At 34.5% G+C, this 65975-nt stretch overlaps 7 protein-coding genes and 1 long non-coding RNA gene across 8 annotated transcripts; 5 read left to right on the plus strand and 3 right to left on the minus strand.

The window, feature by feature from the left end:
* Positions 1-2848: 2848 nt before the first annotated feature.
* LOC112770522 (F-box/kelch-repeat protein At3g23880-like) lies at positions 2849-4012 on the minus strand. Its single transcript, XM_025814865.1, has one exon. It carries the CDS (start codon positions 4010-4012, stop codon positions 2849-2851), a length of 1164 nt encoding a protein of 387 aa, XP_025670650.1.
* A 1686-nt stretch (positions 4013-5698) lies between these two features.
* On the minus strand, positions 5699-6202 carry LOC140181488 (uncharacterized). Its single transcript, XM_072225101.1, has one exon. The coding sequence runs from the start codon at positions 6200-6202 to the stop codon at positions 5699-5701; it is 504 nt and encodes a 167-aa protein (XP_072081202.1).
* A 2518-nt stretch (positions 6203-8720) lies between these two features.
* On the plus strand, positions 8721-15208 carry LOC112773096 (probable boron transporter 7). The gene is made up of 12 exons (XM_025818139.3): positions 8721-9015; positions 9440-9522; positions 9614-9806; positions 10383-10521; positions 12339-12498; positions 12626-12792; positions 12895-13068; positions 13277-13372; positions 13465-13581; positions 13761-14068; positions 14312-14570; positions 14675-15208. Exons 1-12 carry the CDS (start codon positions 8921-8923, stop codon positions 14816-14818), a joined length of 1935 nt encoding a protein of 644 aa, XP_025673924.1. The 5' UTR covers positions 8721-8920; the 3' UTR covers positions 14819-15208.
* A 2899-nt stretch (positions 15209-18107) lies between these two features.
* LOC140181489 (F-box/kelch-repeat protein At3g23880-like) lies at positions 18108-19265 on the plus strand. Its single transcript, XM_072225102.1, has one exon. It carries the CDS (start codon positions 18108-18110, stop codon positions 19263-19265), a length of 1158 nt encoding a protein of 385 aa, XP_072081203.1.
* Positions 19266-19636: 371 nt separating this feature from the next.
* Positions 19637-21203, plus strand: LOC140181186 (uncharacterized). The gene is made up of 2 exons (XR_011876001.1): positions 19637-20566; positions 20671-21203. It is a non-coding gene; the product is annotated as an uncharacterized lncRNA (long non-coding RNA).
* A 2998-nt stretch (positions 21204-24201) lies between these two features.
* LOC112770524 (F-box/kelch-repeat protein At3g23880-like) lies at positions 24202-25392 on the plus strand. The gene has a single exon (XM_025814868.1). It carries the CDS (start codon positions 24202-24204, stop codon positions 25390-25392), a length of 1191 nt encoding a protein of 396 aa, XP_025670653.1.
* Positions 25393-29840: 4448 nt separating this feature from the next.
* On the plus strand, positions 29841-34043 carry LOC112771047 (probable boron transporter 7). Its single transcript, XM_025815616.3, has 12 exons — positions 29841-30354; positions 30437-30519; positions 30661-30853; positions 30962-31100; positions 31195-31360; positions 31478-31644; positions 31793-31966; positions 32070-32165; positions 32288-32404; positions 32498-32805; positions 32987-33266; positions 33407-34043. Exons 1-12 carry the CDS (start codon positions 30251-30253, stop codon positions 33665-33667), a joined length of 2088 nt encoding a protein of 695 aa, XP_025671401.1. The 5' UTR covers positions 29841-30250; the 3' UTR covers positions 33668-34043.
* Positions 34044-35116: 1073 nt separating this feature from the next.
* On the minus strand, positions 35117-41277 carry LOC112770525 (potassium channel AKT1). Its single transcript, XM_025814869.3, has 12 exons — positions 40856-41277; positions 39970-40335; positions 39500-39557; positions 39106-39417; positions 38568-38813; positions 38184-38282; positions 37636-37671; positions 37349-37534; positions 36854-37048; positions 36655-36730; positions 35734-36333; positions 35117-35488 (listed from the first exon to the last, which is right to left on the minus strand). Exons 1-12 carry the CDS (start codon positions 41104-41106, stop codon positions 35220-35222), a joined length of 2694 nt encoding a protein of 897 aa, XP_025670654.2. The 5' UTR covers positions 41107-41277; the 3' UTR covers positions 35117-35219.
* Positions 41278-65975: the final 24698 nt, after the last annotated feature.

Consider the following 65975-nt stretch of genomic DNA (forward strand, 5'->3'; position numbering starts at 1 on the left):
ATAAAAAATATCATAAAAATTTTTTTGATTTATTTCAATTACTACCAAGATAAATATTTAATTTTTTTTATTATTCTTAGTACTCTCTAAAATTTATATTTTGTTAGTTTTAATTAAAAATATATTTTGCCAATTTTTATATATTATTTTTATTTTAGTGTATAAATATTAATTTTATTATAGAATTAACTAATAAGATCTATTCAATTATCTAAATTAAAATGATAAGATAATATACAAAAATTATTTAAGTTGGTGTCTATTTTAGTAATTTTTTATCTAGAAGTGATTTTGAGTAGTAGAATCCAAACAACATTTATTTTACTATAATTTATTTTGATGCAAAGATTACCAAACATAAATCACTTTAATACAAACTTACTTTTCATCAAAATCAAGTTTGCAAAATCAATTTTATTCAAACTCCAGTTTATAAACTGTAATCCAAACACACAAAGAGCTGACAACCAACAACTTAATAAAGAAGTCCATCTCACTAGAACTTGTGACTGACTTATCATAATTATTATGTGTTTATTTAATTGTTATTAAATTATTAAGAAAAAATTTAATGAAAAACAATTTTTTAAGTGTATTTAACAGAGTAAATGTTCAGATTGATTCCTAAAGATCACATGATCTTTAAATTAGTTTTCAAAATTTTTTTTTAATCAAATTCATTTTTAAAAAATTTTAAGTTAGTTTTCTCATTGATGACGTTAATAAAAACCAACTTGGTCGTTAAGTTACATAAACGAAATTAAATTAAATTAAAAATGGAAAAAAAAAACTTAAAAAAATTGGAAAATTTTCGCACTTCCAATCGAAAAACAAAATTGAAGGATGGTTGTTTACTCTCCCGGCGACCCTTTAATTTGAACTACTACATCTATAGTATCCTCTCGAGTAAGGGGAGCCTTTAATTTTCTGATTGTACTTCGTCCATACCTATGAATCTGAAGATGGTGGAGTGTTGTTTTTGACTTTTTTTCCTTTTAGCCTTGACTCTTCTCCCTCCTTTATTCTGATATGTACCACCCTTTTTTCTAAGCTTTACTTGCTTTGATTCACCACCAATCATTATAGAAAACCGTACAACTTCAATCTATGGTAAAATTTTTTATGAAGCATTCTATCAAACATCTTATATGCATCAGGCTTAACCCATTAGATCTTATCTTATGGTAAAATTTCAAGACTTCAGGCAGAGAAGAGTTTTTTGATATTCTTTGAACATGGTGTGATAAAGTACATTGAAGTTGTCGTAGTCGTCGACGATATCAAAGACATACAAGGCTTCAAATATGCTTTCAAACCTGCAGAACAAGTACTAGTGGTAGAAGTCGTTCATGATGACGAGAGAAAAGAATTGGCAGAACTCGGTGAGAAAGTTGCAAATTTCTAAGAGAGTCAACGAAATTGCCTAGCCACCGACAATGGAAAAAACAAGCATTGGAATAAATGGCGTCAAGTGCAGTACGATATCCGAGGAGGCAAAATGGAATCTTGAGCGCTGCGGTGATAAAGGTCAACAATACGGCGCTGTGGTGGCTACGGAATTTCAGAGAACACATCCATGGCTATTTAGACAAGAGTTGGTGAGTATGAAACGCTGAGAAACAGAATCAGCAAGGGGGAAGATGGCTAATGGGTGAGGGTGCGGGTGGAACTGGGTGGGTCGAGTTTAAATCTTTATTGGGCTAGCCGATAAAAAAATAACGTTTTATGTGTTGAAAGTAAAAGTATAGGCTACCAATATATTATCTGTCAACTTATTGTTAACAATAATTAATTATTATATTTTAAACACTTATATAAAGAGACATATCCAAAAAATATATTTATAAAGATATTTCTATTAAATACAGCTATAAAAAAAATATATTTTTATTAGACACATCCATAAAGACACTTCTATTAAACACAGTTATAAATAAGAGTTGTCAGAAATGCTGTTGGTAACGTAGCGGAACCGGTGTTGAAAAGTAACTTACCGTGCTATATCGGCTTTCATTAACGCCGTGGGTAAAGAAGATAATGGAAGGATTAATGTGACTAACTTAAAAATCTTTTAAGAATAAATTTGATTAAAAAAAATTTTCGAAGATTAATTTTAAAATCGCATAATCTTTTAGGGATAAATTTGACTATTTACTCGTATTTGACAAAATAAAAAAATAAAATATTTAAAAAAATAAAAAATTTAAAGGCTATAATTTATATATTTTTTTTAAAATTTTATCTAAAAAAATATATTTTTACCATCATAAAAAATAAAAAATTATTTATATTATTATACTCAATCATAATTATTAAATAAAAATATATGTAAAATATTTAAATATAAATTTTTTTTTATATTTTTTAAAAAAAATTAAAAAAATCATTAAAAAATATATTTTTTAAGCTAGAGAGCTAATAATTTTTGTGATTTGTAACCATCAAATAATCATTAATAATATTTTTAATAGTGTGAAATCAATTTTTTTTAGCTTATCAAACTACCATGGAAATACACGGCAACATGTTGTGAATTTGCAAAGAGGAACTATCAAGAGTTAAAAAAGTATACATAAATTAAATTTTTTTGTTTTTTTATTTTCCTCGATATCCTTTAACAAGGACTAATCGGATTTGAACTTCATTTAAGGGTTCGCTGGCCAATAAGTTGTTGCATGCACAAGGCGGGATTCAAACTCTAACACTGTTTAAACGGACAAATGAGTTGACTACTCGACCAATTCAAGTTCGTTAAATTTATTTTATTTAATAATTAAAACACAAGCTATGAAATCCAAAAATAAATTACAATTCAACCATAATATAATATGGAAACCAGACATTAATCTTAGGGTAAACATGAAACTAAACTTTCATGATAAACATGAAAATACTTCTCATATACGGATTTAGACAAGGGATAAATTGTTGAACGGTCACGTGAGCCTTCAATTTCAACCATAGGATGAACTACTTCTCCTTTACGAAAATTATATACAAGCAAGTTGCTCCAGTTGAATTTACCATACGCCAAAAGAATTTCATCTTCTGAGATGTACAAGGGTTCTAGCCAAATGTCTGATCGGATTATTGCATTGCCGAATGGAATCGTAAACAATATAGTCCAAGATTTTTCAACCCCATAATCTTTCATTATCCAAATAGTGCAAGCAGTGTTGATATCACAAGCAGGTTGAAAACTCATAGAAAGGAAGTTCTTGAGGACTTGCAAGGAAGGGGCGTAGTCACAGGAGCCAGTGTGAGTGTGATTGTTTCTAGGTAGGCATAATCGACCAAAGGACTCTGTTTCCAAGTCAAAGGTAAGAATGAACCACTCATTATCGTTATCAGGAACATGCGCCATCCAATTGAGAGTGCCACTAACAAATGTGCCGCTATAACAACTTGTAAAATATGGAAACATGGGATGATCAACCGTTTTCCAAGAAGGATTTGGATCGAAAGTGCAAACTTTAGCTCTATATCTAAACAGACCCGCAGCTACAGTGGATGACTTAGAACCCGTAACAAATTTATACTTGTCACGTAGGGCATCATACCCTAAGCCACAAAATACAGGTTGTAGATAATCGCCGCCGGGATACTCGAATGGAACGTTTAGGGATACGGAACGAGTACAAGGATTGAACAACGTCAGAGTTCTATAGGGAAAACCTTCACACAAGCAAAGCAACCCGTTGCAAGATCCCTGAATGGTTTTGTATTTAATCTGAAGTGGCTCGATTCTAGTTGGTTGAAGCTGATTATAAAGAAGAGATGATACAGAGCACTGCATGATGTCAAGCCCATCAGATTCCAAACTACAATACACTAATCGAGGTTGAGTTGAGCGTTGATGGTGGTGCATGACGAATTCATGGCTGGAGATGAAGGAATTCCATGAACGGCAGACGGTCCTCAGCTGCAGGAGGAGCTTCACTGGAAGCCTCAGCAAGATTTCCCTAAACAGGTCTCCCGGAAGATTGCATAAATCGTATTCATGGTTTCTCATTCTCATTGGACAATTAGGATTAGGATTTGGGTTTTTGTTTTTTCAATGTGATGGAATATCAATAAATAGGAGAAGGTAGGACGCGGCACACATACAGACAGGTTTTTATTTGATATACACTCTTTTTTTTTTTGTTGAATTTTTAAGAAAATTTTTTAAAGTGAATTTATTTAAAAAAAATTTAACAAATAAAAATAACTTTATATTTATATATCTGATATAAAAATATTTTCTATTTAGTAATTATGTTTATTTATTATGTCAAAAATATTTTTTTAGGTATAATTTTTTAAAAAATATAAATTATAGTTTTAAAATTTTTTATTTTTATTTTTTTTGAATTTTTTATTTTTAAAATTTTGTTTAAAAAAAATCTTTTTTAACAACTTCATACCACCTAAACAAATTAAACACATAGTAGATATGATGGTTCAATAACATTTGGACTATTAAATAATTCTAATAATAAAATATATTTTTTAAATTTTTTTATAATTATTAAATATTTTTTATTTAATTTTATTTATAAATTAATCTTTTCTTTATTATTTAATTTTAAAATTTATTTTTTATTTTATAAATTATTATTTTATTTTTTATTTATCTTATTTTTAGAATTTTATCTTCAATTTTTTAATTTTATTTTGATTTAAATACCTTAATCTTATCTTTTTTAATACTAAAATTGATAATTAGTGCATATAAAAATTAATTTTAAAATTAAATAAAAGATGAATAATTACTTTGTAAATACCCTAATCTTATAAATTACTTAATTATATTGGCTTTGTAGTATAATCGGACTATCCCATTACTTTGCATAAAGAATTTTGTAAAAAAAATTTAATATTAAATCAGAGAATTTTTTTTATTGTGGGTTTTTTATTTCAAAGTTTAAAAATCGTATACTCTGATTTTTGTTTCTAAGCTATCAAAAAATCAGTCTAATTTTTATAATCTAAATCAAATAGTGCCATATTTACGAGTAAAAAAATTACCAAACCAAATCTAAATACTTTTTCAATAAAAGTATTACGATCCATACCTTAATTTGTCCACTCTTGAGCTTATCAAATTTTAGTAAAAATATACTATAACATAATGTTGTGGATTTTGCAAAGAGGAACAATCACACCGTAAAAAAGCATACATAAATTAAATTATTTTATTTAATAATTAGAACGGCAACTATGAAGTTGATATAATATGAAAAACCAAAAATTAATCTTAAGATACTGATAAAACCAAATTTTTATGATAAATATAAAAAAGAAAATATTCACATGATAACATCTTTATATAAAAATGACATTATAAATTTTTAGATGATTGATCAAACATATTTAGTTAAATATATTAACTCATCTAATGTCCACAATACTATCTTCGTATAAAGACATCATCATGGCAGTATCCACCACATGAAAATACCTCCCAATCAGATAAGAAAAAAATTGACAAAGTGTCACCTAAGTTATTAATCATAGGATAAACAACTACTCTTTTACGAAAATTATATACAATCAATTTGTCTTGGTAGAATTACGGTGTGCTAAAAGAATATCATCTTTTGAGATGTAAATGTAAAAAGGCTCTACCCAAATGTCTAGCAGAATTATTCCTCGCCAAATGACACAATATAGTCCAATTGAGAGTGCCGCTCACAAATAACGTGCCGCTATGACACTATGTATAATATGGAAACACGGGATGATCAACCGTTTTCCAAGAAGGATTTGCATCGAAGGTGCAAACTTTAGCTCTACCTCTCAAACCACCGGCAGCTACAGTAGATGACTTAGAACCCGTAACAAACTTATACTTGTCACGTAGGGCATCATACCCTAAGCCACGAAATACAGGTTGTCGATACTTGCCGCCGGGGTACTCGAATGGAACGGTTAGGGATACTGAACGGTTACAAGGATTGAACAACGTTAGAATTTTATAGGGAAGACCTTCACCCATGCAAAGCAACGCGTTGCAAGATCCCTGAATGGTTTTGTATTTCATCTGAAGTGGCTCAACTGTAGTTGGTTGAAGCTCATTATTATAAAGAAGAGATGATACAGAGCAATGCATGATGTCAGTCCCCTCAGATTCCAAACTACAATATACTAATCGAGGCTGAGTTGAGCGTTGATGGTGGTGCATGACGAATTCATGGCTGGAGATGAGGGAGTTCCACATGAACGGCAGACGGTCCTCAGCTGCAGAAGGAGCCTCTCTGGAAGCCCCAGCAATATTTCCCTAATCAGGTCTCCCGGAAGATCGCATTCATCGTATTCATGGTGGCCGCTCATTCTCGTTGGACAATTAGGGTTAGGGTTTGGGTTTCATTGGTTCAATGTGATGGAATATGAATAATAGGAGAAGATAGGGAGCGGCACACATACACACAATTAGGTTTTTGTTTGATATAAAGGGTTTCTTCAGGTGAATTTTTACGAAAATTTAGTGATGGTTTTTAAAAGATTTTTTTAAAATTAAAAATAATTTTTTGTTAAAATATTTTATATAAAAATATTTTTTTATTTAATAAAAATATTTTAAAGGAGGGATATATATTCATGCATTTATTTTAACAGAATAAGACAAGACACTAAGAATAAGACATAAAGAATAAAGACACAAAATTTTGTGTTTTTGTATCCTATTTGGTAATAAATTAAAACAAATTATAAAAATCTAATTTATTCTCATTTTTTCATTCGAAAAATTTGAGACGAAAAATATAATTATAAAAAAATTAACAAAAATAATGAATGAAAAAATAAAAAATAAGTTGTGTCTCTTGTTAGTGTCTCTGTGTTATTCCTGTCAGAATGGACATAAAATACATTAATTCAGTATACATTGTCTCTATCCATATCTTCTCTGTTAAACACAATTTTATGTCTCTATTTCAGTGTCCTGTCTCGATAAACAAACAACCTTACTTCTAATTTGATTTGTAGTACAAAAAAATAATCACAAACTTTTCAAATTACAACTAGGATGTGAATTGTGAATTGTTCCCAATGGAGAGAGGTCAGCATTCATAAATTTGCACTTCCTATGTTAAGCTTTGAACTTTTTTAATTCACCAAATTCAATTTTAAAGATCCTTCTCCTTCATAGAAGATGAGAAGTTCACTTTAGTCTTCTTTGGAGAGGGTAATGTCGTTATTTATTTAGTGATAATTTTTTTCTGTTTTAAATAAGTTAAATAAAAAATAAGAAAAATAAAAAATTATTTAAATAGAGGAATAGTTTCGTTTAAAATTATTTTAAAACTCTTCATAAGAGAGAAAAGTTTTATTTGATGAAGTTGTAATCTCATCACCATTTTTTTATGGTATTTGCTACCGTGTTTACATCTCTCATAATCAAACAAAAGTTAACAAGCCAATTCCAATGCATGATATCCCTTATTTTGAGTATCAACGATTCAATAAACCCAAAATCATCTTAGTGATTAGTAACAAGATTAAACGCTTTCACACAATCCGTTTCACAAATAACATTTCGTTGATCCACTTTTCAGGTTAAGAGATATCCTTTTCAAATAGTAAACAATTTTTCTTGAAGAATACTATTATTCTCAATCATTCCCAAACACTCGCTTTGCTAACTCTCATTACAATTTCTAATAACGCAAGCAAAACTAACACTATCACCATAAACAGGATCACTAACATCACAATTAATCTTAAAAGTATCAATGGATGTGGATTCCAAAAATCACTTAGAATAAATGGGAAGAATATACGTTGTAATTCAAAAATACTCTTAAACTCATTTTCTGAAGCTAATGTCAGACAAATTACTTTTTCCAAAGGCCAAGTCTCATGAAGATTAAAGATGTTATTATTCATTACTTGCCATATTCACCAAAGTCCCGAAAAGAACCTGAATGGATACTCTTTGCTATGATACAAGAATTAGTCTTCAAATTCAGAGGATGATAAGAAATATCCAACTTATGTCATACAAGCCGAGTTTTTGGACAATTCAGAATATAATGTAAAACTAATTCCTGACTAGAAAGGCATCTTGGGCACCTATCCGATGACGACATTCCTCTTCTGAAACAAAAACTTGCAGTAGGACAATCATCCTTAAAACACTACCAAGCCAAACATTTGTGTTTTTATGGAACAAGCTGGCGCTAAAGACAAAACCAATTCTTCCGCTCCTCCCAACCAAACAACGGCTTACACAACCACAAGTAATCGTTGCGTGAATCATAGACTTTGTCAACAGACCCAGCCCAATACTACACTTTAGTGATAATTTAAAAATAAAAAATATATATTGAATTTTTCAAAATATATTAATTAACTTACATTCAATAAAATTTGTACAGAAAGTAGTATTACTTAATTAGTAATACTAAGTTTGAATAATATACTTATGTAGGTTAATTAATAGGTTATTATTATTATTTTTTAAAAACGAAAGAAGGGCATTTATTGATGAGTGCTAATAATATTTCCATTCAAATCATTTCCAAAATTAATTCTAAAAATATCATCTAAAATTTAGCTGCCTATACAAAATACCCTAATTTTAAAACGTTGTTTGCCAAATTTTATTGTTTTACAACTCTTACTAAAAAAAGAAAAGAAAAAGAAATTGTTACTACAGCTTCTAGAGCTAATTCTTAAAAAACGTTGACCAAACAGAAAATTTCCATTTTTTAAACTCGTTTATATTTAATAATTCCAAAACATAATACTCCTCTGATCATAGGGAGAAATAATAATCTCCCAAACCCAAAATAATAATAAAAAAAGCAAGAAAAGTTAGCAGAAAAGAAAGGGACCCAACTTCCATAATTTGGGGATCCTGGTGGGGACCCACGCTTCCTGTGTTCCCATTCAAGGAAACGTTGTGATTCCCCTCATTAATTCTGGAGAAAAGAAAATGGGAGCTGCATTTCAGGGTATATCTACAGATTTCAAAGGAAGAATAAAATATTACAAACATGATTGGGTTTCTGCATTCTCTTCTGGTGCTAGGTACCAATAATTTTCCTTTTTTCCCCTCTTTTCTTCAGCCTTTTTTAACAAAATGTTGTGTACATAAATTATTCTTCTTCTTATTGTCTCCTTTAGATGAATTTCGCAAACAAATCTTTCTCTTTAAAAGAATTTTTGAAGGCTTAAAATTATTCCTCTTCTTGTTTTCTTCCTTCTGGCAATTTTTGTTAAATTTCTCAAACAAAAAATACTAATGTACATAACAAATTAGTTATTATGCGTCTATGTATTTTATATAAGTTGGTTTATTTAATAGTTTTTTTTTCAAGTGTAGTATGTATAAAATTTGAATAGGTTTTTGGTTTTGAATTGACCCTAATAATGACACTCAAAACATGAACATGCACATGCACTTTATGAAGAAAGTTTTAATTGATGTTTCTATATATGGTCTGTAAAACAGAATATTGGCACCAACATTCTACATATTCTTTGCGTCCGCTCTTCCTGTCATTGCTTTTGGAGAACAACTAAGTAGAGACACAGGTATTGAACAAATATTCATCTTTTTTCAATATTTTTAAGGTTTTCTTTTTAATGAGACAATTTTTTTATTATTATATTTGCTACTAAACAGGGGGACGGTTGAGCGCAGTAGAAGCATTGACATCCACAGCGCTATGTGGAATTATTCATTCAATATTTGGAGGACAACCTTTATTGATTTTAGGAGTTGCCGAACCAACTGTTATAATGTATAGTTATCTTTACAAATTTAGCATAAGCCTTCCTGCAATTGGCAAAGAGCTCTTTTTGCCTTGGGCTGGATGGTATGTTATCACACTTATTACTACAAATTCATTTTATAATATTTTTCTTTATAATTTTTCCTCTAGTTTTTTTCATGGAAAAGTCTAGAGCCCAACAACTTTTATATTTTTTGGCCAGCACTTAACCATCAAAATAAAAGTGAGTGATCTCCCACCATTAAAAACACTATTGATGGCTAATTGATGGTTACAAAACACCAAAATTACTGCCCCTAGCATTCATCTTTTTCCATTACTTTGTCGATTTTGTGTTAATTGGTTTAGTTTTTAAAAGAAAACATATTTTTAAATGATATTTTTTTAAAAAAATATCTTAGAAAATAAAAACATTTGATATTTTATTTAAATATATTTTACTAACAATTTATTTTAAGTAAAAGAAATTTTCTTAAGTAAAGGAATTTTTTTAAGATATAAATTATAATTTCAAAAGTCAATTAACTATAAAAGAGACAATTAACTATAAAAATAGAATTTTTGTTTCCATTTTTATCTTTTTATACCACTCTTAAAAATAGGATCTTATATTTTACAAGACATGTCTTTTTAACTTATATACGTCCATTTTTGTTGTAGGGTTTGTGTATGGAGTGCACTTTTCTTGATTCTACTTGCAATTTTTAATGCTTGTTCAGTTATCACAAGGTTTACAAGAGTTGCGGGCGAATTGTTTGGCATGCTAATTACAGTTCTCTTCTTTCAGGAGGCTGTAAAGGTAATCCTCTATCCACGGTGATAATCTATTTATAGGTATTAAATTAAAAAAAAAAAAACAATAAAAACTTTATTATAAATAAAAATAAATTATAAATATATATGAAACTAAAATATTTTTATTCATTTATTTTTTATAATATAAATGAAAGATAAATTATTAAAATAATATCTAAAAATTTATTTTGATTGACAAAAATAATTTTTAAGGATACGAAAAATAAATAAATTTAAAAATGTGATAAAAATAATTAATAAATATTATATTTTTAATAATAATTTTTTTGTATTTATTAAATAATTTATTTATTTAATTTAAATTTTTATAGTAATATTTGAATAACTATTTAAAAATTGCACACAAAAAAAAGTAAAATTTGATCTTTAGAATGTTTTATTTTTCAAAGGAGCGTAGTCACATCAATTAAAAAAAAAACTCACTTGACATCTAATTTTCAAATTGTAAGGATAAAAAAAATATTAATTTTCTAATAATGCTAGAAAAAAATCACATCAAAATTTGATTTCTAAAACCTTTTTATGAATATATATTTAATATTTAATTATTTTATCGAATTTTTAAATCTTTCATGAATTTATTTATCATTAGTAACTTTTGAAATTTTTTGTCAACTATGCTAATTTTTGGATACTATTTTAATAGTTTACCTATATATAAAAAAACTAAAAAATATCAAGATTATTCTTATAATTGTTTTATTGATCACATTAATTTTATTTAGTTCATTGATATATCTAAGGAAAATAATTGGAGGTTTTAAATTATTCTCTTAATTATTTTTCTAATTTTTAAATAAAAGATTATTGAATATTTTTATGTTTTCAAAAGTAATATATATTGTTACAAATTTGAAAACCATAAAGATATTTAGAGGATGAATTAGTAGTCTTGATTATTATTTTATATTTAAATTCATATAATATAATTATAAAACATTTGTTTTCAAGATTTTTGTTTTAAAAGAAAAATGGTTATCTTCTATTTCACTTTTTATAATCACAAATAACAAATAATCAGATCTTTTTTAATTAAAAAAAACTTTGGTATATGACAATATAATTTAATTTATAGTTGAGTCCTTATTATTGTTTTTTTTTTTTTGGTGACTGTCCTTATTATTGTTTACTAATTTTTTCAGGGTAAAGTATATTTTTTGTCCCGAAGTTTAGCAAAAATTTTAAAAATACCCTTAAGTTTTATTTTATTTCAATTTTGTCCTAGAAGTTTTCTATTTGCATCAAATATACCCTTAACGGCTAAATTTTCAAAAAAATTAAGACCAATCTAACAATAATACATGAAAACTATGCTTGATTTACTTGTGTTGAGAGTTGTTCTTATGAAATTATTGTTGAATTGGTCTTAAATTTTTTAAAAATTAGCCGCTCGGGGTATATTTGATGCAAATCGAAAACTTTTAGGACAAAATTGAAACAAAATAAAATTTAGGGGTATTTTTAAAACTTTTGTCAAACTTTAGGGACAAAAAATATATTTTACCCTTTTTTCAATTAAGTACCTACAAAAATATATTTATAAACATTTCATTTCTTTTTAAGTTTTTGTAACAGCATAAATTTAATTAAAATTTTTTATAAAACACGAGAATCTAATTATAAGCTTTAAAACGTAACAACTTATTTATAAATTTGATAAAATTATAAAATCTCTTTATTAATTCTCTTAAAAAATAATTTTTTTGATAAAATAAGTTTTAGAAAAAAGAATTAACACCTTAGACCGAAAAAATTATCTCAATCAGGCCAAATAAATCATTTGTTTGATTTGAACCATAGGGAGTAGTCGAGGAATTCAGGGAGCCAAAATCTGAACATGGAGAAAAAGCTGAATTCTATTGGCAATACATTAACGGATTGTTTGCAGTCATTTTCGCTTTTGGAGTTCTTCTCACTTCCATGAAGACCAGGAAAGCAAGATCATGGCTATATGGAACAGGTAATTAAATATTAATATCCAAATATATTTACCAATATGGATTAATCGAGTTATCAGCTCACTTATTGCTAAAGTAAGTGTTGAATGTTCGAATTCCGCCTCATAAATGCTGCCATTGTGGGTGCAGGGTGGATGAGGAGCCTTCTTGCGGATTATGGGATTCCCTTGATGGTAGTGTTATGGACAGCAGTATCTTATGCTAAGCCAAGAGGTGTTCCTAAAGATGTTCCTAGAAGGTTGGATTCTCCACTTCCATGGGAACCTCAATCTCTCTATCATTGGACTATAGTAAAGGTATTAATTTCATGCAGACTTCTATATATTCATTTTCTCTATCCACAAAACCATGCATGTTTTCAACATTATTGTTCATATATATCTATGTAAAATGTTTAGGACATGGGGAAGGTGCCGATTCCTTATATATTCGCGGGGATTATTCCGGCAGTGATGATAGCGGGATTATACTTTTTCGATCATAACGTAGCTTCCCAAATGGCTCAACAACATGAGTACAATCTTCAAAAGCCATCTTCCTACCACTATGATATGCTTTTGCTTGGAATAATGGTAACTTTTTTTTAAGAGTAATTCTCTAAATCATTCGAATTTTCAGTCCAACACTTCAATCAATTCTAATAACTAAATTTGTCTCTAATCTTTTATGTATTTTGTTAAATAAATCAATTTCTGTCATTAGTTATTCAATAAAAAATATAATAGTCTTAATCAATTTTGATAAAGTAAATGAAGTAACCTTAGTTTGTTTTCTTTATAGACTCTGATCTGCGGTCTCCTGGGCGTTCCTCCGTCAAACGGAGTCCTTCCGCAGTCTCCAATGCATACAAAAAGTTTGGCAGTTCTTAAGAGACAGGCATGCATCATTTTCCTTTCTTTCCACATCATCAACATCAGGACTCCTAGTTTTTGTTACTCAAATATTTGTTCAACATCATCAATTTTCAGATGCTCCGAAAGAAAATGGTGAAAAGTGCCCGGGAATGCATTAGGATGAACAAGACCAATTCTGAAATATACGGAGAGATGCATGATGTTCTCAGACGAATGGATGCTGAGCCTACTGTAAGTATTCCTTTGTAAAAGGCAGAGATTCGAATATAGTTATTTTGTATGAAATTAATAGTTTCAAATTATTACATGATTTGTACATTTGATGAAATTGAGATCTAAGGATTTTAATTATCAATTTCATATAAAGATAATTTTACGGGAACTTCTAAAGGTTTTTGAATTTGGCACAGGCTAGAGAGTTGCAGAATTTGAGAGAAGCTGTAATGAACCCTGACAACAAGGATGGAACTTCTAAAGGTTTTGATCCTGAGAAACACATAGATGAGCACCTACCAGTCAGGGTTAAAGAGCAAAGAGTGTCCAACTTATTGCAGTCCATTCTGATCGGCCTATCCGTTTTAGCCATCTCTGTTATCAAAAGGATACCTACCTCCGTTTTATGGGGATATTTCGCTTACATGGCAATCGATAGTTTACCCGGCAATCAATTCTGGGAAAGGATACTACTTCTCTTCGTCACTAAGAGCCGCCGTACCAGGCAAGTATATAATTTGTTACGATTTGGATCGAATAGATCAGATAAGTTCATTCATGCACTTTTTCATAAATAATGCTACACATCCAAGTCTTTTTGTTAATCAAGTTCAACGAAGCTGGTCTAACATAGCAAAAATCAGTTATAACTAGCACTGGTTGGACTTAGTTTATAAATAGACTTGGATGTATCGCATTATTCCTTTTTCGTAGACTCTTTTGCTAATGGTTTTTTTTTTATGAGCAGAATTTTGGAAGGTTCTCATGCCTCATATGTGGAGACAGTACCATATAAAACGATAGTTACTTTTACAGCCTTGCAAATATTATACTTTGGAATCTGTTTTGGGTTGACATGGGTGCCAGTAGGTGGAATCTTGTTTCCACTACCATTCTTCCTTCTCATTGTTATAAGGGAACGCTTGCTTCCCAAAATGTTCAACCCGGACCATCTCAAAGAACTTGATTCCTCTGAATATGAGGAGGTTGAGGGTGCTCCGCAACTGGTAGGATCCATTGTCCTTCTTTTGCTCAATAAATTATTATCTCGTTTGTTCAGATGATGACATGCATAAAATTTGTTTATTTGTTTCTTTTCTTGCAACATAAGGAACCTGACACCGAGGACAGCGGAGAAGAAGATGAGTTCTGTGATGCAGAGCTATTGGATGAGATGACAACACACAGGGGAGAGTTGAAACATAGAAACGTGAGCTTCGATAGAGGCCAACGCACCTCCGTTGATCATGTTTGAATCTGATGAATTTTTTCCTGCATTTTCTAAGATGCAGATAACATGATAAACATACCAGCAGGTAGAATAAGAAGGTGATCTTTTGTGGAACAAGAAAGTATTTAATCTTGAAATGCATTCAAAAAGAATGCATATCATCAAAATGTTTCAAATAAACTTTCCCTTAATTAGTTAGATTTGGAAAAGGGAGGAATAAAAATCCAATGGGTCAGATGGGATGTAGGGGAAATTGAAATGTATTATGGAAAAAAAAGCCAAGATATAAGAATCACTTTGAAGTTATTCTTTTATGTATTTATCCTTTTTTGGTTTACAAAAGTTATTCTTTTATTGTTTATCAGATGTATTAACACTTTTTTCTCTTATATAATACAGAGTTTGTTTTATTTCTTTTTTTCTCTTTCCAAATACATTTCCAAGTATATTTTCTTCTCTTAGGATAATATTGTAATGAGAAATATTATTTATTAGGATAAACTATTAAAAAAGCACCCCAAAGTTTATGCTGTTAATACAAATACGGGATGCTACACATCCATGTAATCATGTAATCAAGTTGGCTCAACACAAAAAAATTCAATACCATTAAATGAAACGTGAAATACACGCGCCCAACACACACGAAATCGCTCTTGCCCAACGCTTATTCTCCCCCACACTTCTTCTTCTTCTTCTTCTTCTTCTTGTTCTTCTTCTTACGCTCGTTTACGCACGGAGCGTCTTCTTCTTCGCTTTCTTCTTCGCGTTCCTCCTTCTCCTCCTTTTTCGCATTCCTTCTTCTTCACGTGTTTTCTCCTTATCGTCATTCTTTTGTTGTTGTTGCTGCAGTATTTTTTTGCCTTTTCCTCCTTCTCTCTCTGGTGAAGAAGCAGTAGAAGCCTAGAAGGTGCGGAAGAAGAGTTTTGAATAGTGCAGAATGAACCAAATACAATACTCATGGTGAACCGAACACAGTACTCATGATGAACCGAACACAATACAATTGTATAGTACTGAGTGAACGAAACATAATCCATTATATAAAATAAAATTAAAACAGTTTTCTGCAGAATGAACCGAACACAGTACTCATGGTGAACCGAACACAATACTCATGGCGAAACAATTGTATAGTACTGAGTGAACAAAACATAATTCATTATATAAAATCAAATTCAAATAACTCTGCCTACAATTTACATATTATCAATCAATTCAATTCAATTCAGTACACCTCCGTCCATTTAATTCAATTCAAATTAGCAATTGCATTCCATTCAATTCGATTCAAAATTGAATAATCCAAACTTTGTCAATTTGATTCGTTTCAGAAGAGTAATCCAAATCGCTCTCCTCTTTACCAAAAAATTATGAATCCCTAAACACTGAACCCTAAACCCTAAACCCTAAACACTAAAACCAGAATCCTGAACACTGAACCCTGAACCCATAAACCATAAATCCTTAAAACCCTAAAACCTAAACCTTAAACCCTACACCCTAAAACCTAAACCCTAAACTCTAAACCCTGAACTCTGAACTCTGAACCCTGAATGCTAAACCCTAAACCCTAAACCCTAAACCCTGAACCCGAACCTTGAACACTAAACTCTGAACCCTGAATGCTAAACCCTAAACCCTAAATCCTAAACCCTCAACCATGAACACGGTGAACCGAAATTAATACACGGGGCGAACCGAAAGTTTGAAACACATTGAACCCCTGTACACTGAACCCTAAACCCAAAAATCCTAAACCCTAAACCCTAAAACCCTATTGTTATTCTTTTGTTGTTGTTGCTGCTGTATTTTTTTGTCTTTTCCTCATTCTCTCTCTGGTGAAGAAGCAGTAAAAGGCGAGGAAGAAGAGTTTTGAATAGTGCAGAATGAACCGAACACAGTACTCATGGTGAACCGAAATCTTAATTATGGTGAACCAAAATCTTAATGTCTTGAAAATCATTCCCACCTTTGGAACAAATTTTTCATCCACAACACAGTTGATCTGCATGGTGAACCGAAATCTTAATTATGGTGAACCAAAATCTTAATTACGTGAAACAATTATATAGTGCTTAGGAAACAAAACAGAATATATTCGTCCATTTTTTTTAGACTCCTTTCTGCTTACTGAACCGAAAATATGAACATGGTGAATCAACTCTTTAGTACTCACCGAACCGAAAAGTTACACACAATTACTCACATTTAGTCACAGTTACTCACACTCACAGTTACTCACAATTACATATTATCAATTCAATTGAATTCAATTCAGATGTAGATCACCTCAGTCCATTCAATTCACTTCAAATAAAATTAGCTATTTCATTCTATTAAATTCGATTCAGAATTCAATAATCCAAACCTCATCAAATTGATGCGTTTCAGAAGAATCATCCAAATCGTAGTCATTCAACTGATTTGAAGAAGAAAATGAAGAAGAAGATGAACGACGAAGGTAATTGCGTTGAATCAATCCAGATCCATAATGCAGAGAAGAAAAATGCGAAAGAGGAGAACAACGAATTCAATTAGGTTAAAGAATAAGAAGGAGAACAGGAAGAAAAAGGTTTACGTTGAGAAATATTGATAAAGCAAAATAAGGATTCGTTATATAGGTTATAAGTGGCGCGTGTAAAACAAACGGGGGTGTGGGCATGGAATGAAAGTTACATGGATACCATCCATGTCATTTTTACATGGATGTAGAGCTTTTCTCGTACAAATAATCCTTAAAGATACGAATGACAATAAGACCTTGAATAATTTGAAAATGCGACAAAAATAATTAATAAATATTATATTTTTATAAGTGGCAAAAATTTTTTTACATTTAATAAATAACTTGTACATTTGATCCGAATTTATGTGAAGACATTTGAATAATTAATTAATTATTTAAAAGGTATAAAAAAAATAAGAACAAATTTTGATCTCTATAATATTTTTTTTTTAAAAAAAAAATTATCATTTACAATAATTTTTTTGAAAATATCACTTAACATAAGTTATCAAATTTTAAAAATATATATTTTTTTTATCTTTTTAGTAATCTTCACAAAAAATCACATGATAACCTGAATTTTAATTTTTTTTAAAATATATTTAATATCTAATCATTTAAGATCGTATTTTTAAGATTTTTAAAAATTTATTTTTTAAAAAACCTATCCAAACAAATCTTATATATCAAACAAAAATCCTAAGTGTGTGTATTTGTGCCACGCTCTATCTTCTCCTACTTATTGATATTCCATCACATTGAACAAACAAAAACCCAAACCCTAACCTTAATTGTCCAACGGGAATGAGCCAGGATGAATGCGATCTTCCGGAAGGCCTGATTTGGGAAATCTTGCTGTGGCTTCCAGGGAGGCTCCTCCTGCAGCTGAGGACCGTCTGCCGTTCATGGAACTCCCTCATCTCCAGCCATGAATTCGTCATGCACCACCATCAACGCTCAACTCAGCCTCGATTAGTGTATTGTAGTTTGGAATCTGAGGGGATTGACTTCATGCAGTGCTCTGTATCATCTCTTCTTTATAATAAGCAACCAACTAGAATCGAGCCACTTCAGATGAAATACAAAATCTTTCAGGGATCTTGCAACGGGTTGCTTTGCTTGTGTGAAGGTCTTCCCTATAAAAATCTAACGTTGTTCAATCCTTGTACCCGTTGGGTATCCCTAATCGTTCCATTCGAGTACCCCCACGGCGATGATCCACACCCTGTATTTTGTGGCTTTGGGTATGATGCCCTACGTAACAAGTATAAGTTTGTTACGTGTTCTAGGACATCCATTACTGCCGGTGGATTGGGAGGTAGAGCTAAAGTTTGCAGCTTGGATGCAAATCCTTCTTGGAAAACGGTTGATCATCCCATGTTTCCATATTTTACATGTTGTCATAGTGGCACATTTGTGAGCGGCAGTCTCAATTGGATAGCGCATGATCATCCTAGTAAGAATAAGGAGGATGATGATCCATTTAAACTATTGGAGTGGTTCATTCTTACCTTTGAGATGGAAACGGAGTCTTTTGGTCGATTATGCCTACCTAGAAACAATCACACTTATCCAGGCTTCTATGGCGAGGTCCCTTCTTTGCATGTCCTCAAGAACCTTCTTTCTATATGTTTTCATCCTGCCTATGAGAACACGGCTGCTTTTACTATTTGGATAATGAAGGAGTATGGAGTTGAAAAATCTTGGACTATACTGTTAACAATCCGATTCAGGGATGGAATAATCCCGCCAAATATTTGGCTAGAACCCTTGTACATCTCGGAAGATGATATTCTTTTGGCATTAGGAAAATTTTATCGAGGCAAATTGTTTGCGTATAATTTTCGTATAGGAAAAGTAGATATCTCAAGTAATAGTTTGTCCATTTATCCCTTGTCTAAGCTTTCGAATGGAAGGTTTTTTCATGGTTACCATGAAAGTTTGATTTCATGTTTACCTTAAGATTAATTTCTGGAATTCCATATTATATATTTATTCTTGGACTCCATAGCGTCCCTTCTAATTATTAAATAAAATAATTTAATTTATGTATGCTTTCTTAACCCTATGATTGTTGTTCCTTTTTGCAAATTCACAATATTCATGTTATGTTAAAAGTGAACAAATTATTAGTAGGTTCAAATCTTTCGAACTATTCTAATATGCACAAAAAATAATTTACAAATATATCTCATTAGGGTTTAATAATAATAATTATTTTTTTATATTTACCGCAAATATTTTTAAAATTTATCTAATTAAACCCTGATTCCTCATCGTACTTTTCAATTTATCTATAAAGCTATCACTACCTACTCCACTTTTCTCTGGTCTCTGCTATCATCGTCACCGTCCAATCCGGCACTCTCTGTCAGTCTCAGCCCATCTTTTGACGTCGCTATTAGGCTCTTTCTCCCCGTCGTTCATTTTCAGTATCTCTCTTCTATCTTCTCTCCTTTTTCTTCGAGTTGTCGTCAACGCCGTGGTGCTCGATCTCCCCTTTCACACTCTACTTCCAAAGTTTCAATGGAGCCTCAGCTATAGATGAGCACCTACCAGTCAGGGTTAAAGAGCAAAGAATTTCCAACTTATTGCAGTCCATTCTGATCGGCCTATCCGTTTTAGCCATCTCTGTTATCAAAAGGATACCTACCTCCGTTTTATGGGGATATTTCGCTTACATGGCAATCGATAACCCGGCAATCAATTCTGGGAAAAGATACTACTTCTCTTCGTCACTAAGAGCCGCCGTACCAGTATATAATTTGTTACTATTTAGATCGAATCAGATCAGATAAGTTCATTCATACACTTTTTCATAAATAATGCTACACATCCAAGTCTTTTTGTTAATCAAGTTCAACGTAGTTAGTCTAACATAACAAAAATCAGTTATAACTAGCACTGGTCAACACTAGTTGGACTTAGTTCATAAATAGATTTGGATTTGTAATATTACTCTTTTTCGTAGACTCTTTTGCTAATGATTTTTTTTTATGAGCAGAATTTTGGAAGGTTCTCATGCCTCATATGTGGAGACGGTACCATATAAAACGATAGTTACTTTTACAGCCTTGCAAATATTATACTTTGGAATCTGTTTTGGGTTGACATGGGTGCCAGTAGGTGGAATCTTGTTTCCACTACCATTCTTCCTTCTCATTGTTATAAGGGAACGCTTGCTTCCCAAAATGTTCAACCCGGACCATCTCAAAGAACTTGATTCCTCTGAATATGAGAAGGTTGAGGGTGCTCCGCAACCGGTAGGATCCATTGTCCTTCTTTTGCTCAATAAATTATTATCTCGTTTGTTCAGATGATGACATGCATAAAATTTGTTTGTTTGTTTCTTTTCTTGCAACATAAGGAACCTGACACCGAAGACAGCGGAGAAGAAGATGAGTTCTGTGATGCAGAGCTATTGGATGAGATGACAACACACAGGGGAGAGTTGAAACATAGAAACGTGAGCTTCGATAGAGGCCAACGCACCTCCGTTGATCATGTTTGAATCTGATGAATTTTTTCCTGCATTTTCTAAGATGCAGATAACATGATAAACATACCAGCAGGTAGAATAAGAAGGTGATCTTTTGTGGAACAAGAAAGTATTTAATCTTGAAATGCATTCAAAAAGAATGCATATAATCAAAATGTTTCAAATAAACTTTCCCTTAATTAGTTAGATTTGGAAAAGGGAGGAATAAAAATCCAATGGGTCAGATGGGATGTAGGGAAACTGAAATGTATTATGTAAGAAAAAGAGAAGATATAAGAATCACTTTGAAGTTATTCTTTTATGTATTTATCCTTTTTTGGTTTACAAAAGTTATTCTTTTATTGTTTATCAGATGTATTAACACTTTTTTCTCTTATATAATACAGAGTTTGTTTTATTTCTTTTTTTCCCTTTCGAAATACATTTCCAAGTATATTTTTTTCTCTTGGGACAATATTGTAATGAGAAATATTATTTATTAGGATAAACTATTAAAAAGGCACTCGAAAATTTATATTGTTAATACAAACATGGTACACGGGGATGCTACACATCCATGTAACCATGTAACCAAGTTGGCCCAACACAAAAAAAATTCAATACCATTAAATGAAACGTGAAATACACGCGTCCAACACACACGAAATCGCTCTTGTCCAATTCTTCTTCTCCCCCACGCTTCTTCTTCTCCTCCCGCGCTTCTTCTTCTCATGCTCGTTTACGCACGGAGTGTCTTCTTCTTCTTCGCCTTCTTCTTCGCGTTCTTCCTTCTCCACTTTTTTCACGTTCCTTCTTTTTCACTTGTTTTTTTCCTTATCATCATTCTTTTTTTGTTGTTGCTGCTGTATTTTTTTTTGTCTTTTTCTCCTTCTCTCTCTAGTGAAAAAGCAGTAGAACTGTAGAAGCCTAGAAGGTGAGGAAGAAGAATTTTGAATAGTGCAGAATGAACCGAACACAATACTCATGGTGAACCGAACACAATACAATTGTATAGTACTGAGTGAACGAAACATAATTCATTATATAAAATCAAATTCAAACAGCTTTCTGTAGAATGAACCGAACACAGTACTCATGGTGAACCGAACACAGTACTCATGGTGAAACAATTGTATATATAGTACTGAGTGAACAAAACATAATTCATTATATAAAATCAAATTCAAATAACTCTGCCTACAATTTACATATTATCAATTCAATTCAATACAACTCCGTCCATTTAATTCAATTCAAATTAGCAATTGCATTCCATTCAATTCGATTCAAAATTGAATAATCCAAACTTTGTCAATTTGATTCGTTTCAGAAGAGTAATCCAAATCGTTCTCCTGTTTACCAAAAAATTATGAACCCCTAAACACTGAACCCTAAACCCAAAACTCTAAACACTAAAACCATAACCCTGAACACTGAACCTGAACCCATAAACCCTAAATCCCTAAAACTCTAAAACCTAAACCCTAAACCCTACACCCTAAAACCTAAATCCTAAACTCTAAACCCTGAACCTGAACCCTGAACTCTGAACTCTTAACCCTGAACGCTAAACTCTAAACCCTAAACCCTAAACCCTAAACCCGAACCCTGAACACTGAACTCTGAACCCTGAATGCTAAACCCTGAACCCTACCGTAAACTCTAAACCCCTAAACTCCTGAACCCTAAACCCTAAACCCTAGACCCCCTAAACCCTAAACCCTCAACTATGAACATGGTGAACCGAAATTAATACACGGGACGAACCGAAAGTTTGAAACACACTGAACTCCTGTACACTGAACCCTGAACCTATAAACCCTAAAACCCTAAACCCTGAAACCCTATCGTCATTCTTTTGTTGTTGTTGCTGCTGTATTTTTTTGTCTTTTCCTCCTCTCTCTGGTGAAGAAGCAGTAGAAGGGGAGGAAGAAGAGTTTTGAATAGTACAGAATGAACCAAACACAGTACTCATTGTGAACCGAACACAGTACTCATGGTGAATCGAAATCTTAATTATGGTGAACCGAAATCTTAATGTCTTGAAAATCATTCCCACATTTGGAACAAATTTTTCATCCACAACACAGTTGGTTTGCATGGTGAACCGAAATCTTAATTATGGTAAACCGAAATCTTAATTACGGTGAAATAATTATATAGTGCTTAGGGAACAAAACAGAATATATTCGTCCAATTTTGTTAGACTCCTTTCTTCTTACCGAACCGAAAACATGACATGGTGAATCAACTCTTTAGTACTCACCGAACCGAAAAGTTACACACAATTACTCACAGTTAGTCACAGTTACTCACAGTTACATATTATCAATTCAATTGAATTCAATTCAGATGTAGATCACCTCAGTCCATTCAATTCACTTCAGATAAAATTAGCTATTTCATTCCATTAAATTCGATTCAGAATTCAATAATCCAAACCTCATGAAATTGATGCGTTTCAGAAGAATAATCCAAATCGCAGTCATTCAATTGATTTGAAGTTGATTCATTCATTGTTTCAAATCGAAAGTGCAGATCAAAGAAGAAAACGAAGAAGAAGATGAATGACGAAGGTAATTGCGTTGAATCAATTCAGATCCATAATGCAGAGAAGAAAAACGCGAAAGAGGAGAACAACGAATTTAATTAGGTTAAAGAATAAGAAGGAGAACAGGAAGAAGAAGGTTTACGTTGAGAAACGTTGATAAAGCAAAATAAAAATTCGTTATATAAGTTATAAGTGGCGCGTGTAAAACAAACGGCGGTGTGGGGCGTGGAGTAAAAGTTACATGGATACCATCCATATAAGTTTTACATGGATGTAGAGCTTTTCTCGTACAAATAATCCTTAAAGATACGAATGACAATAAGACCTTGAATAATTTGAAAATGCGACAAAAATAATTAATAAATATTATATTTTTATAAGTGGCAAAATTTTTTTTACATTTAATAAATAACTTACACATTTGATCCGAATTTATATTTGAATAATTATTTAAAAGGTATAAAAAAAATAAGAACAAATTTTGATCTCTATAATATTTTTTATTTTAAAAAAAATTTATCATTTACAATAATTTTTTTGAAAATATCACTTAACATAAGTTATCAAATTTTAAAAATATATATTTTTTTATCTTTTTAGTAATGTTAGACAAAAAATCACATGATAACCTGAATTTTAAATTTTTTTAGAATATATTTAATATCTAATCATTTAAGATCGTATTTTTAAGATTTTTAAAAATTTATTTTTTAAAAAACCTATCCAAACAAATCTTATATATCAAACAAAAATCCAAAGTGTGTGTATGTGTGCCACGCTCTATCTTCTCCTACTTATTGATATTCCATCACATTGAACAAACAAAAACCCAAACCCTAACCTTAATTGTCCAACGGGAATGAGCCAGGATGAATCTGATGAATGCGCATCTTCCGGAAGACCTGATTTGGGAAATCTTGCTGTGGCTTCCAGGGAGGCTCCTCCTGCTGCTGAGGACCGTCTGCCGTTCATGGAATTCCTTCATCTCGAGCCATGAATTCGTCATGCACCACCATCAACGCTCAACTCAACCTCGATTAGTGTATTGTAGTTTGGAATCTGAGGGGATGGACATCATGCAGTGCTCTGTATCATCTCTTCTTTATAATCAGCTTCAACCAACTAGAATCGATCCACTTCAGATTAAATACAAAAGCATTCAGGGATCTTGCAACGGGTTGCTTTGCTTGTGTGAAGGTCTTCCCTATAAAAATCTAACTTTGTTCAATCCTTGTACCCGTTGGGTATCCCTAATCGTTCCATTCAAGTACCCCCACGGCGATGATCGACACCCTGTATTTTGTGGCTTAGGGTATGATGCCCTACGTAACAAGTATAAGTTTGTTACGTGTTCTAAGATATCCGGTGGATTGGGAAGTAGAGCTATAGTTTGCACCTTGGAAGCAAATCCTTCTTGGAAAACGGTTGATCATCCCATGTTTCCATATTTTACATGGTGTCATAGCGGAACATTCGTGAGCGGCACTCTCAATTGGATAGCGCATGATCCTAGTAAGAATCATGATCCATTTAGAGTATTGGAGTATTTCATTCTTACCTTTGAGTTGATAACGGAGTCCTTTGGTCGATTACGTCTACCTAAAAACAATCACACTCACCCAGGCTTCTTTGGTCGATTACGCAATCACACTCACCGAGGCTTCCATGAGGACGTCCCTTCTTTGCATGTTCTCAAGAACTTTCTTTCTGTATGTTTTCATCCTGCCTATGATAACACAGCTGCTTACACTATTTGGATAATGAAGGAGTATGGAGTTGAAAAATCTTGGACTATAGTGTTAAGAATCCCATTCAATGGTAGAATAATCACGCCGGGTAATTGGCTAGAACCCTTGTACATGTCAGAAGATTATATTCTTTTGGCATACGGAGAATTTTATCGGGGCAAATTGCTTGTGTATAATTTTCGTAAAAGAGAAGTAGTTCATCCTATGATTGATATCTCAAGTGACAGTTTGTCTATTTATCCCTTGTCTAAGTTTTCGTATGGAAAGTTTTTTCATGTTTACCATGAAAGTTTGGTTTCATATTTTCCCTAAGATTAATTTCTGGGATTCCATATTATATATTTATTCTTTGTGTAAGTTTTCATGTGGAAAGTTTTTTCATGTTTACCAAGAAAGTTTGGTTTCATGTTTCTCCTAAGATTAATTTATGAGATTCCATATTATATATGTATTTTTGGACTCCATAACTTGCAGTTCTAATTATTAAATAAAATAATTTAATTTATGTATGCTTTTCTAACCCTATAATTGTTGTTCCTCTTTGCAAATTCACAATATTCATATTATGTTAAAAGGGGACAAATTAAAGCATAAATTGATAATAGTTTTATTAAAAAGATTTTTAAAACCATACCACCTGCCTACCATAAAATAAGTGGGTTTTAATAAGTACAAATGTGTTTGATAAAATCAAATTATAACTATAATTCTGTTTGGTAAAAAAAGAATTTAAAATTAAAAAGGATTATAACAGCCATAAATATAAAAATAAAATTTTGACATTAATTAATATAAAATCTTATATTAGATTTTTTTAATTTTGATAAGTATAAGACAATTTTAAAAAATTTTATCTTAAGTACTTTTAAAATTGTAGAAGACTTGGAGAAGGGAGGTTGAATCTATGACCCTCTTTTACTTTAATGAAATAAGCCTTCACTTACAAACTTTTAATTATAATCTCTTTAAACTGTGCAACGAAAATTTTATGAAACAATTTCATTTTGTCTCATAAATATCAAAAAACAGAATTTAAATTATTACCTACACAAATTTCATAGAATTCATACAATTCTTTTCTCTTAAGTTCTCAACCAAATGAACCCAATGTCTATTTAATATTTACACACTTATTCTAACGCTATATATAGCTGCATTTGTTTACTCGTACAAAATACTAAAACAGTTACGTATAAAAATATTGAATTATTATATTTTATATTTTTTTGTGTCCTTATAAAAAGGATATAGACACCAATAAAAAATATATTTTATTTTTTTAGTATTTTTTTATTATTTTTATTAAATATATATTATTTTTTTTATTTTTCTATTTTTGTATCATATTTTTATTATTTTATCTTCTCCAATTCTCGTAACCAAATCCAGTCTATTAGATCGAATTGTATAGGATTTAACTTTGCAACGTCAACGTGGGTGGTCTGGGTTTGAATTTTAATCTTCATATTAGATAATAGATTTCTATGCATCAACATTTGTTACACAATAAAATACAAGAAAGTATCATGTCAACCTTATATTAAACTACTTTATTTATAAAAGAATGACATAAATATTAGTTTCTATAAGATGACAATATAGAATTAGTTTACAGTATACACATAAAAATTATTCACATCCAGATCTACTGTTCTACACCCGTGCATTACGCAAAAGTGAGATAGATATATGTACTTTCATAAAATATATAAATTAATTTAAAATCTAATATTATGAAATTAAAAAATTTACAAAAAATTGAATTATAAGTCAAATAATGAAAATATTCAATTAAGATTTATTGATTTGATTTCATATAATTATTTTTATATTTGTTTTTAAAGTAATTAATTTTATTTAGGGTAAAGTACTAAATTGGTCCCCTAGGTTTGGGCGTAATTCTGTTTTGGTCCTTAAGGTTTAAAGTGTTCTATTTGAATCCAAAAAAATTTCATTTAGCATCAATTTAGTCCCACAGTGAGGTCAAAATTAAATAATTAACAAAATGTCCTACATAACAACAGTTCAAGAACAAAATCCATAATCTGGAGAACAAGTACAAGCTCCAGAGGCACAAAATCAACCATTGATGCATCAATACATTTATTTATTATTTTCTTTAGTTTTATAGAAAATATTTTATTTATATTATAAAAAAAATAATAAATAAATGTATTGATGTATTAATGGTTGATTTTATGCCTCTGGAGCTTGTACTTATTCTCCAGATTATCGATTTTGTTCTTGTACTGTTGTTATGTAGGACATTTTGTTAATTATTTAATTTTGACCTCATTGTGGGACTAAATTGATGTTAAATGAAACTTTTTTGGATTCAAATAGAACACTTTAAACCTTAAGAACCAAAACAGAATTACGCCCAAACCTAGGGGACCACTTTAGTACTTTACCCTTTTAGTTATTATTTATTACTTTTTTATATTTAAATATTATATTACAAGAATTAAGTTATTGTATGCACAAATATAAATATAATATTTTAAAAGTGTTATTAATATAATTTTTATTGATAAAAATATTTATTGAATACTGTTACGTGAGTAACCTGGAGTTAGAGCGTTGGGCTTGTGAAACTGGCCCACGCGTCTGATGGAGGTAATCTCCGACTAGGCTAGCGTCTGGAAGCTGCCGTCCAACTTGTGTATGTGAAGAAATGGGGGTGGTACCTACAAAGACACTCCGATGCCTAAGTTAGTAAGGGGTTTTAGCAGGTTTAGAGAGTATTCGAACTTAGAGATACATGAGGGGTGTCAGCGTATTTATAGTGGTGAACTAATAACCACCGTTGGAGTAGTTCCACCTTTTTAGGTGGATAACCGTCCCTTTTTCTTAGGGAAGCTGAGATATGGCCCCTAGAAGTGGATTGAGAGATTTTAGGGGCAGTTACTTATTTGAATAAGGGTTATCTGCCAGCTCATCCTCGATCCCGACTTCCTTAGAGCAAGTCGCCGTTGAATCCGACCATTGGAGAGGAGGTCGGTGTCGAGTGAAGGCTAATCTTTGGATTGGGCCTTCTATTTAGACCTGGGTCTCAGTGTTGGGTTAGGGTATGAACAGTGCCCCTAGGCTAATTTTGTTGAACCTTTCCATGTAGTCCCTTAAAGGTTCCTCGATCTCCTGTTTTACTCCCAGGAGGCTTGGTGCATGCTTTACCTTGTCCTTTTGGATTGAGAATCGTATGAGAAATTTTCGCGAGAGGTCATTGAAACTAGTGACCGACCTTGGGGGGAGGCTATCAAACCACTTCATCACTGCTTTAGTAAGGGTCGTCGAGAAAGCCTTGCAGCGAGTAGCATCAGAAACGTCGGTTAGGTACATCCGACTTTTAAAATTGCTTAAATGATGCTTTGGATTTGTGGTTCCATCGTAGAGATCCATGTCACGGCTTTTAAAGTTTCTCGGTACTTTTGCCCTTATAATATCCTCATTGAATGGATCTTCTCCTCCCAAGGGAGAGTCATCTCGGTCACTGCGAGAGTTCCAACTTTTGAGAGCGGACTCTAGCCTTAGGAGTTTTTCCTCAAGCTCCTTTCGTCGCTCGATCTCGCCCCTCAGATTTCTCTCTGCTTCTCGTTGTCACTCCAGCTCTTGTTCCAACTGTTCCAGGCGCCCTTGGTGGCCATGGAACAGTCCCATGAAGTTGGCTGCGTGGGTTGTCCTTATTTACCTGACTCGCGCCCCTCAGAAGAGTTTTCCTTCTGGTCTTTTACTCCCGAAGAACCTTCTTTATTCTGGTTGGTCACCCCTTGATGGGTGATTATTGCTCTGTCATTGTTGCCAGCTTCCTGGTTCTCTTGTTCAGAATCAGATGTCGTGTTTCCATCCTCGTTGAAGTCGTCCGCCATCATTGGTTGATCTCCAGGTCTCCGGTAACGACGCCAATGTTACGTGGGTAACATGAAGTTAGAGGGTTGGGCTTGTGAAACTGGCCCACGCGTCTAATGGAGGTAATCTCCGACTAGGCTAGCGTCTGGGAGCTACCGTCCGACTTGTGTATGTGAAGGAATGGGGGTGGTACCTGCAAAGACACTCTGATGCCTAAGTTAGCAAGGGGTTTTAGCAGGTTTAAAGAGTATTGGAACTTAGAGATACCTGAGAGGTGTCAGCGTATTTATAGTGGTGAACTAATAACCACCGTTGGAGTAATTCCATCTTTTTAGGTGGATAACCGTCCCTTTATCTTAGGGAAGTTGAGATATGGCCACTGGAAGTGGGTTGAGAGATTTTAGGGGCAGTTATTTATTTGAATAAGGGTTATCTGCCAGCTCATCCTCGATCCCGACTTTCTTAGAGCAAGTCGCCGTTGAATCCGACCATTGGTGAGGAGGTCGGTGTCGAGTGAAGGTTAATCTTTAGATTGGGCCTTCTATTTAGACATGGGTCTCAGTGTTGGATCAGAGTATGAACAAATACTAAATGCTATTTTATCTTATTCATATATTATTACTATTTAAAAAGTATTTTGTAAATATAAAATTTATTTATTTGTTTTATTAATTTAAATTTTTTTTAATAATAAAATCTTAAAATTTTATTTTTAAAAAATGAAATAAATTGAATCAATCTAAATCACAATAATTTAGATTGGATTAGATTTAGAAATAAAAGCAAAGCCATCTAATTCAAACCCCAATAAATTATATACTTTAGATGAAGTTGATTTTTTTTTTTTTTACAAAACGGATTCAAATGGCATTGCAAAGACCCCCTAATTAGTGGCACCCAAATGAGCTCTAAATATTTGCAACTTATTACTTTTTTTTTTTTTGGTGCCTCTATTATTGGTATGAGAGTGAGTATGAATAAAAAGAATTAATTGGAGAATGAGTTCCAACATTTCCCATATTTTTCTTGTTTTTAATGCTTGAGCTGTCTGATGAAATGCAAATTTGATCACATTCACATGTATCCAACTGTTTCTACCCATTTTTTAAAGTTTCAATATTGTCCATTTTGGACTATTGCCGTTTTCTTTTTCTCTGTCACACATGACATACCCCACCTTATACCTCTGTCTGTGTCATGTCTTTTTCTCTTCTTATAATAAAAAAGTTAAAAACCTCATTAGTGATTATAGCCTATCATTTTTTCATGCTCTCTCTGTTTCTTTACTCACCTTCACTTCAACTACTAGCATTATTCATCAGAAATGGGGAAGATGGGAACCCCATTTAAGGGAATAATTCAAGATGTAAAAGGAAGAGCTGAATGCTACAAGCAAGATTGGGTTTTGTCATTCTGCTCTGGTCTAAGGTACCATTTTCTTTTTTCTTTTTCGTTTTTGGTTTTTTTGTCCCCTTCAATTAATCAGCAACTTCTATGGTTTGTGAATTAGATTATTGGCTCCAACATTCTACATATTCTTTGCTTCTGCTCTCCCTGTCATTGCTTTTGGAGAACAACTAAGTAGAGATACAGGTAAAATATTATAGTAATTTTAAGGTTGTGTTTGGAACAATTGAGATAGAGACACTAGACTCTTTCTTTTTAACACTACTGAGACAATTATAGTGCTTACAACTTTTTTTCTTTTTTTTTTTTGGTTTTATTTTTAATCAGATGGAAGCTTGAGCACTGTAGAAGCATTGGCATCTACTGCAATTTGTGGAATTATTCACTCTATAATTGGTGGCCAGCCTTTGTTGATTGTAGGAGTTGCTGAACCAACTGTTATAATGTACAGTTATCTCTACAATTTCAGCAAGAAAACACCTGAACTTGGTGCAAAACTCTTTCTGCCTTGGGCTGGATGGTATGATATGATAATTAACTCTACTATCCTTACTTTTAGGGCTTTCAAATAACTTTATTTTCTCATGTAAGTATCATATATGTAATTCTATTGCATATGTATTGACAGGGTTAATGTATGGAGTGCACTCTTCTTGATTGTGCTTGGGATTTTTAATGCTTGCACTGTGATCACGAGGTTTACAAGGGTTGCGGGGGAGTTGTTCGGCATGCTAATTACTGTTCTTTTCTTTCAACAGGCTATTAAGGTATTGTTTCCTTGCTTCCTTGCATGATAATACATTTGTGAACTTGGCACTTGATAGATAGATCTTACAATTGTTTGATTTGAATGAACCACAGGGATTGGTTGAGGAGTTCGGCACGCCGAAGAATGAAAACCAGTTGGCAGAAGAGTTTCAATTCCAATGGAGGTACATTAATGGATTGCTTGGAATCATTTTCTCTTTTGGAGTACTTGTCACTTCCCTTAAAACCAGAAAAGCAAGAACATGGCTATATGGAACAGGTAAATTTCTACATATTTACCACTTTAGACCTTACACAAAATGTTCTAATCATATATTTGTTTATCTGGTTTTCCCCCCTTAAAATACACTTAATTGTGGCATTCAACTCGATGCAGGGTGGCTACGAAGTTTTATTGCAGATTATGGGGTTCCATTGATGGTAGTGTTATGGACTGCACTGTCTTATGTTGTGCCAGGCAAAGTTCCCGAAGGTGTTCCTCGAAGGTTGGTTTCTCCGCTTCCTTGGGAATCTGCATCTCTGTATCACTGGACAGTAGTGAAGGTATTGCTAAACTATTAGTATCCAGTGCCATGTGCACACACTACTTTAAAACTAGATGTTGGTGTTCAACATTGTAAACTTCATGTGCTGATTATTTTCATTGTGGCAAATCCTTGTTTCCATCTAATAGTTACTGTAAAACCTGCAGGATATGGGGCAGGTTCCTTTTCTTTACATAGTTGCGGCAATTATTCCGGCTTTCATGATAGCAGGACTATACTTTTTCGATCATAGTGTATCTTCCCAGATGGCTCAACAGGAGGAATTCAATCTTCAAAAGCCATCTGCCTATCACTATGATATGTTTCTGCTTGGAATAATGGTAGGTTGTTCTGTTTTATCCCAAATCCTGCTTCTTATAAGTTATAATAGCTTGGCTTCATTCTATGCCGACGAAGTATATGAACTAAACTTATTGTCTTTAGACTTTGATTTGCGGTCTTCTTGGCCTTCCTCCATCAAATGGAGTCATTCCGCAATCTCCCATGCATACAAAGAGTTTGGCAGTTCTTAGAAAGCAGGTAGGCATCATCCCCCCTAACAAAAAACCCCGCCGCGTTCACTTTTTGCATCAAGTCACTTTGTCCTTGTTCTATAGATATCAACTCAACTTAGATTTGTGTACTACATTGTCAATTTTCAGTTGATCCGAAAGGAAGTGGTAAAAAGTGCCAAGGAATGCATTAAGCTGAAAAAGACAAAGTCTGAAATATATGGCAAGATGCAGGCTGTCTTTGAAGAGATGGATACAGATCCTACTGTCAGTTTTGTTGGTTTGATATCTTTGCATCTTCAATCATTGTTGCAGGTATATTCAAGAGTAATTCAATGGTAGTTTTTGGTTTTTGTGTAGGCCAAAGAGTTGGAGAATTTGAAGGAAGCTGTAATGAACCCTGATGCCAAGGATGGTACAAAGAAAAATTTTGATCTTGAGGAGCACATAGATGACTATCTACCAGTCCGGGTTAATGAGCAAAGAATGACCAACTTAATGCAGTCCCTTCTGATTGGCCTCTCAGTTTTGGCCATCTCTATTATCAAAAGGATACCTACCTCGGTTTTATGGGGATATTTCGCTTACATGGCAATCGATAGTCTACCAGGGAATCAGTTTTGGGAAAGGATATTGCTTCTCTTCATCGCTCCAAGACGACGTTCTAGGTAAAGTAACCTTTTAATTATGTCAAAAAGAGAATATGCCAAAGATCCAACACTTTTAGTAGAAAATATGAAAAGTTGGCTTGTTGTTTCAAATGCAAGGCAAATGTAAGGGAAAAATGTTAGTCACCTAACATTTCCATATACTTGAGAAGCTAATTTTGTAATCATTTTTTATGAGCAGAATTTTGGAAGGTTCTCATGCCTCATTTGTGGAGACAGTACCATTCAAGACCATAGCTGCTTTTACCGGCTTCCAGTTAGCATATTTCGCAGTCTGTTATGGAATGACATGGATACCTATAGGTGGAATTTTGTTTCCACTACCATTCTTCCTTCTCATACTTGTAAGGGAGCACCTGCTTCCAAGACTCTTCAAACCTCGAGATCTTCAAGAACTAGACGCTTCCGAATATGAGGAGATTCTTGGTGCTCCACGCGGTTCCCTTAGTATGTCACTGCAGGTAAGATTCATTGTCTATGTTGCTTGGACTACAATACATGTGTTTTTCTTTGTCTATGTTGCTTGGACTACAATCCATGTGTTGTTCTTGTATAGTTTCGCCCTTCGATTAAGAACATGGAAATGTTTTTCTTTGTTTAGGATAAGGAACCGGGCAATAGCGATGAGAGTGTAGAAGATTATTGTGATGCTGAGATATTGGATGAGATGACAACCAGTAGGGGAGAGTTGAAACTCAGAGCTGTGAGCTTCAATGATGGGAACTCCAACAATGATGGAGATCGCAGTTTCAATGTTAGAAATCGCAGCTTCAATGTTAGAAATCGCCGCAGCTTCAATGCTAGATACCGCCACAGTTTCAATGATAGATACCTCCATAGCTTCAATGGAAATGCTGTTTGAATATCTTTGCATTCACCATTTTCTAAGATGCAGAATGGGGTTTTTGATGTTATTGTAGTGTGTTCTGAAGACATGAATGCTCAAGATTGATGTGTAGATGGTTAAGGTTGAAGATTATACTCTGTGGAACAAGAAAGGATTACAGGAAAATGGGAAAGAAAGAACTGAGTCATGTGGGGTAGAGGGAAATTAAAAGACTGATATGAATATGAATGATGGTAAGAACAAAGAAATTAGAAAATACATAGAAAAAAAATGTAGAAGCTATTATTATTATTATTATTAATGAGTAGTCATTCTTTTGTTGTTTATTCGACATCATAAAAATTATCATTTTATTATCAGATTCAATAGTGAGATTTCTCACTAGCAAGTATGTGATGGTGTATGGTCATTTTTTTGCTTTGGGTCATTGTTATAATAAGATTTGTAAAACTTATTTTTTGTCCGCACAGGACAACACACTCTTCTTTATTATTGGAATAAGGTAATTCCTATTTTAATCTCTCAAATCTAATTGATAAGTTAATCTAGTTATTATTAAAATAATCAATTGTGCTTTTTATTTTAAAAAAATGACTCTCATTAGTGTAGTACTGCGTGAGCAGATTGACACATGCTTTTTTAATTGTAGTCAGTATAACATCTAAAATTAGTTATGTGACTTAATTAGTGCTTATTAATTTTGATTTAATTAATTTCTATTAAGTCGCAAAACTAGAAATTCCATAGGAAGGAGCCAAACAAAAACAAAATATAATCTATAAAATTATATCTTAAGACATTAGTTATATTTTATCGTATTATATAAAAGTTAAGGTTTTAAGATATATTTTAAAAATTTTGATTTTTTTAAAATATGTTCGATGATATTTCATAAAACTAAAATCATCAACAATCATATTTGAAGGGGATTTTTGAAACAATCTAACTTTTAATACAAAATTGTTTAATAGGTTATTTAATTAATAGATTGTTCAATAACATTTTGAATATTATTCATTAAATTTGAAATAAGATAATTAGAATTTAATTTATTGTATGTTCTCTCTTTTCTCTGGAAAAAGTCAATATTTTTTGTTTTAGAGATTTTTAATCCAAGCTATATATATTTTGTCTCTCTCCCAAAGCACACATTAAAAAACGTACTTGTCTCAATAACAACACACAACGCTAATTTATGTTTTTTCTAATGACTAACTCTCAATTTTCCAAGGGTGGCAAGAGAAAAAGGTTAATTGGTCAGTCTTACTCTTGAATTTTATTGTGTTTGCACAAATAAATGTTTTCTTATAAGGAAGAAATAAGAATATGGTATATAGTGCTATTATATGTGTACAGAAAATTGGTCACCAAATCAGCTATCTTTATAAAATACATATTAAAATATAAAATATACATTAAAAATAAGTTAAACAATATATGTATTTATACATAAATATATAGCAATTGATTTGGTGGCCAATTTTTATTGTGTAGATAGCATTTTTGATTTCCAAATGATGCATCCCTAATAAAAAGAATGATTTGTTAGCAAAATTAGCTTCCCTCTTCATTTATGTGCAATAATAAGATGATCACCATCTCTTATGAGATTTATGTCATCCACTTCAGCTCCTTCTTTGGTCAAAATTTTGACAGCAGTAAAGTCAAACATTTTAGCTCCAATATCTAGCAGTTCCTGAATGGTATTTGGCAGCATAACAAGCTTTCCAGCATGTTCACCCTTTTCAGGACAACTTAATGTCAATCTGCCAACAAAGTCATCCTTGTTCAACCTATGATTGTTAAATTTTTTGGATGCCTCACGCTCTCTTTGATCTGTATAGTCATAATGGAAACAAAATTCATCACTCTGATAGCCAAAAAACCAAAGAAAAATCTTCATTTGTGTTCTTTCTGTTCTCTTGCATTTATCTAAAACCATCTTGAAAACTATATGCAAAAAAATTTTGCACTTTCCTTTGTAAACATTTGTCTAAACATGCGGCAGTTTGTTTGCTTTCTAAATTTAGTTCTACAGTTTATAAGAGCAAGTTGTTTGAAGGTTAATTTGATATACTTACTATGGTTAGCTGCCGACATCATCCCAAAAATGGAATTGTTAAAATTGTTGTTTCTTCTTCTTTTAGTATTGTCAAAGAACATATCTTCTGGATTGCGTGGCGAGTGGAACTGTCCAATGTTTGTTTGGGGAATACTACGCATAGTTGGTTCACTTTGGTACCTTCCAAGGTTAGGCAAGTGCTTGCGATTTGATGGTGGAATAGCAGCAGGAATTGGACCTGTCCTCTCTCCAATCTTCTGAAACATACTTTTGATTTCATCATGGTCTTGTTGATCCGCCAAGGTCCTTGGAGTCCAGCCGGTAGCGTCTTGCAGATCAATGTTGGCTCCTTTTTCGACAAGGAACTTTGTCATTTGGAGGTTTCCTTCACACACTGCAGTGTGAAGAGCAGTGGTTCCATTGTGTGTGGGTTGTGTCACATCCCAACCATATTGACAAATTCTATTGAGCAGTTCCATGCTATTTTTCTCAACAGCAATGCATGCCAGGTGGCCTGCATCGGCAGGTTCTAACACTGCACCATGCTCCAGAAGGAGTTTCACAATGGAGTCGTTACCACTTATAAGTGCTTCAAACAGTGGAAGATTTCCTTCCTTATCTGTATAGTAACAATGTAAGTACCAAAAGAGTCATTTGCTAAATTGCATTCAATTGTCTCCCATATGATCTTAGTTTAGCACTTTTTTTTCATTCTTGAAATGTAATGGCAAGTAGCACTAAGTATTGTTTGGTATTTGTCTCAATATACATATATATAAACACTGACAAAACACAACTTTTTCTTGTTTGGTTTTGTTTCTGTGTCTCTGTATTTCTATTATAAGACACTTATCAAACGCAACTAAGTCATTTGTAGTACCGAAAGTTTCTGTGTTTCATAAATAATTGCAGTTTCAGACAGGACAGGACTGAAGAGTACCTCTGATGTTGGGATCAGCATCATATTCCAGAAGCACAGATATACACTTCTCATTGCCTTTAGAAGCTGCAATATGCTGTTACATGTGAAAGCAAAGTTGTAAGATTCTAGTGTTTTCTACTTTTCTTACATGTATGTATAATTGTGCATGCATGTATGTGAAGGTGTGTTTGCTCAAAAGGGGAGAAACACTACAAACCAGCGGTGTCCTTCCATCTGGGTCGCCTTCATTTGGATCCATACCCTTCTTCAGCAGCCGTTGCAACAATATATCATCATTTCGGTTTACTGCAAAGCATGTGCTGATAGGCAAATCCAATTTACCACGTGCCAGCATGGCCTCTGTCTCTCGGAAAATAATATCCATTCCTGGTGCCTGGGATTCATGCAAATGCTGCGAAAAGAAGACATTGGTTCACAATGTCGAACCTAGAACAATTTTATTTTGATATTGTAACATTGAATTTTGATTTCTAAGGGGTAGAAATAAGCAAGTTTGTGTAGGGTGAAATAGGATGGTAGCTTAATAGTTTTGATATATGGTCTGTATTTCGTTGTTCAACAAAGTTGAATAAATTCTAAGAAAAGATCGTGGAGTATGATAAAGTAGAATCAATAAAAAATGTGAAGGTTGATGAGCAAATGTTTATGTGAAAGAAACTAAAGGGCATTTAAAAAATTTAGAATCATGTACCTTAAGAAAATTGTTCATCATAATTGTCCCATCTCCAACATTGGAGTGAGCAAGATTTATAAATGTAGTCCGGCTCAAGCGCAGAAGTTGGCACAATCGTTTGGTCCGAACTGTAAACATCTGGGGCCTGTAACATAAAACTCCAACTTCTCCAACTAATTCTCCTGCCTTTATCTCACCAACTACCTATAGTTATAACCACACATCTTCTTAGTGATAGAAACATGTTTTCCTGCTGTCTCTAATGTGGGTGATGATTCATGATGCTTAATCACAAATAAACTTGCCTGTTCAGTTCTATTCTGTCCTTTGAGAATAACTTCCTAGTGAAAGTTCAGTATGTTAGTACAGAATTCCACATGCAGTAAAAAGGAAAAGGAAAATTTAGCTAATAAAACAAAGATCTCTTATAACATTCTTCACATATATGTAATTTCATTTGTAACAATATTCAATGGGTTTGTTGAAATAGCATATAATGTTGACACAACTGGTTCTATTTCCAAATACGGTGGACTGTTACTGATGCAGTGATGCACTCTATGATCGCAAAATAAAATTTGAATTTGGGTAAGCCCATGCCCATATTTGACTCCATTTAATGGGCAAGGCTTAGCTGTAATGGAAATTGCTTCACATGCTGAAGCAAATTGATTCAGGCCGAATGACCTCAGGAAACAATAAATAAAAAAAAAATTCAACAAGATTAGTTATATAAATCCTTGGTCCATACACATCTTAGAAACTGGAAATCAAACAACATACAAATTATACATTACACACCAATCAAAGCATAAATGGACTTAGGGGAAAATTGAGGGGGTTAGTGACTTACCACAGCACCAGTGACCAATACATAGAAGTCTGTTGGTGCTTCATTCTGCAAAATCACATCTTCCTTTGGAGGAAAATACTCGGGCTTCATCTCTGAGACCTACAAAATTGAGAGAGTTCAAGGTATGCACTGGGAATATGTTCATCATCATCCAATTAACAATGACTAACAAGGAGCCGATATACATGTATAGACAAAATTTTCTTTTCGCTTTTTTTTTTTACTTTTTGCGAATCATAAACTCATGCGATAAGCAGATTAGACCAGAAATGAGTGATATAACCAAAACACAATATATGATTCTCAGTTTGGTGTCTGAAATAGTTTCCCAATGTTTAGTCTTAAACACCGTGGTAACGAAGTAGACCAGAGAGAAAATATTACCAGTTGAAAAAGCAGATCATGTGACACCCCATTAAACAAGTAGATATCCTCCAAAAGTTCATAGAATAGGTAATGAGAGATGCTAGAACGAATAGCTTTCGGGAGTAATTCGATAATCTCTTGCTGCTGCAGCCCTTCTATATCAGTTCTGTACTTCATATGCAAATGTGCAATCATCTGTTCTTGCATGAGAACAGGCAATTTATTCCGTTTGGCAAAACTTGTCACAGCTTGAATTGTGTCTCTCTGATATGCACAACATGTATTCAAGAAAACCAAACATCAGAAGTACAATCAAATTAGCAATGAACCTCTTAGGAAGATAATGATCTAGAATCAAAATAACTTCAAGAAATAGGTACACGATTCAGGACATGATGACGGATACAAATAGAAAAATAGGAAAATGTCTCCTAAGACAAAATTTGTCCAATTTGATATCTTGAACCACTTACTAAAAGAAGCCATATAAGTCTTTGAAAATATAAAGATTTATGTGCGGCTCAACAAGTAAAGGGTCAAGGCAGAATATACTTACATATTTCCTAGTTCTGCTTGTCCCATGAACGACCAAATTTGTCATGTTACCTATGAGATATGCAGTTAGCCCAAGATTGAAGAGCATATAGAAAGTATCAAAAAGAGTCTCCCTTGTGTTCGTAGGATGTAGATCTCCATAACCAACCGTTGTAAGAGTTGCTATGGACCAGTAAATTGATGCTATATAGAGATTTGTGACACTATGATCATCGACTTCCGGAAGAAGCGAAAGCCATGTTTGTCCGGTTTCACGATTCAGAGTGATAAAATGGAAAATGCAAGCAGCAAAATGAGCTGCGAATAATGTAACCTACAAATTCCAAGGCACCAACAATAATAAGTCCAATATGAGACTCAAGTTGCTTTATAAAATGGTAAAAGCAAACACTTACACAGATCAGTTTTGAGCAGCGAACCCAGAAGTAATTATAATGCCTGTCCTTCTCTAATCTAACACAAAGAAGGTAAAATGGGAGGATATGGCCTAATCAGTTCTTTACAAGATCAAAGATAAAAATGTGCTATCAGTTTAATTTGAATTGGCAAAAAGAATTACCCCTCCTCCAGTTCACAATGTTTGTCACCCTAAACCTAAAGAAGTTTTCTTTATTCAATATATAAGTCATACTCACATCTTTTCTCCTCCAAACAATGTTAAGCATAATAAACAATGAAGCTTTCTATAACATAATTATTCAATAAGGGTGTGTAGGTAAACAAATTTTTAACCAATTCTTGATTGTGAATTCCTTAGTTACTGGGAAAACAACTTGATAACTACCTTGGCTTTTAATCTAACTGCCACACAAAATGCAATTGCAGGACATATGAAACATCGAGCGTAATAATTGTTCTACGTTACCTTGCAAACAAGGCACTGACTCGGCGAAGACGCCAAAGGCGAAGCATGTTGAAGTAAGCATATTTTTTCAGGGCAGCGGGCAAAAACCTATGAGCAACTTCAGAGGGGATAGTGGAGATGACATCTAAAGCCAACCATGATTTGGCATACCTCAAAGCAATTAGGCTTTTATCATCAACTAGCAAATAGGTAGTCTTGTCTAGGTATGCAACAAAGAAGGTGAGAACAATGTCAACAGCAAAGAATCCATTGACAACATTGTCAGCTACGAAGATTGCGACCATTTTTTGGTTAAGGAATGCAAATTCAAAGGGACAAACCCATGCATTATAGAACACCAAGAACACCAGAAATGTCTGCCAAAGTCTGCAACGTATCAGTTACCAACCATCAAACATGTGGTACGCACATGAAAGAAGACAGCATAATCAAGCAACTTAACTAATATTACTTCCTCCATTTAACAGAATCATATCTAAATACAATTTTTTTGTATTTAGAATTAATAGAACAAAAGTATTAATGTCATAATAAATTAAGGGAAAGCTTAGTTCATTAATTATTCTGAAGAACTCTTATCCGCTAATGGGAGCTATCCAATGGGAATTGAACTATCCAATACTAACAACGCAATATGCCACTTAATTGATTAATTAATTAAATTAAACTAAATCTAACAAGAATTTAACCTAAGTTATGCTTAAGCTTAACCATATATAACACAATGTTAACAATCTCAACCTCACACTTGCCCTGTGTATATATATCTTGAGTCTGAAACACTTCTTCAGATCTAACAAAACAACACAAAATATGTTCCTCTATCTATCCATCTATATAATATGCGTGTGTGCGTGCGTGCGCACGCCCTTGTATATGTCCGTACCTGTAATTGTGGTTGAAGGGAGAAACAATGTAAGGACGGAGCTTGAGTCTGTGGGAAGTGGAGCCGAGCGAGGGAAGAGGAAGACCGGCGAGGCTGTATTGGCTTCCTTCATAATCAAACTCCGCAATGTGATCCCTCCTTTGGCTCTCAGGAAAGGTGTCTTCTTCGTCCTCGTCGTCGTCACCACCACGGGCACCACCACACAATCTTGCAAATACCTTCTTTCCACGCCTTCTCATTTTTCTTTTCATTCGTCTTTATTTTCCGTATTGAGAACAAGAAAGAGCTACTTTCTTGTGTGGGCGATTGAACCACGCGCCGTGGCTTGTTTAGGACAAAATGAGAACTGCATGCATGGCGTTGTGTGGTTAGTTAGTTACGTTAGTTAGTGTCTACATTGTGCGTGGCGTAACCAACGCGAATGAAAAGTAAATTGTAAACAAATTTCCAAGACTATTTCGGTTGGATGATTTTGAAGGTGGAATATCTGGTGAAATATTAACACAGAATATAATTAATAATTAAATCCAAAAACTATTAATTAATAAATGGATTTAGTTAAAAAATGTTTAAAAGATATTTGTTAATGTTAGAAACAAGAGACTGAGAGAATGATGTGAAAAGTGTATTATTGAGTTGTGTGTCAGGTACAATATACAAGGGGTATTTATAGGTGCTAAATAAATCAAAGTAATAAAGACATAGAATCCTACAATTAATGTACAGATATGCTATATAAATATAGACGATGCTAATTGATCTAAATTGATTCTAATGATTCTAATTGATTCTCTAACATCCCCCCTCAAACTCAAGTGGGAGCTAAGGATACCAGCTTGAGTTTGGATAACAAAATCCGAAAGCGAGTCGGGTGATGAGCTTTCGTGAAGATATCAGCAGTCTGATCCAGTGTCCCAACAGCAACGAGACGAACAGCATCAATAAGAATTCGTTGCCGAACAAAATGACAATCAATCTCAATGTGTTTGGTGCGTTCATGAAACACATCATTATGGGCAATCTGAATAGCACTGCGGTTATCACAAAAGACATCAGTAGGGGACGACTGAGGAGCACCCAGATCTTCGAGAAGCCAACGAACCGAGATAACCTCAGCAGTGGTGTCAGCAAGGGCACGGTACTCAGCTTCTGTGCTTGAGCGAGCAGTGAACGTTTGCTTCTTAGCACGCCAAGAGATGAGAGCGTCGCCAAGAAACAAACAATAACCAGTAGTAGAACGACGATCAGTGGGATCACCAGCCCAATCAGCATCAGAGTATGCCTGAAGGGTCAAAGAGGAATGGGCAGAAAAATAAAGGCCATGAAAAAGAGTGCCTTTGACATACCGAAGAATGCGAAGAACTGCCGCATAGTGAGTAGTACGGGGAGCAGACAAGAACTGGCTGAGGACATGAACTGGATAGGCAATGTCTGGTCGGGTGACAGTCAAGTAGACGAGACCGCCAACTAATTGACGATAAAGTGTCGGATTATCCAAAACAGTGCCATCCATAGGGGTAAATCGAACATTAGGCTCAAGAGGAGTAGACTCGGTGCGACTATCTGTAATCCCAGCGCGGGCAAGGAGATCTGAAGCATACTTAGCCTGAGAGAGATAAATGCCATCATCTGTGGAGATGACCTCGAGACCAAGAAAATAGCTGAGAGAACCAAGATCCTTCATCTCAAAGGTACGCTGAAGTGAGGTCTTGAGATCAGAGATACCATCAACATCATCTCCAGTAATAATCATGTCATCAACATACAAAAGTAGAAGAACAACTCCACGGTCGCTTTTACGAATGAAAAGCGCATTCTCATGAGGACTAGAAATAAAGCCAAGACTGCATATGGTAGTGCTGAACTTGTCAAACCATTCACGAGGAGCTTGCTTAAGTCCATAAAGTGCCTTGCGAAGGAGACAAACCTTACTGGAAGGACAAGGATATCCTGGAGGTGGTTTCATATAGACTCTCTGTTTCAAATCCCCATTAAGAAATGCATTCTTCACATCCATCTGACTGAGAGACCATCTTTTAACCGCAGCAATGGCAAGGAGAGCTCTAACAGACGTAAGGCGAGCAACAGGAGCAAAAGTCTCTTCATAATCAATACCATACTCTTGCGTACAACCTTGAGCAACCAATCGTGCCTTATAACGGTCAATAGAGCCATCAGAGCGAGTCTTGATCTTGTATACCCATCTACTGCCCACAACTTCCTGATCAGAAGGAGGATCAACCAAATCCCAAGTGTGTGCTTTTTCAAGTGCCTGTATTTCTTCCTGCATTGCTTGTTGCCAATTTGGATTTGTGGAGGCTTCTCTGAATGACTTAGGTTCATGTTGATGAAGAATAGTAGAAAAGCAATGATAATCAAGAAGATGAGGAGGGGGATTCCTTACTCTAGAAGAACGAGTGGGAGGAGGAGGCATGACGCTAGGAGTGGGATCGCCGTCCGGACTGGAATCATCGGGAGATGGAGAAGGTGGAGGATCAGGAGCCTCGAGTGGTGGACTTGGGGTAGACCCTGTAGTATCATCACTAGGAAAGAGATCAACATTTGGGTTAGTAAAAAACGGTGATGGAGTAGAAGGAATGGACTCAAAGGAGGAGAAACTAGAGAACATGTGATGTTCCCAGAAGACAACATGACGAGATATACGAATACGGCGAGAGATAGGATCCCAACAACGATAACCCTTATGTTCAGAAGCATACCCAAGAAAACAACACATGCGAGCCCGAGGTTCAAGCTTATTATGTTCATGAGGCTGAAGAAGGACAAAACAGACACAACCAAAAACACGGAGAGAACTGTAATCGGGAGAAGTACGATAAAGACGCTCAAAGGGAGTAGTGTTACCAAGAACAGAAGAAGGGAGTCTATTGATAGCATGAACAGCAGTGAGGACAGCTTCACCCCAAGCACGCTCAGGACAGGAAGAGGAAATAAGCATCGCACGGACAGAGTCAAGAATATGACGGTGTTTACGCTCAGCTCTGCCATTTTGTTGAGAGGTACCAGGACAAGAAAACTCGGACAAAGTACCCTGTTCAGCGAGAAAATTTAAAAGTTTGGAGTCACGATATTCCATAGCATTATCACGTCTGAAAATTTTAATGACCTTTGAAAACTGAGTTCGAACCATAGTGGCAAAGTTAATATAAATCTGAGGCAACTCACAACGATTAGTCATCAAATAGACCCAAGTAAAACGGGAATAATCATCAATAAAGAGGACAAAATATCGAGCCCCTCCCATAGAAGCGGTGGGAGCGGGTCCCCAAACATCAGAATGAATAAGATCAAAAGGAGAGCATGCAATAGAGGAATTATTATTAAAGGATAAGGCAGGTTGTTTTGCAGTGTGACAAGAAATGCAATCTAAAGACTCATTTTGAACTTGACCTAAAACACCCGTAGATATAAGAGGACGTAATTTGCCTAAGGAGCTATGGGCAAGACGTCGGTGCCACAAGTGAAGAGTAGATGGAGAGGAAGCAGCACATATATGGGTAGAGGGAACATGAAGGTTCTCGAGCTCAAATAAGCGTCCAACCTTACATCCAGTCCCGATGATCTTTCCCGTCCGACGATCCTGCACACGACATCCAGAATTTGAAAAAATGACATCAAAACCAAGTTCAACAAGCTGACCGACAGAGATAAGATTAAAATTCAATTTTGGAATAAAATAAGCATCAGAAAGATGAATATTGGACTGTGAAATAACCCCGTGATGTGTTGCATGCAAGAGGGAACCATTAGCAGTGTTAACAGAAGGTGCATTTGTAGTGGGAGACAACGACGAAAAAAGATGACGCAAAGGAGACATATGATTGAAACAACCAGAATCAAAATACCATTTAGAATTACCTGGAGGGGTGGAAAGAGTAGCGGGGGTATTACCAGAGAAAGAGAGAAGTTGCCGAAGAAGGGTTTCAATATCTGATGGAGAGACAGAAGGTGTGTTGAGAGATGTGGAAGAGGTGGACTCAGTAGCAGCAGCAGCAGAGGCAGGCACATGCGAAGAGTGGTTGGGACGAGGTTGATACTTGTTCTGATCTGAGCGTGGTGGTCGAGTAGGACAGGTAGCAATCAAGTGACCCGAGAGCTTACAATAATGGCAGAACAGTTTCGGGCAATTGGAGCCAATGTGGCCTTTTTGTTTGCACTTACGACATTCAATAGAAGGACAGTCGGAGAAGGAATGCCCAGGCCGATTACAATTGCGACAGATTTTTCCCTTTCTGTCGGTGGCAGCAAAGACAGTTTCACTTTTAGAACGAAGCAATCCCAAGCGCGTTTCTTCAGACTTAAGACGAGGAAGAGCATCTTCAAGACTAGGCAAGGGATTCTGATGAAGAAGAGAAGCCCTGACCGGCTCATAGTCATCAGTAAGTGCCATCAGAAATTGGATGAGACGTGTCCGGTTCCGATAATCCTCATATGCCTTAGCATCAGTGGGATCTTTAAGAACAGGCTCACAGGAGGTCAACTGATCCCAAATAATCTCCATTTGAGCAAGAAAATCAAAAACTGCTTGGCCACGTTCTTGCTTAAGGCTATGAAGTTCCTTAAGCAGTTGGTACTGATGAGAGAGATCAGAGATAGTGTAACGTTTCGCCAAATGATCCCATACCTCTTTAGCAGTTTCAAAACGCCCAAATTGTAAGTGAATGCCAGGAGTAGAAGTGTTGCGGAACCAAGTGATAATCTGATGATTTTTACTATCCCAATCTTCCAATTTCTCTGCATAGTCCTTCTCCTTCTCAGCATCCTCCTTGGATTTGGAGGTACCATCTTTGGATACAGTTGGCTTAACAGGACAAGCAATATCACCAGTTACATATCGCCATAATTTTCTCCCTTTAAGAAATCCTCGCATGGCTTCAACCCAATGTGCATAGTTGGAGCCATTAAGAATAACAGGGATAGGCTGAAAGACATCCGGTTTTTCCATAGTAATAGAAGAAATAGCAAAGGAAGAAGAAAACTGCAAATTCGGGGCAGAAAACGAGAAAACAGAGCGCGGAATCGGAAAGAGCTCACCAAAAAACCTTAGGGATGGTCCACTTGGCAGCCACGTCAGCGATGCGTCAGCGCCACGTCAGCAATGCGTCAGCGCCACGTCAGCGGGTGATGACACGTGTCAGCACGGGAGAGGCGGATGGAGACACGCTGGCGCACAGGTGGCACGCGGGTCTCAGGGCGGGTCGGGTCGGGTCGTCGCGGGTCGGGTTGCCCAACCAGCTTACCTTGTGACACGTGGACGCTCCAGGGACGTCCGATCTGCACGAAGATCCAACGGCTGCTGAAGCCTCCGGATGAGAAAGAATGGTGGTCGGCAGCAATGTTCTGACGGCGCGTGGAGGCGCGTGTGGTGGTCGTTGGCGGCGATCTTGGCGGCGTTGGAAAGCTGACGGAGAGAAGAACACGATGATACCGGAGGTGACGAACCAAAGCGTCGGAAACAGCTCGAAAATCGCGAGCAAAGAGGCACGGGTGAAAGATCAACCTGGTCGTGACGACGTCTTTAGGCGGCGCGTGGAGGCGCGTCCGGCGGCGGATGGCGACGGTTTTGGTTGCGTTGGAATCACGGCGAGGAGACGAACAAGAAGGGTATGGGGGTGACGAACCAAAGCGTCAAAAAAAGTACGAAAAAGGAGGCCAAAGAACACTGCCGACAAGAAAAAAACAAAGGGGCTATGAACTAATATTCATTGAAAAAAAAAAAGGACCTAAGCTCTTGATACCATGTTAGAAACAAGAGACTGAGAGAATGATGTGAAAAGTGTATTATTGAGTTGTGTGTCAGGTACAATATACAAGGGGTATTTATAGGTGCTAAATAAATCAAAGTAATAAAGACATAGAATCCTACAATTAATGTACAGATATGCTATATAAATATAGACGATGCTAATTGATTTAAATTGATTCTAATGATTCTAATTGATTCTCTAACAGTTAAAAAGATAATAATAGAAATTTTTGAAAACTTTTTATATGTTCAATATATTAAAACAAAAGTGTTCTTATAACATTAAAAAAAAGTTTTAATTACTCCGTCAATTATTATAATTTCACTGAATTTTTATTAAATTCTTATATTTTTTTGGATTAAATTTATATACGATATCAGATTTTGTAATTAAGTTTCTACTAGCATAAAAATATTGGAATTAACAGAATATTCTATTAAACATAACGAATATGCTTAACACTTGACTGAATATTTTGTATAGTTTAATAAAATATTCCGTTAATTTTAACTTTTTTAGGTAGATATTTAGTTACAAAATTTTATATGATATAAGGACTTCTAATTAAAAAAAAAATATAAGAAGTTAATTAAAAATTCGATAAAATTATAAGAATCGAACAAAAAAAATTATCAAATTAATAATTATAAATAACCTATCCTCCTTACTAGGTAAGGAATGTTGCATTATTTGCCAATTAAACAAAGTTTAATTTTATATTTTATATTTTATATTAATACCTAAATTTTAAAATTTAAATTTCAAGACTTAAGATTTAGGCTTTAGAAATCAATAAGTGTGACACTCTTTACGTACTAATGCATTAATAAATCTTAACGTGCTTATTAATTTATATTTTTACAAATTAAATATCTATAACAATAATAATAAATACGAAATTAGCTTAAATGATAAATTAATATTTTATAAAAAGAATTTTAGATTTTAGTCTTTAAAATAGCAAAATATTTCTTTTATAAATTATATATAATATATTTTAAAAAAAAATTGTGTATCAAACCCTTTCTATTTCTCTTTTATATAATAAATTTTTTTTAAGAGAGAAAAATATTCATTAAAATAGCAAAATGAATACAATAAATTTTCGGTCCTATCTTAGACAACAAAAGCCAAATTCAGAATTGGGAAAAATCTCCTTATAACTAAAGGAAGGAAGTTAATTAAAACAACTGAGGGAAAAAAATTAAAAGAAAAACCAAAAAAAAAAAAGGGGAAAATCATGCTAAGTCTTGTTTTTTGTCTAAAACTCAGTGCAACAAATTCATGGCTTGCTTGAAGACTTGTTGAGGAGAAACGATTTTGTTCTCAAAGATCTTTAGACCATTTTCAGTAGGAACTCATCTCAGTCCTTATTTATGGCTTACCTGTCATAAAAAGTAACTTCACATCAGCTTTTGTGTCATAAACGGTAAATAAGAACTCAAAGCATCTCTTTCTTCTCCATTAGGAGGAACTAACTTTAGTCCCTGTTGTGGTCTCACTTAATTAATTAATTAAAATACTTAAAATTAATGTAATTGATTTTTTTAATAATATTATTTAAATTTATAAATTTAAAAATAATTCACTATTAAAAGATATTAATATTAAATAAATTCATATATAATAATAATACACAATATATAATTCGGAATTACACTAATTTATAGTTTTGTATTTACAATTGCTAATTTTAATAATATCGTTAGCATTTTAAATTTTAAAAATAAAAATAACTAACTCAACTAAGAATTATTTTGTAAGATATAAAAACTAAATTTATTTTTAATGTAAATAAATTTAATTAATTATAATTTAATATAATAATATAAATAATATTCAATATTAATTATGATATAAATAATTAATATAAATCATTAATTAAATAAAAATATAATTATTTAATCTAATTAATTATTTTTTAAATAATTAATATAAATTATTAATTAAATAAAAATATAATTATTTAATATAATTTTTATTATAATTATTACTAATTTAATTATTATTTTATTATTTAATATAATTATTTAATTATTTTAGATTTTATATTATTATTTTTTTAAAATAATTTGCCAAATGGCAAGTTATTATTGGTTAACTTAAGTCCCTATTTAGAGGGACTCCCTCACCTTGAGACCCGTGCGGGAACTCATTCCTTCTCTCCTCCAATGGTTAGAGTTCCTATGTGTCAGAAAAAAGTGAAAGAGGAACTCACCATTGTAGATGCTCTTAATTTTTTGGCTCTCCAATTCTTCTAACACAATATCGCTGCGAACACCAAGTTCTTCATCTTTTGGGGCGTTTGGTTCGATTGATTTGCCATCTGCAACCACCATGATGGTTTCAGAGGCTAAGAGAAGGGGGGGTTGAATCTTAGCCCCCTTTTTTGTTGCTAACACTTGCTGAACTCAGAGGAGACTTTTCTGTTTTGGCTCGTCTTTGGACACGAGACTTTTTCTTTTATCTCGTCACTTGGCACGAGACATTTTTAGTTTTTGCTCCTGTGCAGTAGAAAACAGAAATGGAGTAGGAGAGAAGAAAGATTACACCCAGATATATCCTGGTTCAGCTGCTAAGTGCAGTGCAGCCTACATCCAGTCTCCATCACAACAATGATGGAATTTTACTATAATCAACCTGATTACAAACTGTAAAGTGCTAATCCAACTTACAAGGAGATTCCCATAGAATCATGAAACACAACATAGATGAACAAAGGAACTCTAAGACATCTATGGCTTTTTCTTTTAATTTTGCACTCTCTGCCTTTTTCCGCTCTATGGCTTTTTCATACAAACCTCATTGTTTGTCTTTTTCCATGAGGCTCAAGACATGACAAAATTAAACAGAAAAAATACAAAACAGAATACATTGAAGGAGAAGAGAAAACTGTTAGCTCAGGTAGCTCTGAGAATTCTGTGCCTTGCACTCTCAAATTTTCTCCTTGCTCCAAACAGTGGCTGTTCTCTCTTTTTATAGAAGAGGGAAGCCTCCACTTATTGAAGCCAACACCCAAACCAACTTCTTCCTCCTTCAACAAACAAAACCGGTTCGGCCACATAGAGAGAGAAGAGATAACCATGCAAAACCCAACATGCAATTACCTCTGGACCTTTCTTGATCATCACCCTTCATCAATCCGAGCTCTCCATCCTTGGCTTGCTCTCCAAGATGGATTTCTGGCCCTTGATGCTTCATGATGATAATGACTTCATCTGCTTCAATCTCTGCCTCAACCATCACTTCGCCACTCTAGCTACTCCCTGTGGTGGTTAAACAGAATCAAAGACAAGCCATGCTTCAAGAATCTCCTCCATGCTGGCCGTATCTTCAACGTCCATTTTTGAGCATAAAAGGCTCAATATACCTCACCAAATCTAACCAAATATGGTGAATATCTCAGCCACAGCTCATTTTTATTTTAGTATGTTTTCTTGCCATCATTAGCTTGATGGTCTTGATGCATGCAACTTCTTCCTTTTCTTGGTTGATGAGCATAGCGTCCAGAAGAAGAAGAAAGAGATGAGAGAGAATGTGAAGTTAAAGTAAAAGCAATTGAATGAAATTGAAACATATTGATAGATTGCTTTTACTTCCCTTGCTTTGAGTAGCGTATAGCATTAATCATAATGATTCCTTATCAAATCAAAGTCAAGTTCTCTCTCATGTTTCCAATGCTAGCTTATTAAGTTTTGAAATCCATTCTTAGCAAGCAATGGAATCCGTTGGAAAGCATGAAGCCAATTTGCTTTCTTAGTTTCGGACCAGGCTTGGAACCATTCATCACTAATAAGACTTGGGCTTGTAGTATTGAAATTAAAGCTGGCCCAATTAGTTAACATTTGCTTTCCTGATGAATTTTTGGATCAAGCATATAACACATAAGAAAGCATCTGTTTGGGCTTGCAACAATAATATTTATTTTAGCCCATTTAATATTTCAGCCTCATGGTATGAGAAACATGTAGCAAGATTGATCATTGGGTTTAAACCAGAAACTCATTTTTCGGCCCAACATAAAATCTGCACAACAAAATTATTAATTTAGTAAGTATGAGTTAAGATCTAATTAATAATTTTGTAATTAAATATTTTAATAATGTTTGTTCATCATCAAAATTAAATAAGAGTTTTCCAAACTCATCAATCTCCCCCTTGATAACAAACATTATTAAAATTGAAATGGAAAGAAATTTAGATATTGAGTAAAGAATACTCCCTTTGAATTTGAATTTCTCCCCCTTTCTAAATGTCACATAGCTCCCCTTTGATGCATGCTTATTTTACCAAGGGAAGCACTAACCTGTAACATTTAAATCAAGCTTCAAGTAACAATGTTATTTATCATATTTTATGATGCTAAATGCTTGATCTATGAGCAGTTTTAATTGATAATCAAAACTCATTTGATATCATAAACTGATTTACTGCTCAAACTTTTTCATACAAACAAAAATTTATCCAAATATTTTCCAAACATTTCCTGTTAGTATATCAGAGCAAAACAAAATGATGGGAAAAATATTTGAAGTACACATGATCAAAACAAGGCAGTTTTAATACATTACACAATTTAAAGGAACTGTCAAAAATAAGTTTTCAATTTAATAAGTTTATCAATGATGAATCAACAGCCAGGCATCAAAGATAAATCAAACATCATTATAAACTAAATGCCAAATGAGTATTAACTAATCATGATAAACCAAATGCTTTATGCAGTTCAAACAGCAGTGACCACAATAAAACAAATGCTATATCAACATTCATTCTTTGAACACATGCATTCTTTGAATCAAGGGTGATCATAAATTTTTAATTTTGAAAATTTCATCCCCTGTTCTCATCCCCTGTTTTTTCAGCCCCTGTTTTGTTCCAATTTCAATTTTGGAACATAAATTTCCTCTCCCTTTTGTCATCATGGGGGCACCTGCACAAAACATGATCAAACACAGCAAAATATTCAAAGTAAAGTAGCAAGAGTATATCACAGTATTCTAGAGATTATCCTAGAGCAGTGAGTATCAAGTCATGCTCATACAAAAAACAGATTGAGCCTAATAGAGCCAATATCAAACAGAGTAAAAACAGTCACTAATCATCAGAAAAATTAATTTCTTCTTCAGCATCTCCTTCACTGTCATCTCCCAAATCTTCTTTAAAACCTTCCATCATCAGATTGACCCTGTCTTTGCAATTTTTCCAAGCTTTCTCACTCTCATAAGCTTGCTTGCGGGCTTCTTTGTGGGACCGAAACATCAAGTCTGCCATGTTCGAAAATTCTCCCAAAATCTGTTTGATGGACTTGATTGTTTTGGAAGATTTTGGTCTGCCTTCATAGTCACTATCCGATGCAGCAGATTTTCGCCCTTTGGTTTCCTTAGTTGCTCCTCCTCCTCTGATTGAAGACACATTATTTTCTACAGCCTCATTTAACAAATCAACTTTAAAGTACTCAAATATTCTAGTTAAAAACATACCATAAGGCAGGTTAGCCTTTCTAGTGTTTCTAACAGAATCCCACATGTGCCTAATCATAATATAACCAAAGGATATAGGAGTAGAGGTAACCAAAGCAAATAAGATGAGACAGTCAGAAAATGTTACTCGGTTGTGTGAGCCGCTTTGGGGAGTCAGAATATGAGTGATGATGCAGTGAAGCAGGGAATTAACCGGTCCTAGAGCTTTGTGTGTTGGAATGGTGCCATGCAATCCAGAAAGGTTCTCGCAAATGTGCTTGAGAACAGTCTTGTATGGAACGCCAACTTGTGTGTCCCATTTTTCCACCATGTATGCTCGAGGTCTTTCATCCTTGAACCCAAGGGCCGCTCCAATTGTCTCAGCATCAAGGGCTATTTGAATCCTTTTGACATAGGAATGAAGGGTTCCATCAATGAGCCGCATATTGGCATAAAACTCTCGAACAAGACCAGGGTAGACTGGTTTCTGGATGAGAAGCAGAGGCTTCCAGTTGAGGAGTTCAAACAGAGAGGAGATATTGATACCCTTGTTGGTGAGATTTTCAAGGCTAACAAGATAGGTTGTGCACAAATGACGCTTCTCCATAACCTCTTTATGAAACTCAAAAGAGGTGCAAGAGTTAAATCTGCTTGGATCAAAGTGGGAGTGAGTCTTGCCATACTTGTCTCTAAATTCCATGGATTCCAAGTTTGGAGGTTCAGTAGTGTCATTGAGTGCAAACCCCTGATTCTTCTGGGAGCTTTTTCCAGGAGTAGTCCGCTTCGGTGATGAGGGTGGAGGTGAAGGAATGGGAGAAGTATGAGATTCTTGCTCTTCTTCCTCTTCGGGCTCCTTGTTCTTCCTGTTTCTTCCTCTTCCAGAACTCTTTTGTGCCACTACCTTTCTTCTCATGGCTTCGGTTTGTTTGGTTGGAGGTGAGGGAGAGGATGAGGAAGTAGAATGTATGTGGATGTGAGTGTGAGTTTGGGGTGTTGATGGTTTTTGAGAAAGAAGAATTCTTTCACTCTTTCTTGGTGCGGTTTTCTTTTTCATGGTAATAGGAGAATGAAATATGAAAGGTTGGGGGTGATAACTGAATTGAGTGGGAGAGAGAGAGACAAGGTGGGTGAACACATTTAATGAGGTGTGGAAAGAGAATATGGAGAGAGTAATGACCATTAGTGGACGGTTAATGACCATAATGGGTGGTTATTATCCAAAAAAATGATTTCCCTTTTAACTTTTGAAATCTAAAACTAAAAAGTTGTTGCCTTAAATCAAGGGATTAGATGGAGAGAGGGATTTTGATTTGACAATAACCACTTCCAAAAAGATTTGATGACACAAGAAGAAGATTCTTATTTGTAGAGAGATAACTGCCATAACTGTTAAGGTGGGGTCAAGAAGTTTTGGTGAGGCCCATAAAATTTTGAATTCTGCATTGCCTCCCCCTTGACCACAGCTCTTCCATCATGCCATTATTTTTTATCTCGTCCAAACCTACGAGCAAAACTGAACAGAGTCACAAATTCACAGATTTTCAATAAAACTTAAATCACACATTCCCAAACTTTTTCTTAAGGTACAAAATCTGTCTTCACAGAGGGGTTTTGTAAAAATATCAGCAATTTGGTCTTCAAATTTTACAAATTGAATATCAATAGTTCCCTTTTGTACATGTTCCCTAATAAAGTGATATTTTATCTCAATGTGCTTGGTTCTTGAGTGCAAAACAGGATTTTTTGAAATGTTTATAGCACTCATATTATCACAAAATAAGGGTATACTATTGATTTTTAATTTGTAATCTTCCAATTGTGTTTTTAACCAAATTAATTGAGTGCAACATGCAGATGCAGAAATGTATTCTGCTTCAGCGGTGGATAAAGCCACTGTGCCTTGTTTCTTGCTTGACCACATGTTGAGTGAGCTTCCAAGGAAGCAACACATTCCGGACGTGCTTCTTCTATCCACTCTGTCTCCCGCCTAATCTGCATCACAAAACCCTACTGCACAAAATTCATCAGATTTAGGATACCACAAGCCATAATCACAAGTTCCCTTAATGTATCTAATGATGCGTTTAACAGCCGTAAGATGGGATTCTTTTGGGTGAGATTGAAATCTTGAGCATACACCCACATTTTGAACAATATCCGGTCTAGAGGAGGTAAGGTACATGAGTGAACCTATCATTCCCCTATACCTTGTTTCATCCACATCTTGACCATCATCATCCTTTTCAAGTTTTGTGTTGGGATGCATTGGTGTACCCATTGCTTTGGAATTTTCTAGGCCAAACTTTTTAATAAGTTCTTTTGCATATTTTCCTTGGTAAATAAAAGTACCACTAGGAGTTTGTTTAATTTGGAGGCCAAAAAAGAAAGTAAGCTCTCCCATTAAATTCATTTCAAACTCACTAGTCATGAGTTTTCCAAACTCTTCACACAAGGAAATGTTGGCCGAACCAAATACAATGTCATCAACATAAACTTGAACAAGGAGTATATCATCATTAGATGCTTTAATGAATAAAGTAGTGTCGGTGGTACCCCTTTGAAATTTATTTTCCAACAAGAAGGCACTAAGCCTTTCATACCAAGCTCTTGGAGCTTGTCTAAGACCATAAAGAGCCTTAGTTAATTTAAAAACATGATTTGGAAATTCTTTATGTTCGAAACCGGGGGGTTGTGCCACATACACTTCTCTATCAATAAAGCCATTAAGGAAAGCACATTTAACATCCATTTGAAACATTTTGAAACCTTTATGGGCAGCATAGGCAAGAAGCAACCGAATTGCTTCCATTCTAGCTACCGGAGTAAAAGACTCATCAAAATCTATACCCTCTTCTTGATCGTAACCTTGGGCCACTAATCTAGCCTTGTTACGAACAACTTGTCCATCCTCACCAAGTTTATTTTTAAATACCCACTTAGTACCCGTTACCTTCTTACCATCCGGATAAGGTACTAATGTCCAAACCTCATTCTTGTCAAATTGAGCTAGCTCCTCTTGCATGGCCTTGATCCATGATGGATCTTCAAGAGCTTGTTTGACATTGTTGGGCTCCATTTGTGACAAGAGAGCAAAGTTGCTAGGTTCGGTTTGCCTTTTGGTGGAGGATCTTGTTGTTACACCATGAGAGGGATCACCAATGATGAAGTCATGAGGATAACCCCTCATAGACTTCCATTCTCTAGGCTTTCGGACAGGTGTAGAACTTTGATGAACTTCTGGTGGTCTCACTGTTTCAGTTGCTCGTGCCTGCTCAGGAGACAAAATGGAAGTATCTCCTCCAATCTGACGAGACAAAACTGGGCTGACAGATTCTTCATTTTGCACAAATTTTGGATTTTCTTTATTTGTTCCAGCCTCTTCACAATCTGAATCAATATCCTTCACAATACTGGGAATTAAGTTAGAATCACAAAAAGTAACATGTATGGATTCCTCTATTGTCCTATGCTCCTTGAGATAAACTCTATAGGCCTTGCTTGTGGTGGAATATCCAACAAACATTCCTTCATATGATTTTGGATCAAAATTTCCAAGATTTTCCTTATTGTTGAGCACAAAACATTTGCATCCAAAAACATGAAAATACTTAAGATTTGGAGGGGTTCCTTTCCATAGCTCATATGGTGTTTTCTTTAACCCTTTTCTAATGATTGTTCTATTCAAAATATAACATGCTGTGTTCACAGCCTCAGCCCATAAGAATTTAGGAATTTCACTCTCACATAACATAGCCCTAGTCATTTCTTGAAGGCTTCTATTCCTTCTTTCAACCACCCTATTTTGTTGGGGGGTTCTAGGACATGAAAAATTATGAGAAATCCCTAAGTCATCACAGAATTTTTTAAAATCTTGATTTTCAAATTCTCTTCCATGATCACTTCTCAAATGGGCAATTTTCAAATTCTTTTCATTTTGAATTTTCTTACAAAGGGTGGAAAAAGCATGAAAGGAATCATTCTTATGAGCAAGGAAAAGTACCCAACCAAATCTAGAGTAATCATCTACCACCACAAAACCATAGTGTTTACCTCCTAAACTTTGAGTTCTAGTAGGACCAAAAAGATCAATATGTAACATTTCTAATGGCCTTTTGGTTGAGATTCCATCTTTTGATTTAAAAGATGATTTTACTTGTTTGCCCAATTGACAAGCGTCACAAGTAAGATCCTTATCAAACTTAATGTTTGGAATTCCTCTAACCAAATTTCTTTTGACTAGCTTAGAAATTTGATACATGCTAGCATGTCCCAACTTTCTATGCCAAAGCCATTTTTCAGATTCAAAAGATGTAAAGCATGTTACATTTTGTTCCTTTAAATCCTCAAGAGTTAATCCATACACATTGTTGCATCTTTTAGCTTCAAGAAGAACATTTCCAGTTTTCTCACAAACAACTAAACAAACAAACTTCTTAAAAATCACTTCAAAACCCAAATCACATAGTTGACTAACACTAAGTAAATTATGTTTCAAGCCATGTACAAGGAGAACATCATTTATACAAGATGAGAAATTTTTACCCACTTTCCCAACAGCCACAATTTTTCCTTTTGCATCATCACCGAAAGTGACAAGCCCTCCATCATATTCATCAAGCTTTATGAAGAAGGTTGTCTTTCCGGTCATATGCCTAGAGCATCCGCTGTCCATATACCACATATTTTCCTTTCTTTTGGATGCTAGGCGCACCTACAAAACAAGCTTAAGTAACCTTAGGTATCCAAATATTTTTGGATCCTTTTACGTTAAACCATCTTCTATGTCCTAAGCCATTGTAATCAAAAACAATTTTATAAACCTTGTCACCGATCATTCTTTCACCGAAAAAGCACTAAATGGGAAAGTGTCCATTCCGATTGCATAGTCTACAAAATCTTGGAGTTGCTGTTTTGTTAAAGTAGGTGGGATCTTGAAATCTTGTATCATTAGAGGATGAAGCAATATTTTCAAAATGTGATTTTTCAGATTTATGGAACCCCAACCCAGCTTTATCATAAAGAGGTTTTTGATTAGCCAAAATGTGATTCAGACTTTCGAAACTTTGGGTGAATTTGGCTAAGTCTTCCTTAAGTCTTTTAACCTCTTTAAGCAACTCTTTATTTTGCTTAAAGCAATCCACATATGCAAGAACAGAATGGTTACTTTCACAGCTTCTAACTTGGGCTTTTAACTGCTTATTCTCTTCAACAAGATCACAAGCAGTTTCGGCCTCTCTCACTTTTTCTTTTAGAAAACTGTTTTCAGCCTTAAGAATGATGTTTTGTTGTTCAAGTTCTTGATTTTCCAGCAAAAAACATCTTATTTTTTCAGAGAGGTGGTCTATCATAAGATGAAGATCTTCAGTGTTAGGGTTATGAAAGACTACCTGATCTATGTGGTCTGCCATGAGACATGTTTGTGACTTGGTCTCGGTTTCTTCATCATCATCATCAGAGTCATTCTCCAGGTCTTCCGATGTGGCCATCAGTCCTTTCTTCTTTCCTCTTTTCGGATTTTTCTCCTTCTTCAGCTTGGGACAATCAGATTTGAAATGCCCCAATTCTTTACAATTGTAGCAAGTTACTTTGCTAAGATCTTTCTTCATTCTCCTTGTGCTGCTGCCTTTGCCTTTGAGCTTATCCATTTTCCTGAATTTTTTTGCAAATAACACAAACTCATTTTCAGAAGAGTTATCACTGGATTCATCATCCAGAGGGTTAGTCACAGAAGAAAATGTAATTCCTTTCTTTTTTGTATCTTTTTTTAAATAGGTATTTTCAAAAGCAAGAAGATTTCCTCTCAAATCATCAAGTGTCATGGAGTCTAAGCTACTACTTTCAGAAATAATTAAAGCCTTTGTTTCCCACTTTTTTGTGAGACATCTCAACACTCTTCTCACTAGCACAGATTCAGAATGTGTAATTTCCAGAGCATCTAAGCCAACAATGATGGAATTAAACCGTTCGAACAGTTCATCAATGGACTCTCCTTCCTTCATTGCAAACATTTCATACTCTCTATTTAGCATATCTGTCGGAGTCTTCTTGACAATGGTGGTTCCTTCATGGGTGATTTGCATTTTGTCCCAGATTTCCTTTGCCGTTGTGCATCTTGATACCCGTCGGTACTCCTCGAAGCTTATAGCACAGTTGAGCAGATTTATCGCCTTGGCATTTAACTCTATCTTCTTCCTATCTTCTTCTGTCCATCTTGCTTCAGGTTTGAGAGAAACAACTCCATCGGCACTTGTAACAGTTGGATATTGTGGTCCTTCCAAGATGATTTTCCATAGTCTGTAATCCGCTGCTTGTACAAATATCTTCATCATCTCCTTCCAATAGATGTAATTCTTCCCATTGAAAAGAGGGGGTCTATTGCTTGATTAACCTTCAGTTAGATTATATGACACCACATTTGCGCCACTGTTTTCGGCCATGAGGATCTTTACTCCAAGCTGCAAAGCTTGATCTCTTTGAGACCAAGCTCTGATACCAATTGATGGTTTCAGTGGCTAAGAGAAGGGGGGTTGAATCTTAGCCCCCTTTTTTGTTGCTAACACTTGCTGAACTCAGAGGAGACTTTTCTGTTTTGGCTCGTCTTTGGACACGAGACTTTTTCTTTTATCTCGTCACTTGGCACGAGACATTTTTAGTTTTTGCTCCTGTGCAGTAGAAAACAGAAATGGAGTAGGAGAGAAGAAAGATTACACCCAGATATATCCTGGTTCAGCTGCTAAGTGCAGTGCAGCCTACATCCAGTCTCCATCACAACAATGATGGAATTTTACTATAATCAACCTGATTACAAACTGTAAAGTGCTAATCCAACTTACAAGGAGATTCCCATAGAATCATGAAACACAACATAGATGAACAAAGGAACTCTAAGACATCTATGGCTTTTTCTTTTAATTTTGCACTCTCTGCCTTTTTCCGCTCTATGGCTTTTTCATACAAACCTCATTGTTTGTCTTTTTCCATGAGGCTCAAGACATGACAAAATTAAACAGAAAAAATACAAAACAGAATACATTGAAGGAGAAGAGAAAACTGTTAGCTCAGGTAGCTCTGAGAATTCTGTGCCTTGCACTCTCAAATTTTCTCCTTGCTCCAAACAGTGGCTGTTCTCTCTTTTTATAGAAGAGGGAAGCCTCCACTTATTGAAGCCAACACCCAAACCAACTTCTTCCTCCTTCAACAAACAAAACCGGTTCGGCCACATAGAGAGAGAAGAGATAACCATGCAAAACCCAACATGCAATTACCTCTGGACCTTTCTTGATCATCACCCTTCATCAATCCGAGCTCTCCATCCTTGGCTTGCTCTCCAAGATGGATTTCTGGCCCTTGATGCTTCATGATGATAATGACTTCATCTGCTTCAATCTCTGCCTCAACCATCACTTCGCCACTCTAGCTACTCCCTGTGGTGGTTAAACAGAATTAAAGACAAGCCATGCTTCAAGAATCTCCTCCATACTGGCCGTATCTTCAACGTCCATTTTTGAGCATAAAAGGCTCAAGATACCTCACCAAATCTAACCAAATATGGTGAATATCTCAGCCACAGCTCATTTTTATTTTAGTATGTTTTCTTGCCATCATTAGCTTGATGGTCTTGATGCATGCAACTTCTTCCTTTTCTTGGTTGATGAGCATAGCGTCCATAGCTTCCTGGACAAGGACCGAAGGAAGAAGAAGAAAGAGATGAGAGAGAATGTGAAGTTAAAGTAAAAGCAATTGAATGAAATTGAAACATATTGATAGATTGCTTTTACTTCCCTTGCTTTGAGTAGCGTATAGCATTAATCATAATGATTCCCTATCAAATCAAAGTCAAGTTCTCTCTCATGTTTCCAATGCTAGCTTATTAAGTTTTGAAATCCATTCTTAGCAAGCAATGGAATCCGTTGGAAAGCATGAAGCCAATTTGCTTTCTTAGTTTCGGACCAGGCTTGGAACCATTCATCACTAATAAGACTTGGGCTTGTAGTATTGAAATTAAAGCTGGCCCAATTAGTTAACATTTGCTTTCCTGATAAATTTTTGGATCAAGCATATAACACATAAGAAAGCATCTGTTTGGGCTTGCAACAATAATATTTATTTTAGCCCATTTAATATTTCAGCCTCATGGTATGAGAAACATGTAGCAAGACTGATCATTGGGCTTAAACCAGAAACTCATTTTTCGGCCCAACATAAAATCTGCACAACAAAATTATTAATTTAGTAAGTATGAGTTAAGATCAAATTAATAATTTTGTAATTAAATATTTTAATAATGTTTGTTCATCGTCAAAATTAAATAAGAGTTTTCCAAACTCATCAATCTCCCCCTTGATGACAAACATTATTAAAATTGAAATGGAAAGAAATTTAGATATTGAGTAAAGAATACTCCCTTTGAATTTGAATTTCTCCCCATTTCTAAATGTCACATAGCTCCCCTTTGATGCATGCTTATTTTACCAAGGGAAGCACTAACCTGTAACATTTAAATCAAGTTTCAAGTAACAATGTTATTTAGCATATTTTATGATGCTAAATACTTGATCTATAAGCAGTTTTAATTGATAATCAAAACTCATTTGATATCATAAACTGATTTACTGCTCAAACTTTTTCATACAAACAAAAATTTATCCAAATATTTTCCAAACATTTCCTGTTAGTATATCAGAGCAAAACAAAATGATGGAAAAAATATTTGAAGTACACATGATCAAAACAAGGCAGTTTTAATACATTACACAATTTAAAGGAACTGCCAAAAATAAGTTTTCAATTTAATAAGTTTATCAATGATGAATCAACAGCCAGGCATCAAAGATAAATCAAACATCATTATAAACTAAATGCCAAATGAGTATTAACTAATCATGATAAACCAAATGCTTTATGCAGTTCAAACAGCAGTGACCACAGTAAAACAAATGCTATATCAACATTCATTCTTTGAACACATGCATTCTTTGAATCAAGGGTGATCATAAATTTTTAATTTTGAAAATTTCATCCCCTGTTCTCATCCCCTATTTTTTCAGCCCCTGTTTTGTTCCAATTTCAATTTTGGAACATAAATTTCCTCTCCCTTTTGTCATCATGGGGGCACCTGCACAAAACATGATCAAACACAGCAAAATATTCAAAGTAAAGTAGCAAGAGTATATCATAGTATTCTAGAGATTATCCTAGAGCAGTGAGTATCAAGTCATGCTCATACAAAAAACAGATTGAGCCTAATAGAGCCAATATCAAACAGAGTAAAAACAGTCACTAATCATCAGAAAAATTAATTTCTTCTTCAGCATCTCCTTCACTGTCATCTCCCAAATCTTCTTTAAAACCTTCCATCATCAGATTGACCCTGTCTTTGCAATTTTTCCAAGCTTTCTCACTCTCATAAGCTTGCTTGCGGGCTTCTTTGTGGGACCGAAACATCAAGTCTGCCATGTTCGAAAATTCTCCCAAAATCTGTTTGATGGACTTGATTGTTTTGGAAGATTTTGGTCTGCCTTCATAGTCACTATCCGATGCAGCAGATTTTCGCCCTTTGGTTTCCTTAGTTGCTCCTCCTCCTCTGATTGAAGACACCTTGTTTTCTACAGCCTCATTTAACAAATCAACTTTAAAGTACTCAAATATTCTAGTTAAAAACATACCATAAGGCAGGTTAGCCTTTCTGGTACTTCTAACAGAATCCCACATGTGCCTAATCATAATATAACCAAAGGATATAGGAGTAGAGGAATCGAATTTCAAACTGGTTCAGTTTACTTTTTGAACTATTTAAGGATAAAAATCGATGTGAACCGATAAGAGCTGGTAAAAATTGGTTAAAAGGAATTTTTTTTCCAAAATGTTGATATCGAGGTTCAGACAAGGAACCTCATGGCTGATGCACTCTTCACTTGCCACTCTTCTAATATGTTTCCTACTATTACATATGACAAAAATTAATTATATAGTAAACATTCAATTAAATAATTTTATAAATATTTAATTTAATTTAATTGATTTTTTTATTTTTCAAATTAATTATATTTTAGTTATGTAATAATTATTAATATCAATATAAATTTTATTAAAAATTTATTAATATATTTTATCTATTTCAACACTAGTGTTGTGATTAAAGTTATCTGTTTTGATGTTAATATTAAAATCTATTGATATTATGGTTAGATGATAGGCTTTGAATTAATTGTTACTGTTATTGTGTCAAATTAAGATACTATTGTAGTAATACTTACAAATTTTATATTTATTATTTTTAGAATTTGAAGATATATATTTCAAATTTGTTATTAATTATACTATTATTGTGAAGATATGTATTTAAAATTTTAATTTTAAGTCTTTGACTATTTTATCTTTTTATTTACGTAAGATCGATTTTACCGGTTCAATTAATAATTTTTCAATTGAACTAATAAACCAATAAATCAGTAATTTGACCGGTTTAATCACTGGTTCGATTCTGACAATTATGCTGTGAAGGTGAACTGCAACCACATCCCATTGTTTCTTAAGGGAGGGGTCAATCCACTTAAAATGAATGAAAAAATCTTCACTGTGTTGAACTGTGGTGTCTGCTTCATCTTTTTAAGCCAATGTTAATCCACCCACCGTGTCTCTAGGATTCACACAAAAGAACTTATTAAAACCCACCACCTTGCACTTCTCCGTCACTGTCGAGGTAATATTTTTTTGTCACACATAAGAATATTACCTCGGGGAAATAGGATTTCAAATTTCTTGCATGTTGTGAACTGTCGGAAAATTTTTTATACTTGACAGTTCTACATCATCATCTTCATGGATTCTCGGGTGCTTTTTGTTGGGTGGCACCCTCCCATTAGTAGCAGCTTTAAACTCCTCTTGATACACTTTCTTCTGACCGTCACTCCCTTTATTCTCCTAATTTCTTCTCTTCTTACCTGTAATATTTATCATCTATTTTTTTGGTAGCTATTTCAATTTAGTCCTCCTTATGCTTGGCTAACCGCTTTGATTACTATCTTCACAAAATGCCCAATTTTTCACACCCTCCAATCCTCCAATTGTTCCTCTTTCAATCATGTTTTTTTTGGTAGTGATTTTCTGCACTAGTATTTTCATCTAAGATTTCCAGCAAAGTTCCACTTTGGTTGGATCCTTTGTATTTTTGGTTTGCACCATCTTCAATGCCATCCTCAGCCTTCTTATTTTTGTTCTCACCCATTGATAGTTTTGCCATCTCCCTAAGTAGGCTCACTCGGGTGGATAGTTTCTTGCTCCTTTGACTCCTCTCAGCAGTTGGATAGGAATTTGAATTAGCATTTTCTTTTGAGGCTTACTCTCTCTTACCATCCTATTCTGATTTTAGCCACTCTCCCCAACTTTTTCTTTCACGTCTTCCTAAAAAGAGTAATCCAGCTACTTACTGCAGGTTTTCATTTCATGTCCTAGGTATCCACAATAACTGCAGAAAGTCACAATACGTTCACATTTGAGTGCCACTTGAATGACTTTATTATTGTTAGTGTTGCAAGTGTGAGGAGTGTTGAAGTTAGTCCCACGTCAAAGAAAGCAAGGAAGAGTGAGAAGTTTATAAGATGAGAGACCCATTAACTTGACACCTTAAGGTTTTGAGTTGGATGCAGTGTCTTCTCATCTTATGTTATCTCACTTGATTCCTCCCCGAAATCTCTCCGGTGGTCGAGAGCTCCCCACGGTTGGCCCAACAAAGTGGTATCTAGAGCTTTGGTTGTTTATCTATGTGCTGATTAAATGGAGGAAAATACTCATGGACCGAATATGGTCAAATTGAATTCCCAAAATTATTCAATTTGGAAGACCCTCATGGAAGATATATTGTATAGCAAGGACTTGTATGATCCTGTGGAGGGGGATAAATCCAAAGGTACTAAATTCGATGCTGAATGGAAGAAGCTGAATCGGAAGGCAGTTGCCTTGATTAGGCAATGGCTTGATCTTAGCGTGTATCCACACGTTGACACTGAAACGAATGCCGAGAAGATGTGGAAGAAATTGAAAGAGTTATATGAGGGGAAGAATGTGCAAAACAAAGCATTCTCGATTAGGAAGCTTGTCAATATGAAGTATGTTGAAGGTAAATCAATGCCGGAGCACTTGAGCATTTTTCAAGAGACGGTGAACCAACTGACAAATAATGAAATCACTTTGAATGATGAGTTGCAAGCCTTGTTGTTGTTGAGCTCTTTGCCTGATAGTTGGGAAGTTCTGATTGTGACACTGACTAACTCAGCTCCAAAAGGAAAGTTGACGTTAGCAATGGTTAAAGAGAGCATGTTGAATAAAGAAGCCAGAAGAAGAGAGCGAGGTTTGACTAATGCCTCCTCCCAGTCAGAAGCACTTGTTTCAGAGTCACGGGGGAGAAGTCAAAGTAGAAAACCTCATAGTTCTGACAGGTCAGAGAGTCGAAGCAAGTCAAGAGGAAAGTACAAGCCAAGAAAAGAGTTTATTTGTCACCATTGTGGCAAGCCGGGTCATATCAAGAGGTATTGTAGGTTCTTGAAAAGAGAACAATCAAGGGGAAGAAACGAAGACAAAGGTAAAGATAGTGATAAAGAGACTGCTGCTATTGTTTGTGAAGATGTTCTTATCACATATGGTGAAAATTATGTGAATCTTGTCTGTGATGATTCCACTTGGATTATGGACTCTGGTGCCTCATGTCATGTCACTCCGAGGCGTGAATTTTTCATTTCCTATATTGTTGGAAATTTTGGCAAGATCAAATTGGGAGATAAAGGAGTGTGTGATATCATTGGTATGGGTGATATGTAGCTTGAAACCAACATGGGATGCAAGTTGCAGTTGAAGAATGTTAGGCATGCGCCAGATATGCGGTTCAATCTCATTTCAGTGAAGGCATTGGATCAAGAAGGATATTGCACTTTCTTTGGTAGTGGAAAATGCAAGATTACCAAAGGGGCTCTCATTGTTGCTAGAGAAGACAATAGTCTCACTACTCTCTACCGGTTGCAAGCAAAGTTATGCAAAGAAGATGTGAATGTAGCTGATGATTCCTCTTCTGATTTGTGGCATATACGTCTTGGTCACTTGAGCGAGAAAGGACTAAGCGTCTTGGCCAAGAAGCACTCACTTCCAGTGAAAGGTACAACTTTAAATACTTGCACTCATTGTTTTGTTGAAAAGCATGCTAGAGTATCATTTCATAATTCTGGACCTCATAGGAGATCACATGTTCTAGATTTAGTTCACACTGATGTTTGCACTATGGATGCTAAGACACTAGGTGGTGCATCATATGTTGTTACTTTTATTGATGATTACTCTCGAAAAGTGTGGGCTTTTGTTTTGAAATCTAAAGACCAGGTGCTCGGAATCTTCAAACACTTTCATGCAAGTGTTGAAAGAGAAACAGGAAGGAAATTGAAATGTGTTCGAGCAGATAATGGTGGTGAATACAGAGGTCCATTTGAAGAGTATTATAAAGGACATGGGATCAAGCTTGAGAAGACGGTTCCTAAGACTCCTCAACATAATAGAGTTGCTGAGAGAATGAATCGCACTATCAATGATAGAGTAAGGTGTATGCTCTCTCATGCAAAGTTGCCTAAATCCTTTTGGGGTGGAGCGATGAGGACTGCAGTAGATCTGATCAACCTTTCTCCTTCAGTTCCACTTAATGGTGATGTTCCAGAGAAAGTTTGGAGAGGGAAAGATGTCTCCTATAGTCACTTGAGAGTGTTCGGCTGCAGGGCTTTTGTTCACATTCCTAGAGATGAAAGGTCTAAACTTGATGGAAAGTCAAAGTAGTATATCTTCATGGGTTATGGTCACGAAGACTTTGGTTACAGATTATGGGATACGGTGAGCAAGAAGATAATTAGAAGC

Source organism: Arachis hypogaea, chromosome 18 (genome assembly GCF_003086295.3).
Source record: "Arachis hypogaea cultivar Tifrunner chromosome 18, arahy.Tifrunner.gnm2.J5K5, whole genome shotgun sequence".
Classification (NCBI taxonomy): domain Eukaryota; kingdom Viridiplantae; phylum Streptophyta; class Magnoliopsida; order Fabales; family Fabaceae; genus Arachis; species Arachis hypogaea.

Excerpts from the sequence above, each read along its gene's own strand:
- LOC112770522 (XM_025814865.1), bottom strand. The coding sequence starts at position 4,012 with ATGAGAAACCATGAATACGATTTATGCAATCTTCCGGGAGACCTGTTT.
- LOC140181489 (XM_072225102.1), top strand. The coding sequence starts at position 18,108 with ATGAGCCAGGATGAATGCGATCTTCCGGAAGGCCTGATTTGGGAAATC.
- LOC140181488 (XM_072225101.1), bottom strand. The coding sequence starts at position 6,202 with ATGTGGAACTCCCTCATCTCCAGCCATGAATTCGTCATGCACCACCAT.
- LOC112770524 (XM_025814868.1), top strand. The coding sequence starts at position 24,202 with ATGAATCTGATGAATGCGCATCTTCCGGAAGACCTGATTTGGGAAATC.
- LOC112771047 (XM_025815616.3), top strand. The coding sequence starts at position 30,251 with ATGGGGAAGATGGGAACCCCATTTAAGGGAATAATTCAAGATGTAAAA. Across the intron at positions 30,854-30,961 it reads TTTCTGCCTTGGGCTGGATG|GGTTAATGTATGGAGTGCAC; the intron begins GTATGATATGAT and ends ATGTATTGACAG. Across the intron at positions 31,967-32,069 it reads TGTTTCTGCTTGGAATAATG|ACTTTGATTTGCGGTCTTCT; the intron begins GTAGGTTGTTCT and ends TATTGTCTTTAG.
- LOC112770525 (XM_025814869.3), bottom strand. The coding sequence starts at position 41,106 with ATGAAAAGAAAAATGAGAAGGCGTGGAAAGAAGGTATTTGCAAGATTG. Across the intron at positions 40,336-40,855 it reads CCCTTCAACCACAATTACAG|ACTTTGGCAGACATTTCTGG; the intron begins GTACGGACATAT and ends GATACGTTGCAG. Across the intron at positions 37,535-37,635 it reads GACAGAATAGAACTGAACAG|GTAGTTGGTGAGATAAAGGC; the intron begins GCAAGTTTATTT and ends TTATAACTATAG.
- LOC112773096 (XM_025818139.3), top strand. The coding sequence starts at position 8,921 with ATGGGAGCTGCATTTCAGGGTATATCTACAGATTTCAAAGGAAGAATA. Across the intron at positions 9,807-10,382 it reads TTTTTGCCTTGGGCTGGATG|GGTTTGTGTATGGAGTGCAC; the intron begins GTATGTTATCAC and ends TTTTTGTTGTAG. Across the intron at positions 12,793-12,894 it reads ATCATTGGACTATAGTAAAG|GACATGGGGAAGGTGCCGAT; the intron begins GTATTAATTTCA and ends TAAAATGTTTAG.